Source organism: Schistocerca serialis, chromosome 6 (assembly GCF_023864345.2).
Source record: "Schistocerca serialis cubense isolate TAMUIC-IGC-003099 chromosome 6, iqSchSeri2.2, whole genome shotgun sequence".
NCBI lineage: Eukaryota > Metazoa > Arthropoda > Insecta > Orthoptera > Acrididae > Schistocerca > Schistocerca serialis.
The window spans coordinates 471539838-471611926 of NC_064643.1; the positions used below are offsets into that span (position 1 = coordinate 471539838).

The following is a 72089-nucleotide window of genomic DNA, read 5'->3' on the forward strand; positions in this document are numbered from 1 at the left end:
AAGAAGTAAGCAGAATTCTGCACCCAAACAACAAAAAGCTTAAGGACAAAAGCACTGTTGTGGTCTGATTTGTCGCGATGTCAATACCCACTACGAAAATGACTAAGGCTGCTTCCTGCTCCGTAGTGAAACACGAGAGTGGAACACGGTTAAGAAGTATCGAGAAATAGGCTGTTCTTAACGTTTTTCATAAATTTACGGAGATAATAGGCTTTGAAGTTTTCCCGGTGTTGTATAAAATGCAGTCGAAAATCCACCAAATTCCGAACGCATAGCGCAGTCGGTAGCGTATTGGAGTGTGAACCTAATGTGGTTATTCGTGCGTTGATTCAAATCACCCAAGTATCATTTTTTTTCTCGTTCAATTTGAAATACCAACATCTCGTAATTATAAAATTCATCATCATTTTTTATGAATAATGCACGTTTTCTTGTTTCTAATTACATATTGGCTGCGAAATTCCTGTTTCCATTACAAATACAAATTCTTAGTTATCGGTGCTTCATGAAAGGCTGTACATAAAATTTGTTTAAATTAAGAAAACATAACCATTTAATTTTTAAGGCAAAAATGAGTGCTGCAGTTCCAGTACAGCACACGTGGCTGCAGCATCGCTGTCGCGAAGTGGGACCGAGGCAGTTCAAGGTAAGTTTTATAGTCTCACGATAATTTATGGATTTGTAGTTTTAGTTTGACGATGTCCACTATGGACAAACGGTAGTTACTATTATTCTGAAGAAGGTTGGTTTATCCCGACTGAAACCTAGGTAAATTCTAGGTAAACGGTGCAGCTGAGGCTGTTGATTATTAAAATTCATACCTCATACGAGCCCTTTACTCCAAAAGTGTCTCTCGGATAATGTTGACATGTTCTGGTCAAAGGAGTTCTGACTATGTGTGAAAAGATTTTCATTTGCATTTTGCTTTCATAAACTTGCTTTTAAAAATACGTTTCATTTGTCCGGATTTAAGCGCCGCCTTCTGTAACTGAAGAATGATCAGTATCCTCCAAATAGCTTAAATATATTATACAACACATAAACATGCAGAGCTGATAATATTTACAAACGCAGGGCAAAAAACAACCTCGCATCTCATAATAAGAAGAACAATAGATGCCGGAATCTGCTTATGGAGGCTTTACCTTTTAGTGCACATTGCTTCGTGTGACTCTAAAATCTTGTCACTAGATTTGAAAACGACCAGAAAACATCAGGTGCTTCTAGGTGCACTATCCGTCAGGTATAATACTTTCCCTAGTACATTTTATTGTTTGACGTCTGTACCAGATGCCACTCGGGGTGGGCTGTAAGCCCGAACATCGGTCTGGCAATCAAACAATTTGCACGTAGCTCGTGGTATACAGCAAGACGTCTTTCAACTGCATCAGCTTGACAGCAGCGAAATCCATAAATACGATAAATATGGATGTATGTACGTGTGTGGAGCAATTTCAACCAAACTTGGTACACATATCCCTTACAGTCAGCCAATAATCACTATGGTGATAAGAACCACCAACCTAAGATAGTTCAGAAAATATGACGTTGTAAACACTGAGACGCGTGAAAAACTGCGGCATCTCAGTCTTGGCGTCGGAATTTATCACTCCTTTCCTACTGATTCTATTCGCAATATATTTCGGGGTAGCATTTACATATGCCGCTGAATGTATCTGCACAAATTCAGCATTGTATGGCTTATAGTTCAAGAGATATGACGTCATGAAAACTGAACTGCATCATGCATCATACATGAAGTTCTAATTTATTTATTCTTTACTACTAAGGCACTCTTACAGTCTAGTCAAATTAAGGAAATCCCGGACACATGGCAGTGCTTTCGACAGCTTTCAACTGGGAAGTTCAAACGTCTGTAGGCGAAAACAAAGGCCATCTATAGAGCTACAAAGAGGCGTTGATGGGCCTACCTTACAGGAACAGTTCGGGATTATGTATCTTAATTTGGATACTGTACTTGTACATGAAATCACAAGATAGGATAGGAAAAGGATCACATGGAAGGCTGGGTCCGCAATTATTGCATCATTTGTCCTTTGAATGATCACATTTATTTACAATGCACATGGTAGCACAAAATGAAATACAATAATCACCAAATATCTCTGAACATACAAGGTTGTTAAATGAAAAAAAGCTTTTTTAAGTTTTAACCACAGATAGACATGACTACACTTTCAGTTCATGCTACCCCAAGGAATCAGTGCCAGCAGCTAATAAAAAATAAGTCTTAATAAAACCTTTCTTAAACAATAGTGAAATAAAAGATAACTCTTGCAAAATCTGGAATAAACACACAAACATGGCACATCTGACAAATGTTCTTACATCCGTAGAACGGTTAAGACGATAAATTAATCTCAAGCAAAGAATAGTGAGCAGTCATGAAAAATAAAAATCTAAGAAGATGGCAATCAGAGCGAAAATTACATTAAAATGTTCCTCAGCAAACAAAACACGCACGCAAATATTTGAACAGGCTCAGGAACTACCTCAAAATTTAATTACAACGTCGCTAACATACAGGATTTCAGGAAGAATATTTAGAAGTTAAAGCAAGTACATCTGAGCCTCAAGAAGAGAAAGGCGAAACATAACGCAAAGAACGCAAGCCACCAAGGTGGACAGTCCCACTATAGCAATAACGGACGTGCCTCAAACACAGCCGGAGTGCACACGCAGGGGCACAACAGCAACAGGCCCTCGCAACCGGCAGCCGACGAAATGTCGGGCTGGCACTTCTCGAGGCTAAGGGATGCTGCAAACAGACGCCACACACATGAGATATGGTGTTGTTGTTGTTGTTGTGGTCTTCAGTCCTGAGACTGGTTTGATGCAGTTCTCCATGCTACTATATACTGTGCAAGCTTCTTCATCTCCCAGTACCTACTGCAGCCTACATCTGCTTAGTGTATTCATCTCTTCGTCTCCCTCTACGATTTTTACCCTCCACGCTGCCATCCAGTACTAAATTGGTGATCCCTTGATGCCTCATAACATGTCCTACCAACCAATCCCTTCTTCTAGTCAAGTTGTGCCACAAACTCCCCTTCTCCCCAATTCTATTCAATAACTCGTCATTAGTTATGTGATCTACCCATCTAATCTTCAGCATTCTTCTGTAGCACCACATTTCGAAAGCTTCTATTCTCTTCTTGTCTAAACTATTTATCGTCCACGTTTCACTTTCATACACGGCTACACTCCATACAAATACTTTCAGAAACGACTTCCTAACACTTAAATCAATACTCTATGTTAACAAATTTCTCTTCTTCAGAAACGCTTTCCTTGCCATTGCCAGTCTACATTTTATATCCTCTCTATTTCGACCATCATAAGTTATTTTGCACCCCAAATAGCAAAACTCCTTCACTACTGCAAGTGTCTCATTTCCCAATCTAATTCCCTCAGCATCACCCGACTTAATTCGACTACATTACATTATCCTTGTTTAGCTTTTTTTGATGTTCATCTTATACCTTCCTTTCAAGACGCTGTCCATTCCGTTCAACTGCTCTTCCAAGTCCTTTGCTGTTTATGACAGAATTACACTGTCATCGGCGAACCTCAAAGTTTTTATTTCTTCTCCATGGATTTTAATACCTACTCCGAACTTTTCTTTTGTTTCCTTTCCTGCTTTCTCAATATACAGATTGAATAACATCTGGGAGAGGCTACAACCCTGTCTCACTCCCTTCCCAACCATTGCTTCCCTTTCATGTCCCTCGACTCTTATAACTGCCCTCTGGTTTCTCTACAAATCCTAAATAGCGTTTCGCTCCCTGTATTTTACCCCTGTCACCTTCAGAATTTGAAAGAGTGTATTCCAGTCAACATTGTCAAAAGCTTTCTCTAAGTCTACAAATGCTAGAAACGTAGGTTTGCCTTTCCTTAATCGAACTTCTAAGATAAGTCGTAAGGTCAGTATTGCCTCACGTGTTCCAACATTTCTACGGAATCCAAACTGATCTTCCCCGAGGTCGGCTTCTATCAGTTTTTCCATTCGTCTGTAAAGAATTCGCGTTAGTATTTTGCAGCTGTGAGTTATTAAACTGATAGTTCGGTAATTTTCACATCTGTCAACACCCGCTTTCTTTGGGATTGGAATTATTATATTCTTCTTGAAGTCTGAGGGAATTTCGCCTGTCTCATACATCTTGCTCACCAGATGGTAGAGTTTTGTCAGGACCGGACCTCCCAAGGCTGTCAGTACTTTTAATGGAATGTTGTCTACTCCCAGGGCCTTGTTTCGACTCAGGTCTTTCAGTGCTCTGTCAAACTCCTCACGCAGTATCATATCTCCCATTTCATCTTCATCTACATCCTCTTCCATTTCCATAATATTATCCTCAAGAACTTCGCCCTTGTATAGACCCTCTATATACTCCTTCCACCTTTCTGCTTTCCCTTCTTTGCTTAGAACGGTGTTTCCATCTGAGCTCTTGATAATCATGCAAGTGGTTCTTTTTTTCTCCAATGGTCTCTTTAATTTTCCTGTAGGCAGTATCTATCTTAACCCTAGTGACATAAGCCTCTACATCCATACGTTTGTCCTCTAGCCATCCCTGCTTAGCCATTTTGCATTTCCTGTCGATCCCATTTTTGAGACGTTTGTATTCCTTTTTGCCTGCTTCACTTAGTGAATTTTTGTATTTGCTCCTTTCATCAATTAAATTCAGTATCTCTTCTGTTACCCAAGGATTTCTAATACCCTTGTATTTTTACCTACTTGACACTCTGCTGCCTTTACTATTTCACTCCTCAAAGCTACCCATTCTTCTTCTACTGCATTTCTTTCCCCCATTCATATCAATTGTTCCCTGTTGCTCTCCCTGAAACTCTGTACAACCTCTGGTTCTTTCAGTTTATCCAGGTCCCATCTCCTTAAATTCTCACTTTTTGCTGTTTCTTCAGTTTTAATCTACAGTTCATAACCAATAGAGTGTGGTCAGAGTCCACATTTGCCCCTGGAAATGTCTTACAATTGAAAACCTGGTTTCTAAATCACTGTTTTACCATTATATAATCTATCTGAAGCCTTTTAGTATCTCCAGGGTTCTTCCATGTATACAACCTTCTTTCGTGATTCTTGAACCAAGTGTAAACTATGATTAAGTTATGCTCTGTGCAAAATTCTACCAGGCGGCTTCCTCTTTCATTTCTTAGCCCCAATCCATATTCATCTACTAAGTTTCCTTCTCTTCCTTTTCCTACTGTCGAATTCCAGTCACCCATGACTATTAAATTTTCGTCTCCCTTCACTATCTGAATAATTTCTTTTATCTCATCATACATTTCATCAATTTCTTCATCATCTGCAGAGCTAGTTGGCATATAAACTTGTACTACTGTAGTAGGCGTGGGCTTCGTGTCCATCTTGGCCACAATAATGCGTTCACTATGCTGTTTGTAGTAGCTTACCCGTACTCCTATTTTTTTATTCATTATTAAACCTACTCTTGCATGACCCCTATTTGATTTTGTATTTATAACCCTGTATTCACCTGACCAGAAGTCTTGTTCCTCCTGCCACCGAACTTCACTAATTCCCACTATATCTAACTTTAACCTAACCATTTCCCTTTTTAAATTTCCTGACCTACCTGCCCGATTAAGGGATCTGACATTCCGCGCTCCGATCTGTAGAACGCTAGTTTTCTTTCTCCTGATAACGACGTCCTCCTGAGTAGTCCCCGCCCGGAGATCCGAATGAGGGACTATTTTACCTCCGGAATATTTTACCCAAGAGGACGCCATTTAATCATACAGTAAATCTGCATGCCCTCGGGAAAAATTACGGCTGAAGTTTCCCCTTGCTTTCAGCCGTTCGCAGTACCAGCAAAGCAAGGCCGTTTTGGTTAGTGTTACAAGGCCAGATCAGTCAATCATCCAGACTGTTGCCCCTGCAACTACTGAAAAGGCTACTGCCCCTCTTCACGAACCACATCTACAGAAATACAAATTTCATGAACAACTATTGCCATCTTCTTAAGAGACCACGGCTATAAGCCCAAAAAGATCCATCTTAAAATGAGATAGCAAACATTACTCTAAAAAAATTGCCTAAAGGAAAATTATCTAAAATCACTGGTAATGGAGCATAAAAATATAATAACTACTGTATCCGCAAACACTTTAGGTAAACTTTATATCAAATATGCAAGGTCGGTGCCCACTTGAATTAAACAGATAGAGCAAATAAATGATTCACCTTATCCGTTCAAGAGAATACTTGGTGACAAGTCATTACAAATAGTGCTTCCTTGAATCAGTCCTCAGGTTTGACAATCAATTACAACCTATTTTGGTTCAAATGGTTCTAAGCTCTATGGGACTTAACATCTGAGGTCATCAGTCCCCTAAACTTAGAACTACTTAAACCTAACTAACCTAAGGACATCACACACATCCACGGACAAGGCAGGATTCGAAGCTGTGACCGTAGCAGCAGCGTCGTTTCGGACTGAAGCACGTAGAACCACTCGGCCACCGCGGCCGGCAGAACCTATTTTCACAAAACATATTTTAATACAGGAAATCAGCTTAAAATAATTAAAAGCTAAAATTACAAACATTACAAAGCGGAAAAATATCTCAAACTCCGTGAACAGGAATTATGCCACACGGTTTATGAGCAAATTAACAAGACTGAGAAAAGAAATTGATTAAACACCAAAGCTCAAACAACAAAGTCCCATACATGCGAGGTGTAAGTTAAGTTTCACTAGTAAACCACAAAATTTGAAAATGCTGCCTTGGTAATCCACAGCTAGTAAATGTCTCAGTGTTCTTTATCGTCAAGGCAGGGGCAGTTACTAATTTACATCCAAAATTTCCACTAGTGAAATAAATACAAGGTACAACACGGTTGCGGAGTAAGGAAGGAGGATTAGGTTTAACGTCCTGTCGACATCAAGGTCATTAGAGACGGAGCACATGCTCGGACTGTGTCAAGGATGGAGAAGGAGATTGGCCGTACCCTTTCAAAAGAACCATCCCGGCATTTGCCTGGAGCGATTTAGGCATATCACGATAAAACAAAGTCAGGACAGTGGGATGTGGGTTTGAACCGTAGTCCTTCCAAATGCGAGTTCAGTGTGCTAACCACTATGCCACCTCTCTCGATAACACGCTTGCGGCCAAAATTAATCACAATAAATTAAAATGTTCCAGTGATGCATAAGGCACCAACAGCAGACGCACACATATCAGAGAGCGAGCAATACTGACCCAAAACTTTCACGGTAATAGTTCTTGCACACTTGGAAACTACGAGGGTAAAACTGTAAGCGTCCAGGTCCGCACTGCATGGATAAACAAGGAAGTGTAAATCCACTGAAGGCCGCTGGAGGACACCATCGATACAGCAATGTGATTGCATCTGCCCAAAGCAGTGGAAAGTCGATCTTGGGACGAACAGAACTAACGGCAGAAGAAACCACTGAGCGTGAAAACCCCTTCCTAACCATTCTCACTTCACAACCCACTGCTGCCCTATTTCAAACTCTCTGAGACAGTTATAATCGCGCTAAATTCGCGCCGCATATCGGGGCGCCAGTGAAAGACGGCCCCGAGAAAACAGAGAGAAAATGAACTGGAGCCGACAAGGTTCAATACATTTGCACGTTATGCGTATTTTTTTATACGACTGTTTCACAAGTTCGAAGGTGTTTTCACTAATACATGGAAATGAAATATTTTCGATACTTCACTACAAAAACAGTCCATTTTGTTTTCATTTCTAATAGAAAACCAGTAAAATGAATACGTTGGCAATGCTGGGTTTGTCAGATAGTGCGTATATAATTATGTGTATCAGTTCGACGAACTTTCTTGAAAACGGTAACGAACTGTGATTTTTCCCAATCGCTTCGAAACTTCGTTATCCGAGCGATCTGTGATAGACAGGAAGCAAGTTCTTCCAGAAAGACTCTGTAGAACCTCATAAGTACCTAGTCCGTTTCGCTGGTCTTTCCACCATGCGGTGATTTCGATTGATATTCTATTCCGAGATCACTTGTCTCAATATCTATATTACAGTGTTCGTATAATGATTGATAGGGGGAACTGTATCTTGACCTGCCACGGTGAATAATCTGCGAATGCAGAATTCCTTATGAAAACCTTTTTTCTGTCATCTTTAGAGTTGGAAAGCTTCTGTAGGCTACCGTAGACTACCATACGTTAGCGTGGACTACTGTAGTTTATCCGGTAGAAATGGTCCGTTAAGATCCTACCCGCATTACCTGTTCGTTATGTGTGCTGCATACCAATCGGGCGTTACCTCATAACGATCGCTTTCTTTACGTATTAGATCCTCCTAAAAACCGGAAGCGATTAGCCCTCGAGAATCTGAAAAAGGATATAGCCTATACAGGGCCAGATAACCTCCGGAACATTTTTGTCCTACGTAGTTATCCTCATGTCTGTTACTTAAAAAATAAACAGTGCTTTAGCAAAACTTAAATTGCCAGTGTTTCATTCAGGTCTTATCCGAAAAGTGTTGGCCTGTAGCGCGAAACAGAGGAATGCTCTAGTAAAATTAAAGACAACAATACAGGTCAATCACATAGTGCTATAAAATGCAATTTCCCCAACAAAAAGGTAAAATTTAAAAAAAACGCTAAAGAACATTATATTTAACATCGCTTCAATATTTCATAGAAATTATATAAAACAGGTTTCTGTTATTCATAAACAGATTCGGCACTTATCTATAATAACAGAAAACTCTCGCCTTTGATCATGACGAAGAACCTTCTACTGAGTATAAAATAGAAACAATAATTATACATACATACATTTTACGGTTGTGCACATAAACTGTACTTGCATCAAAAATAATTGCTTTGGTTCCAAAAAAGCAGAGAACTTACGCGATCAACTTATTTTATTAATTATTAAATGTAATTTATATTCTAAACGATATAAAATACACAATGGACCAACACTGAATAATGATCGGTTCTAATTGTGTGCGAAACAAACAACCAAAAACACAAAAAAAAGAAAATTCGTAGGGTCCCAGTTTCTCTCTTACACATTCATTTATGTTTCTTCCCTACCAATTCTACGAATACTACCGGTAAACCTACCATTTCCTGCATCATTTATGTAATATACCAAAACTACCAAAACTAAATAGCAGTGATAAGGGCCGGAGAGTTATTCCTTATTTCCCAACGGTTAGGAATGAGACACATTGAGCCAAGGTAGAAGCATGGTCTACTCTGTGACTGGAGATGGCCTTTACCCAATGCATTTACACTGCATTAATCTTGGTGAAATGGAATAATGAACGTGTGGAAAGAGAGATTCCCCAGAGCGTCTCGTAATACACTGTAGACTTATCACACAGGCCAGGCGACCGAGAGACACGTTCGAGGACTTCTACAACGTGGTTGGAGACGAAACAGAGTGGAAAGAAATCAACAGCACGGTAGAATCGATCTGACACGCCCTGAGCCTTCAATACCATAACTAACGATAAAATAGAATTGACATGAGACCCAGGACACAGCAAACAATATGACGGACCCCTCGGAGTAAGACGGCGAAACTGAGCCGAAGAATGAAACAGATGACGATGGCAACAACTACCTTGACCAAATCACTTAGTGTACCGGGTGATTCAAAATTTCATTACAAACTTCTAGGACTTTTAGAGGGGGCTAAGCTAATAATATTTTAAACTGTAACTCGTGTATAGAATTTTATATCACCCTGTACAAGCCGTGACAGGTTATTGCACGTAAAACACTGAACTGTGTAGACATTGCCTATAATCAACAAGAATCTGAGTCCCCCCCCCCCCCCCCCCGCCAATAACGTCCCACTGTACTTCGGTTATGGTGTATCTACATTTCATCTCTTATCTTTCCCTAGATATCAACGATAATTTAATAATTTTTTCTAATTTCCATTAATTAATTTTAATATTTTTCCTTGTACCTCATTAATAATACTTTAATTTTCATTGCTCAGTGAAGTGAAGTGGAAGGAAGACAAGGATTTCTGGTCAGATGAGTATCGGGTAATATCAACAGCAGCAGAAAATGGTATAACAGGTGTAAGATTCGCTATGAATAGGAAGTTAGGGCAGAGGGTGTGTTACTGTGAACAGTTCAGTGACCGGGTTGTTCTAATCAGAATCGACAGCAGACCAACACCGACAACGATAGTTCAGGTATACATGCCGACGTCGCAAGCTGAAGATGAACAGATAGAGAAAGTGTATGAGGATATTGAAAGGGTAATGCAGTATGTACAGGGAGACGAAAATCTAATAGTCATGGGCGACTGGAACGCAGTTGTAGGGGAAGGAGTAGAAGAAAAGGTTACAGGTGAATATGGGCTTGGGACGAGGAATGAAAGAGGAGAAAGACTAATTGAGTTCTGTAACAAGTTTCAGCTAGTAATAGCGAATACCCTGTTCAAGAATCACAAGAGGAGGAGGTATACTTGGAAAAGACCGGGAGATACGGGAAGATTTCAATTAGATTACATTATGGTCAGACAGAGATTCCGAAATCAGATACTGGATTGTAAGGCGTACACAGGAGCAGATATAGACTCAGATCACAATATAGTAGTGATGAAGAGTAGGCTGAAGTTCAAGACATTAGTCAGGAAGAATCAATACGCAAAGAAGTGGGATACGGAAGTACTAAGGAATGACGAGATACGTTTGAAGATCTCTAACGCTATAGATACAGCAATAAGGAATAGCGCAGTAGGCAGTACAGCTGAAGAGGAATGGACATCTCTAAAAAGGGGTAACAGAAGAAATACTTCAGTTGATTGATGAAAGGAGGAAGTACAAACATGTTTCGGGAAAATCAGGAATACAGAAATACAAGTCGCTGAGGAATGAAATAAATAGCAAGTGCAGGGAAGCTAAGACGAAATGGCTGCAGGGAAAACGTGAAGACATCGGAAAAGATATGATTGTCGGAAGGACAGACTCAGCATACAGGAAAGTCAAAACAACCTTTGGTGACATTAAAAGCAACGGTGGTAACATTAAGAGTGCAACGGGAATTCCACTGTTAAATGCAGAGGAGAGAGTAGATAGGTGGAAAGAATACATTGAAAGCCTCTATGAGGGTGAAGATTTGTCTGATGTGATAGAAGAAGAAACAGGAGTCGATTTAGAATAGATAGGGGATCCAGTATTGGAATCGGAATTTAAAAGAGCTTTGGAAGACTCACGGTCAAATAAGGCAGAAGGGATAGATAACATTCCATCAGAATTTCTAAAATCATTGGGGGAAGTGGCAACAAAACGACTATTCACGTTGGTGTGTAGAATATATGAGTCTGGCGATACACCATCTGACTTTCGGAAAAGCATCATCAACACAATTCCGAAGACGGCAAGAGCTGACAAGTGCGAGAATTATCGCACAATCAGCTTAACAGCTCATGCATCGAAACTGCTTACAAGAATAATATACAGAAGAATGGAAAAGAAAATTGAGAATGCGCTAGGTGACGATCAGTTTGGCTTTAGGAAAAGTAAAGGGGCGAGAGAGGCAATTCTGACGCTACGGCTAATAATCTAAGCAAGGCTAAAGAAAAATCGAGACACTTTCATAGGATTTGTCGACCTGGAAAAAGCGTTCGACAATATAAAATGGTGCAAGCTGTTCGAGATTCTGAAGAAAGTAGGGGTAAGCTATAGGGAGAGACGGGTCATATACAATATGTACAGCAACCAAGAGGGAATAATAAGAGTGGACGATCAAGAACGAAGTGCTCGTATTAAGAAGGGTGTAAGACAAGGCTGTAGCCTTTCGCCCCTACTCTTCAATCTGTACATCGAGGAAGCAATGATGGAAATAAAAGAAAGGTTCAGGAGTGGAATTAAAATACAAGGTGAAAGGATATCAATGATACGATTCGCTGATGACATTGCTATCCTGAGTGAAAGTGAAGAAGAATTAAATGATCTGCTGAACGGAATCAACAGTCTAATGAGTACACAGCATGGTTTGAGAGTAAATCGGACAAAGACGAAGGTAATGAGAAGTAGTAGAAATGAGAACAGCGAGAAACTTAACATCAGGATTGATGGTCACGAAGTCAATGAAGTTAAGGAATTCTGCTACCTAGGCAGTAAAATAACCAATGACGGCCGAGCGGTTCTAGGCGCTACAGTCTGGAACCGCGAGACCGCTACGGTCGCAGGTTCGAATCCTGCCTCGGGCATGGATGTTTGTGATGTCCTTAGGGTAGTTAGGTTTAAGTAGTTCTAAGTTCTAGGGGACTGATGACCTCAGAAGTTAAGCCCCATAGTGCTCAGAGCCATTTGAACCATTTTTGAACCAATGACGGACGGAGCAAGGAGGACATCAAAAGCAGACTCGCTATGGCAAAAAAGGCATTTCTGGCCAAGAGAAGTCTACTAATATCAAATACAGGCCTTAATTTGAGGAAGAAATTTCTGAGGATGTACGTCTGGAGTACAGCATTGTATGGTAGTGAAACATGGACTGTGGGAAAACCGGAACAGAAGAGAATCGAAGCATTTGAGATGTGGTGCTATAGACGAATGTTGAAAATTAGGTGGACTGATAAGGTAAGGAATGAGGAGGTTCTACGCAGAATCGGAGAGGAAAGGAATATGTGGAAAACACTGATAAGGAGAAGGGACAGGATGATAGGACATCTGCTAAGACATGAGGGAATGACGTCCATGGTACTAGAGGGAGCTGTAGAGGGCAAAAACTGCAGAGGAAGACAGAGATTGGAATACGTCAAGCAAATATTTGAGGACGTAGGTTGCAAGTGCTACTCTGAGATGAAGAGGTTAGCACAGGAAAGGAATTCGTGGCGGGCCGCATCAAACCAGTCAGTAGACTGATGACCAAAAAAAAAAAAAGAATACATTATATGCTTAGAGTAATCGAACAACTAACTTTTTCGTATGAAAAACTGTAAAATGTACGACCTGTTTTAAAACAATAGACAACAGGTATCTAAATACGCAGTACATCTATTAAATAAAACATAAATAAAAACAGAAACACAAGGTTACTTACATATTATGCTTCCTCATCCCCTTATCAGAGTACGTGCGTCTCAATTATAAAATCTCAGTGTTGTCAAAACTGATGTGGATTTAGAAAAACAGAGATTTTATAATCGACATGCATGTGGAGGTGCATGATGTGTAAGTAAATTTACGTTTCTATTCTTATGTATGTGAATATTATTATGTTACTGAAATCAATACGCATAAATTTGTTTGTTTGTAACAGATGCCACTGACGATAGGCTTTATGCCCGAATACCAGGCTGACAGTTAAACATTTTACGTGTATCTATATACTATAGTATGCAGCCAGATGTCTTTCAACGATTACAACTGATCGACGTCAGCGATATAGGCCTACATTTAAATGCATCAGTTCGACAAACTTTCTTGAAATCGATGACGAACTGTGATTTTCCCCAATCGCGTGGTACATTTCGTTGTACCAGCTACCTGCGCGAGAAAGGGAGCAATTTCTTTCGCAGTGTCTGTATAGAAACTAATTCGATCCAGGGGGTAGAGTTCCTATTCCACGGTCACTATCTCAGTGTCTGCCATTTCGACCTTCGTGCGATGACAGAGAGGAGAAACAGTATCTCAATAAGTATTTCAAGAAGGGTCGTCAAGCAGATGCGCAAAACCATAGGCCTATATCTCTGACATCGATCTGTTGTAGAATTTTAGAACATGTTTTTTGCTCGTGTATCATGTCATTTCTGGAAACCCAGAATCTACTCTGTAGGAATCAACATGGATTCCGGAAACAGCGATCGTGTGAGACCCAACTCGCTTTATTTGTTCATGAGACCCAAAAAATATTAGATACAGGCTCCCAGGTAGATGCTATTTTCCTTGACTTCCGGAAGGCGTTCGAAACAGTTCCACACTGTCGCCTGATATACAAAGTAAGAGGCCACGGAATAGCAGACCAGCTGTGTGGCTGGATTGGAGAGTTTTTAGCAAACAGAACACAGCATGTTGTTCTCAATGGAGAGACGTCTACAGACGTTAAATAACCTCTGGCGTGCCACAGGGGAGTGTTATGGGACCATTGCTTTCCACAATATATATAAATGACCTAGTAGATAGTGTCGGAAGTTCCATGCGGATGATGCTGTAGTATACAGAGAAGTTGCAGCATTAGATAATTGCAGCGAAATGCAGGAAGATCTGCAGCGGATAGGCACTTCGTGCAGGGAGTGGCAATTGACCCTTAACAAAGACAAATGTAATGTATTGCGAATTCATAGAAAGAAGGATCCTTTATTGTATGATTATATGATAGCGGAACAAACACTGGTAGCAGTTACTTCTGTAAAATATCTGGGAGTATGCGTACGGAACGATTTGAAGTGGGAATAATCACATATAATTAATTGTTCGTAAGGCGGGTGCCAGGTTAAGATTCATTGGGAGAGTCCTTAGAAAATACAGTCCATCAAAAAAGGAGGTGGTTTACAGAACACTCGTTCGACCTGTAGTTGAGTATTGCTCATCAGTGTGGGATCCGTACCAGATAGGGTTGACAGAGGAGATAGAGAAGATCCAAAGAAGGGCGGCGCATTTCGTCACAGGGTTATTTGGTAAGCGTGATAGCGTTACGGAGATGTTTAGCAAACTCAAGTGGCAGACTCTGCAAGAGAGGTGCTCTGCATCGCGGTGTAGCTTGCTGTCCAGGTTTCGAGAGGATGCGTTTCTAGATGAGATATCGAATATACTGCTTCCTCCTACTTATACCTCCCTAGATCACGAATGTAAAATTAGAGAGATTCGAGCGCGCACGGAGGCCTTCCGGCAGTCGTTCTTCCCGCGAACCATACGCGACTGGAACAGGAAAGGGAGGTAATGACAGTGGCAAGTAAAGTGCCCTCCGCCACACACCTTTGTGTGGCTCGCGGAGTATAAATGTAGATGCAGATGTAGATATCTCGATCTTCCACGGTGCATCAATTTGGAAATGCTGAATTCCGTAATGCAGCCTTCTATTTTCAAAAACTGTCAGCATGGCTTTGACATATGACCTGAACAGACGAGCTTTTGTTTATCTTCGAGAACGTTTCAAATGGTTCAAATTGCTCTGAGCACTATGGGACTTAACATCTGAGGTCATCACTCCCCTATAACTTAGAGCTACTTAAACCTAACTAACCTAAGGACATCACACACGTCCATGCCCGAGGCAGGATTCGAACCTGCAACCGTAGCGGTCGCGCGGCTCCAGACTGAAGCGCCTAGAACCGCTCGGCCACACCGGCCGGCCTTCTATTTTCACTTCTGTTACGGAGACATTACCGTGACTGAGCGACTGAATTGATGACTTCGATCCGCTTACTGACTTTGAGTAAGATCGAAATCTCCTCAATTTTTAGCCTAATCGCTATGCTCACTTGAGTCTTCAGACGCAATTTTCCGCTGGTTTGTGTGTTTCCCCACCTGCCACAAGGGCCCGCGCTGGAGGCGGCGGTGTCTGCGGCGCCAAGTTTTGTAACTGGGGCGGGGTGGCCGCGGCCGGTGGCCTTGTTTACTGGCGCCGCCGCCGCCCTCGCCCTTCTGCACACGCAACTCGCCAGGAAGGGTGGCACTGCGCCTATATAAAGACAGCGCCGGCGCTCCATCCATCATTCAGCGGCAGAGCCAGGAACAGAGCAGACAGAGGACAGCCATGAAGTTCGTGACGGTAAGCTCCGCTGCGACCTGCCGCTCTAATCACCCGCCTTCAGCCGCCAGCGCGACCCCGTTACCAGAATCGTATCGGTTGATGATTGTCATCTATCATTTCTACCGCTATTTGCTGGACTGTGGATATTTATTGTCATTGCCGCTCGCAGCTAGTGTAGCCTAAAGCTCTGCGACCACCTCGAATAGATCCAGCGGCATTCTTCTTTCCATAATCTTTATTCCAGCAGCAACGATCATTATTATACATATACAGCGCGAATCACCTGAAACTTGCGAACCTATTATTTCGTTAATGGCTCAAGAAAATCTAAGCGAGTTTTCATGCAAACGACAATAGGCCGAGAGACACGTAATTTTGTTCTATGCGTAATTCTCGTAACTCCTCTGTTCATCGAGGTATGAAGCTAGTTTTTTTTTTTAAAAATGAAGGAAGTGCTGGCTGCTCAAAAATGAATATGCCTATTTCACACGCTTATATTTATTGAATTGTAAGACATGCAGCTCTCAAACTTTGAACACGTGTTTATGAATCTTTCAAATATAGATCACAGATGTTCAATATGTCCTCCACCAGCGACATGAACAATATCACGTCGATACTCGAATTCTTCCCATATTCAGATAACAATGTCCGTCGTCTTGTAGTATCTGTGGCACTGTTGCTGCATGAACGTCATTAATGAAATAGGGCGTCAAATCCAGTGACCGTGGAGGACAGCTGAGAAGTGCTAAGTCGCCGACTGTTTCAACATCTACATCTATATGGATACTCTGCAAATCACATTTAAGTGCCTGGCAGTGTGTTCGTGGAACCACCTTCACATTCTCTATTATTCCAATCTCGTATAGCGCGCGGAAAGAATGAATGCCTACATCTTTCCGTACGAGCTCTGGTTTCCCTTATTTTATCGTGGTGATCGTTCCTCCCAATGTAGGTCGGTGTCAACAAAATATTTTCGCATTCGGAGTTGGTGATTGGAATTTCGTGAGAAGATTCCGTCGCAACGAAAAACGCCTTTCTTTCAGTGATGTCCAGCCCAAATCATGTATCATATCTGTGACACTCTCTCCCATATCTCGCGATGATACAAAACGTGCTGCCTTTCTTTGAACTTTTTCGATGTACTCCGTCAGTCCTCTCTGGTAAGGATCCCACTCCGCGCAGCAGTATTCTAAAAGAGGACGAAAAAGCGTAGTGTAGGTAGTCTCCTTAGTAGATCTGTTGTATTTTCTAAGTGTACTGCGAATAAAACGCAGACCAATCCAACGGTTCGATAGAGTTTCATTCAGATATTCAAGCACCTGCCGGCTCCAGAGAGGGGGAGTCCCGTCTTGTTGAAAAATGAAGTTGTCTTCCTTCTGCCGAGGAAACAACCATTTTTGTGACATAGCAAGATACTGCTGATCGATAACCGCGAGCCCATCAAAAATGACTGGTCCGTGAACAAATGAATGGGATATCACGCAAAACACATTGTTGACCTTGGGTGAGTCTCGAACATGATCAATGTGTGCACATGTATTTTGTTAGCCGCAAATTCCTACATTGCGTTTAACTTTCCCTCTAAGCTGCAAAGTCGCTTCGTCACTGAACACAATGTATTGTGCGAAAGTGTCATCATTGTCGGTAGCATTCTGAAGCTCGCCAGAAAACGCCACACGTTTGCATTTGTCGTTATGACGTAGATAACTAGTACGGCTTCATAGCCAACCAACGTCGCAAAACACGCCAAATTGTTGTTGTAGGCAACTGTAACTCCAGATTGACAATAGGAGCTGATATTGTAGGATTAAGTTTCAAAGCGTCATAAACATAAGGGCATCCAGAGTCTACAAACTGTCGATACCATCTGATAATTTTCCATGCATTCGGAGGATCTGTTTCGTACCTTAATATGAAACGTCTTTGCGCCGTAATAACGGAATTACGCTTCGCAACTCGAGTACACCAGAAAATTTCTGCTGCAGAGTAGGCATTTTGCGACATGTGATGGAAACCGAGCAAACGGAAGACAACCAACATCTAACTGGCATGAATACAAACTAGACAATGCGTTGGTTCTCACTATAACCTAGCTGTGGCGTACCGATAGATAGTTTTCATAACATAATACTTAGTAATACATATATTATCTTCGAAACACCTTGTACTTTGAAAACGGTAGTCTAAAGGTCTTGAAAACACAAGGTCAGCGATCCAACATTTTTTAACAACTAACATATTAGCAGATGAGAGGATGCGTCCTTATTAATGTTCACATAATAATATTTATTATGTCCAGGTCTCATAATTATCATAAACAAACACGTTGCTGGTTTCAGCATACTACTGCCATCTACAGATGTGATAGTCAACAGATAGTTTCGTCATGTCATGTGACGGCATTATGCATTTTTAATGACATACCCCATCACCCCAAAAAGAGTGGGTTAGTAAAAAAAAAGAGAAAATTTAAGATGGTAGTTTTAATGTTTCAGAAGTTCTACACAGTCTTTGCCCGCTTGAATGCGACCCATAGAATTCTCATACAACCGTGCCAAACTAGGTCCTTCTTTGGGATGTTGTTCAACTTGCGGGACACATTGACTTGAATAACGGTTAAGTCGTGAAAGCGTTGACTGTTATGAGAATTTCTGCACTTTCCGCTTTGCGGTATGTTTGTATTTATAACAAGTCTGATCACCCGTGATCCAGAGAAGAGTTGTTTTGCATTTCAGTGAGGTCACGCAAACGTACATGCGTCGTTTCTGTTTGAGAGTCAAGGTGTGCGGTACAAACTTTGCACACACTTTTCTCTTCTGCAAAATATTCTAGAGAATATCTTGAACGCTTGATTTAGTTGTGTTCAGTTCGTCGCTCCATTGCGATTTATGATACCAAAACGAAGACACGCTGCGGCGGCACGTCCACTACATAACACTGCCTGCTCACAACTGATTCGTTGAATTCGCATCTGTTGTTTAGAATTCTTAGTTCAGACTTCCAATGTAGTTACTGTGCTGACGTCGCTTATACATCAGCAATAAAACCAGTCTCGAAGCTTTTTGGACGGATGGTGAATTTTATATTATTTTCATTATGTTCAATGTGCATATAACTGCAGATTATGACGAAAATGTTTGTAGCTTAATTATCACATGTGAAGATGGAAATACTATGCTGAAACCGGTTATGTGGTTATTTGTGGTAATTAATATTAATTATTTAAGTGATATAACACTTCTTACTGTTGCCACTGAAGGCCGTAGTCCACAAACTATGTCAACGTGGCAGTGCTCTTCCCAGACACTTCACACAACTGCTAGTTAAGGAACCTGCTCACGGAAAACTGGGAAACCAGGTACGAGTCCTTGTCGCAAATTTTCATTAGTCGTGGTATACTCATTACATCACACCGGTTTTCGTTTATAACATTTCAAATCTTTCCAGCTTCACTCATGTCATCACCACCACCAAAAATGGTTCATATGGCTCTGAGCACTATGGGACTTAACATCTGAGGTCATCAGTCTCCTAGACCTTAGAACTTAAACTAACTAACCTAAGGACATCACACACATCCATGCCAAAGACAGGATTCGAACCTGCGCCCGTAGCAGTTGCGCGGTTCCGCACTGACGCGCCTATCGCCACCACCGATTCACTTCATTTCACTGAATCAAAGTCAGTATATTAATTATTTTTTAGATTATGTCTCTGTGCATGTAACTGAGTATACTCTATTTTCGTTTTGCTGATCACTTTTGACATTACTTTATTGAAGCATCTTGTTGGGTTGACACATGTTCTCATTTTTCCTTATAATAATAAAAAAAAGTCGAAACACCTCTAGGGAAATGATAGTTCCGTATATTCAGTTGCATGTAGGCCGAGATACGATAAAGGTCGCTAACATAACATTGCTAGCAACTCAAGACAGACTGGTCACCATTGAAAAAAGCTCATCGCACAAAATATTATGCACTGTCTTGAAAGAACAGATAGGCCGCTCTGGAGTGCTGTGGATGGTATGGAACTGGTACCAGACGCTGATGTCACTCTCTGCAGCTAACGTACTAAGTCATGTCACTGAAGTGTATGCGTGTTTCAGTCGGTAGTACAGTGTTTTCTGGATGTGGCCATGAGCAAACCGTGAACGAAGTTAACCAGTTTCTTGGTTTGTCAGCACGGACTGCTCAACATCTCGAAAAGGAATGAATCACCATTCTCAGGAATACACTAAAAACTGGAGGGGGGGGGGGGGGGAGGCGGCAATGTATAGACATGAAATACATATACAGACAAACAAATGATTACAATTTCAGAAAAACTTGATGATGCATTCAAAAAAAGAATCTCACAAATTGAGCAAGTCAGTAACGCGTTGGAAGGCGTTATTTGGCTTGGCATTGATTGACAGAATTGTTCCATATGTTCCATATTCTCCTGAGGGATATTCTATTAAATTCTGTCCAACTGGCGCCCTAGATCATCAAAATCCCGAAGTGGCTGGAGGGCCCTACCAATGACGCTCCGAAGGTTAGGGTTTGGCAAGGACGAAGACAAGCAGTAGAAACTGTCGCCGTGCGCGGGGGGGAGGGGGGGGGAAGAGGGGGGGCCGTTATTTTGCTTAAGGGTAAGTCCCAGAGGGCTTTCCATGAAGGGCAAGAAAACAGGGCGTAGAATATAGTAGACGTACCGCTGTGCTGTAATGGTGCCGTGGATGACAACCAAAGCGGTCCTGGTATGAAACGAAATGACACCCCAGACCATAACTACTCTGGCTCATTGTCGGGCTGTATGTCGGGCGACATTTAAGGCCGTCCGGGACGTGTCCAGAAAGTTCTTCGCTCAGTTCGAAGCGGAACTCATCACTGAAGACAATTATACTCCAGGGAATGAGATTCCAGGCTGAGGACGTGTCTAAAGACGCCTCAGGTAGTGTGGGATACCAACATGACCGTCGCCCGCCATACTGTCCGACAACCAGACGTGATGATCTGGGGTGCCATTTCATTCCATACCAGGAATCTTTTTGGTTGTCATCCGCGGCACGCTTACAGCACAGCGGTACGTCAGAGATATTCTACGCCCCATTGTGTTATCTTCTATGACAAGCCATCATGGGCTTACATTTCAGCAAGATAATTCACGGACACACACGGCGAGAATTTCTACCCTACATTGACCAGAAAGGTCGCCTGATCGCTCGTCAGTAGAGAACTTTTGGAGCACAATGGGCAAGGCCTTCGAACCAGCCCCGAATTTTGACAACCTAATGCACCAGTTGGGCAGAATTTGGCAAGATAGCCTTCAGGAGAAACCAGCAACTCGATCAGTCAATGGCAAGCCGAATAACTGCTTGCATACGGGCCAGGTGAACCAAAGCTTCATTGACTTGCTCAGTTTGTGAAGTTCTTTCTCTTGAATAAATCATTCAGTTTTTCTGAAACTATAATCATTTGTTTGTCTGTACATTTACATCACATATTCATATTTTCACCCCCTTCAGCTAATTTCTTCGTGGTGTGTCGGTTTTTATCCTTAGAATATATTTGCACCGAAAATGTTAAGAGATTTTGTGTTATCAGTCAACAGGCCCTTACGTATTTTTGGAACTTAATACGATTTTTGTTTGTGCGTGTAACTCAGCGAGAAGACGATTGGTTAGTACTTTCGACTACTATTGGCAAGAATAGTCTTAGAGTGTAAGAACAGTGATCTTAGTGAGATCCCAACCGACAGAGACCTGAAAAGTGTATGACGCCTTGTGAATCAAAATAGATTTCAAACATGACAGCAGCATTGGCTGTCAGCGAATATTGGTCCATTTCGACCAATTTCCGAGTGAACATTGCAAAGGTAATAGAATGCAGTGTACCCTTAAAAAGATCTTTGCTCTCAGCAGCACATAAAGCTGCACCTCTGCAAAGGCCCAAACGACATAGAAAAACTGTTATTTTGGTCCGATGAGTCTCGATTTTCCCTCTTTTCGAATAGTGGAAAGCGTCGAGTCCACCAATAGCCCAATGAGATATTTGCCACTAGCGTGTGGAGGATCCAGTTCATGCCAGATGTAGCTCTTGCTATGCTTCAAGACGTTTTTTTGTACCATGGAAATGAAATGAGCGTTTGGCGTCATTGGCCGGGAGGCCCCTTGGGGGGCAGGTCCGAGCGCCTTGCTGCCGGTCTGATTACATTGGACGCCACATTGAGCGACCTGAGCACCGGATAGGGATGAACTGATGATGAAGACAACACAGCATCCAGTCTCTGAGCGGAAAATACTCCGTCCCAGCCGGAAAACGAACCCGGGCCCGTAGGACGGCAATCCGTCACGCTGACCACTCAGATATCGGGACAGACTTTTGTATCATGGCTAGGGCGGACTGATTCACGTTACCTTGCACGTGAATCGGGATTTTATTTCAACTCTCAGTGCCCGTATTGCCCTTCTTCCTAGATTTCCTTGATGAGTAAATTGTACACACTCCTCACTTCCAAGGTGGCAACGTGCATGTTCACAGGGCTGCACGCATATGTTCCAGGTTTTACAAATACTCAGGTACCATATCGAAACTCGAATGGTCCGTTATGAAACTTTTCCGCAATTTCGTAGTTCTACGTGATCAGTGAGTAGCTTCATCTGGAACCGAGCTAGGTGGCACAGTGGTTAACCACACTGGACTCATATTCGGGAGGACGACGGTTCAAATTCGTGTCCGGCCGTCCTGATTTAGGTTTTCTGTGAGTTCCCTAAATCACTTCCGGCAAATGCCGGAATGGTACCTCTGAAAGGGCACTGACGCTCTCCTTCCTCACCCTTCCCTAATCCGATGGGACCGATGACCTCGCTGTTTGGTCCCCTGAACAAAATCAACCAACCAACCAATCAATCAACCTTCAGCTGGATGTAGCATAACTGAACAGACAGAAGGACTCTTCTTCGACGAAATGAGACCTTTATCAAGCTTGGAGGCGGTATTAGATGATATTAGCGTTAGGTTCCTAGGAGTGAATGGCTTTTTCGACAGGCGTGCTTATCTAATTCAACAAAGAAAAAATTATTTGAGAAACAACGCAGAAAGAGTTTTTCGTAAAATTAGCAGTTCAGACCCGCTTTGGTCTTGCTTAACTCAGTCTCTGCTCAATAGATTAGAATTTCCATGTCATTTACTATAACAGTCCAAACGCAACCTAATAGTTCAGGTAACTACATGACAAGGGCAAACTTCCGTTGGAGCCATTGTTACATTTTATTGTAATAAATACCTGTATTGTTTGGGTTATTTTAATAAACAGACTGTCAATTTATGCATACGGACATGTTGTGACTGGACACTTCATAATGCCAAGTAGTGGGTGGGACACATCGCTAGACCGCCCACCAGCGAGAGGAGCCACACCAGGGACAACAATACAAGCTGACTTGTGTCTTCGTGGCGACCCTGGGCGTCCTGCTTAGCAGAAAGGACCTTACGTGCTAGTCACCATAGCAACATAGACCCAACTTAATAGCTTGGCCAAGTACACGACAGAGGGCGTTTTTTTAATATTCTGGCTGTTATTACGGGCCTTTTACACATTTTAAATGTGTTTGCATATAGCAAACAATAGTCTATAACGTTTTCATGTATAATATGAGGATTTTATTTTAACTGACACTCTATTTCTGGATTTTGATCGTTTTGTGAAAATCAAGGTGAGGAAAGGTGGGTGAGTTTCCCTTTTATTAACCCTAGTCTTTGTACATAGTTAGCAATTTGTGGCAGGTACCAGTAGATAGTACACAGAGGCTCCGTGCTCTGGGTCCTCGCGACATCTGGACATTGTATCATTTTATATCGTAATCAATGTCGCTGTTATGTTAGATTCCAAAGTTGCTAAGTGCGTGTCGTACATGACCCATTGCAAATGTTCTACATTTCAGGGCATTGGTCTGAGGATGGTCTGAAAGACCGAAACCAGTGTATTGTGTTCCAGACTATTGCTTTTATTAAAATAGTACGTAAGTTCACCGTGTTCCGTAATGATCTCCAAAGACAAAATACGCTTATTTTATGTATTTTGATGGCTGTTTCTTATTTTAAAATGTCATATCTCGTAGTTAGATAGTAACCTGTCCTAACGGAATTATCAGTTCACTGTCATGACAGTTCCATTAGGAGAGTTACTTGTGTAACTATGAGATATGATTTGACGATGGGTGACAGTGCCGGTCATTTTGGAATAGGAAACAGCAATCAACAGACAGAGGATAAGTGTATTTTGTATACACTGACGGAAAAAAAATCTCATCAAGATATAATTAACATAGAGTAATGAAATTTTTGGAATACAGCTGTTTACGCAACATTTTTAAGTGATTGACGTTGAAAGGTCACAGAGTAATGTAAGCGAGACCAATGTGAAATGCTGGTACCTTAGTAACTGTTGTAAGCGCCAGAATATTGAATGCAAGCACGAAAAGGTGTCTGCATTGTGTTGTACAGGTGCCGGATGTCAGTTTGTGAGATTGCCTGTTGCACTTGGTCGGTCAATACTGGGACCATTAATGATGGTTGTATGTGACCCTGGAGTTGTCATCGGATGATGTCCCTTTAGCGCTCGAGTGGGGGCATATGGTGATCGAAAAGGGCAAGGTAACATGTCAGCAGCCGGCCGTAGTGGTCGAGCGGTTCTAGGCGCTTCAGTCCGGAACCGCGCTGCTGCTACGGTCGCAGGTTCGAAGCCTGCCTAGGTTTAAGTAGTTCTAAGTCTAGGGGACTGATGAACTCAGAGGTACCATAGTGCTCAGAGCCATTTGAACCATTTTTTAACGTGCCAGCACTCTGTAGAGCAAGTTGGGTTATAACAGCGGTATGTAGGCGAGTGTTATGCTATTCGAAAACACCCTCTGGAATGCTCTTCATGAATAGCGGCAGTCAGCATGCGTAGGGTTACAGGAGAACTCCTGCTGTCTCACGAAATCGCACACCAGACCATAACTTTAGGTATAGGTCAAGTGTGCCTAGCACGCAGACAGGTTGGTGGCAGGCCCTCCATTAGCCTTCTGCTAACCAGCACATAGCCATCACTGGAGCCGAGACAGAATCAGAGTTCATCAGTAAACACAATAGACCTCCAGTCCGATCTCCAGTAAGTCCTCGCTTGACATCGGTGAAGATGCAAACGGCGGTGGTTTGGGGGCAGTAGGATGCACGGTACATGGTACGGAGCTGTCCCTGAAGTAAGCAATTTGTAACCGTTCGTTGGATCACTACCGTGCCAACTGCTGCTCGAATTGCTGCTGCAGATTCAGTACGATGCGACAGAGCCATACACCGAACACGATTGTCTTCCCACTCGGTAGTGCCACGTGACTGTCCAGACACCGGTCTTCTTGCGACCGTACATTGTCGTGACCACTGCTGCCAGCAGCCATGTACAGTAGCTAAATTCCTGCCAAGTCTTACTGCAGTATCGCAGAAGGAACATTTAGCTTCTGTTACAGGACCTCATTCAAACTCAGTGATCTGTTGATTATGGCGATCTTTGTTATCTTAAAGGCATTCTTGACTAACGCCAACTTACTAGTCCTATCTCACTGGTAACTAACGCTCACGATCGTTACAGCGGGTATTTAAAACAAGCCTGACAGGTACCCTCATAATGGAGCTTCTAGTGCCACATGCGACAGGAGCGAAATCTGAATAGACGTCATCTTTCACAAGTAGAAACACCTCTACCAACTTTCGTTTATGTCGCACAACTACTTCTTGGTGTTGGAATATTTTTCGTCATTGTAAATACACATTGTATCACAAATACGACTAGTTTGGACAAAAAATTATTAGCACAGAAACAGCTGATTTGTGTCAATAGCCTTATCGATAGCTGTCCAGTGATATCGACTGTCGAATGCTTGCGGCCAGACGGGGCGGCGTGGACCGGCAGCACACGTAGCGGAGTCCGGGCAGCAGCAGGAAGCGGGACGGGATGTGTACGCCGCGGTGCAGATTAACTGCGCTTGCGTTCAAATATTTGGCCGGCGCGATAATAAGCTGCGGCCGGCGGCGAAGGGCGCGTCCGGCTTGGCCCTGTCCGGTCTCCCGTGACCTAGGCGGAGCGACGCGTGACTCCGCGGGGGCCCACGGGATGCGGGGACACAGCTGGGAGATGAACCGTCGTGGCTCACAAATAAATACACACCCATCGCGCTACCGCTGGGGCTCATCTTTAGCGCGATTATAGTACGTACTTTTTTCTGTGAGCCACCAGTCTTCTCACTGGTTTCATGCGTTACACCCTCCTTTCCACTCCTGTGTCGCCTTCTTCGTCTCAGGGTGGCATTTACAGGCAATAGCCTAAGTCATTTGTTGGTTATATCATTTGTTGGATATATTCCAGTCTCAGTCTCTTTAGTTTTTATCCTCTGCACCTTCAGGTAGTATCACGCAAGTTACTCTTTCATGTCTTAACACATTTCCTGTCATAATGTTCCTTCAGTGTTTTCCATAATTTTCTACTTGCCAATTCTGGGAGGGAACCTTATCATTTCTTACCTTCTCAGCTCCCCTCATTCTCAACATTTCAAACTCTTATTTTTCCTTTTAATTAGATGTTTCCCTGAGACATTTGAGTCTCTTCATTACCTACGATAATGATCAAAGCAGAAGAAATGAGTTAAAATTTGTGCTGTGGTCGGGACTCGAACCGTTGTCTTCTCGGTTGGCAGAAATGCCAACCATTACACCACCACAGCACAATGGTCAACAGCGCTGAACGAACTACCGAAATTGAGTGCCCTCCCCAACACAAAGTTCAATTCATACCTTCTGCTTATTTTTCCCTTACATTGTCACTACTGCCAGGGCTCTCCGACATTGAACTAGCACCCCAGCGTTGGACGTAATGGGAAACATTTAATTATAAGGTCTATAAGATCGCCTATGGTACAGGACTTTCCCATTACGTCCAACGCTGGGGTGCTATTCCAGTGTCGGAGAGCCCTGGCAGTAGTGATAGTGTAAGGGAAAATAAGCAGAAGATTTGAATTGAAGTTTGAGCTGGGGAGGGCACTAAACTTCGGTAGTTCGGCAGCAATGTTGATCATCGTGCTGAGGTGGTGTAATCGTTAGCATTTCTACCTAGCAAGCAAGAAGACCCGAGTTCCAGTCCCGACCACGGCACAAATTTTAATTCATTTCTTCTGCTTCGATCATTATCTTATTTTTCCGTTTTTCTCACAATCCCGTGACTCACTCCCATACAGTGCTGTGCTCCAAACGTAAATTCTGACAAGGGTAACTTCCCGTAGCAACCGCCCTCCCCCGCCCCCCCCCCCCCCCCTCTCTCAGATTTACTTGGTAAGACGGCCCATGGGATAGTATTCGTATGTAAAAAATTGAACTCATAGCAATCATGAAAACAGAAAGAAGGTGTATGAACTGTGAACAATGAAGCAAAATACAAACAGTGAACGGTCCAAGTTCAAGCTGTGCAACATCGTCGTGGCGGGGTTGGACTGCGAATGGGGAGATCCGTGTTTAAATCTCCCTTGTGACCGACTTTTTTTTCCACAAAATTGTGAACTGTCCGTCCGATCATTGACGTGTCTGTTCGCTGTATTCAAATTTCTGTCTGTGTCGTGATGTAACGCCCGTTTGCAACAGCGAGGCGTAATGAATGACCCTCCAGACGTGCGTATCTCGTATTTGCTCTACACAAGTACCACGTGTTATGAGTCTTGCATCCCGTTTTGGAAGTTTTGACTCTTGAATTCCTTTGTTGTAACATAATTAACATCCGTTTATTTGTTATTTTCACTTCAGTGAGAGGTCTAAGCGGTATCTCACCTGCTCTTACTGTCCATCACATTTACTTCCGACGGAAATATATTTTTACCATATGACTCATATTGTATAACCAATGTATAAATGACAATTGCCAACAGGAGAGAAGGAGAACAGACAAGTCAATGTTGTGTAAAAGACATGGGGCACGGGAGCAATCTGAACACGAATCTCCCGCTTTGCTGTCCAACACCAGGGCCACACAAACACGAAACCGTGATCCCTGCAATTCGCTCGATGTAGCACATCTAGAGGTCGGACTGTTCACTGTTTCTAGTTTTCTTCTTTTTTCATAGCTCAGTACACCTCCTTCCTGTTTTCAGCCAGATCTCGCTTCAATTTTTGACGTGCTATTCACTGGGCCATTTTACTACTAAGTCTGAGGGGGTATTCGAAGGGGAATTTCCCTTGACAGAAATATTTTCCTCAAACTAACACCTATGTTTGATACTACTGAACTTATTTTGGTTGGGCATGCCATCTTTGCCTGTGGTAAACCATTTTCTGTGTCCTATTCACTTCGCCCGTCATGTGTTAGTTTGCTCCCAAGACAGCAAAATTCCTTCAATTCGTCTACATCGTGGTCTCCAGTTCTGATAATACGTTTATTGCTAATTTCATTTCTCCTGTTTCGTATTACTTCTGACTTTCTTCGGTTTACTCACAGTTCATAGCGTTTACTCATTAGGCTGTTCATTTCATTCACCAGGTCCGGGAATTCTTCCGCGTTGCCACTGAGGATAGCAATTTCATCAGCGAATCTTGTGATTGTTAGAGCTTATTCTTTCACGTGAATTTTAAGCCCACTCCTGAACCTTTCTCGTTCCGGTTGGTTATAATTAAAGAGCAGTTACTCACAGAGGTTCAGTGTGGGCTGTAATTATGTATGGCAGCGAAACATCTAGATATTTTAATGCGTCAATGCGGCTCCGATTTAAGCCGGAAAAATATTAGTTCCAGTTGTGGCCACTAGGTGCAAATCTGGTGCTGTGAAGCAAGAAAGACATATAGAAACGTTTCCATATGAAGGGCTTATTTCAATAGTATTACAAGTCCATTTTTGTTCTTTCTGAGATACAGAGTCCTAAAGTTTTTCAGCGCTCTGTGCACTTTAGGACTCTGTATGTATCTGAATAGGAATGGGATGCGGACAGAAAAGATCAAACAAGCTAGAAAGGCGTAATGTGGATTCTATTGTTAACTGCCGCTTACACAATTTGTTCAATACGAACACCGGAGACGTCGACGAGATGCAGTACAGCGCCAGATTTGCAACTGGTGCCCAAAACTGTAACTAACTTTTTCCGAGTTACTTATGATATCGAAATGAAGCAGTCTGCAGCAAAAAAGGCGAGAAAGTTGGACATCCCGGCCCATTCCACGAATAGAGGACACTGTTGCTGTTTACTGATGCACCAAATGCAGTTCGGGTACAGAGTATTTTATTCGGAGCGGGTATGGCGCAGAATGACTTCACTGCGGTACATGAATAAAAGTATCGATAAATAAGTCATTTCCTAACGATTGCTTAATATATATCACCTCGGATGTATATAATTTGCCTGGTTAACTATCCTGTCCGAAGGAAGATGTTTCGTTAACTGGTAAATAACATGATTCAATAACCATTTTGTGAAGTCACAGTTGCTGCGTTTCGATCGATACGAGAGCGAATTCAACCAGTGTGAGTGCGACAGCCCGCGTTTAAGTATGTCATGGCTCAACAGGATGTTTTACGGCGGAATTTCTTTGAAAGCGCGACAGCGCGGCACTTAATGAGGAGTCTTCAGGTACCGTCGGTCGGGAATTACCGGTCGGAGAAGGCTAAGTACGGTATTGTATTTACCGTCACTTATCGGGAGAGTACTTAATACTAATTCACACGTAGGAAATGATGTCGGAGATTGAAATATTAATAAAAGTTGTTTCATTCAAATTCCGTGCCACTATTTTGTCATTATGATTCAATAATAACTTTCGATAAATGCAATTAAATCATAGTTACATATCAATCCATTGTGTGTTATGAACTCCACCAAACCGATCGTTAGATTTCACTAATAATGAACCAATCTATCAGCGACACGGAGAAGGATCTTTATTAACGAAGTGAGGCAATTCAGCAGAACCCCTAAATTCGAATAATTTTTTTATCGAACTCATACGGAACAAGTCATTTTACAGTATGTGTCTTCGTAGCTGAGTGTGGCGGCACGGTAGCTCAACGTGTTCGGTCAGAGGGTTAGCCGCCCTCTGTAATAATAAAAAAAAAATTTAAAAAACTGTATCAATGGAACGACAATGAACTTAAAGAAGCGTCTTCGGACGCTCGCCCCGAACAAATAGAACGAATAATCACGAGCAAAATGATATCAACACACAAACAAACAGACAAACGTGTTCAACGCTGCTGACTGCAATACTGATGATCCGGGTTCGATTCCCGATACTGCCAAGAATTATTCCTTGGTGGAAGGAGTGGTACGGGGCACATTCAGACGACTTACGCGGCTGATTAGTAGCCGTGCCAAGGTCAAACCCGACGACAACTGGGAGAGCAGTGTGCTGATCACATTCCCCACCACACCGCGTTCGATGACGCCACCTGCAGACTACGACGCGGTGGTCGGTCAGGCTCTAAGGGTCAGAACGCTGAACTGTACATTTTTATCTTATGCCATTTTTTTCAACATTTACAGGTTCCCAAATGACACACTGGTCTTCATTTAACATTCAAATGTTCAAATGTGTATGAATTCCTAGGGGACCAAACTGCTGAGGTTATCGTTCGCTAGACTTACACACTACTTAAACTAACTTATGCTAAGAACAACACATACACACACGTTCAAGGGAGGATACGAACCTCCGGCGGGACATTTAACATTAATTAACAAATTATTTTTCAATTGATCTCATGCATCTACATTTACGATTAGCTTAGCGTGCACTGCTTCGCTCGCGTAGGGTGTATGGTCTGCACAGTTTTTTTTTTCTTTCATCGAGTCTTTATGTAGTTCATAAATTCCAACTCCTTTTAAACGTTTCACGCTAATTAAGGCCATGGAACCATGGTTTTTTTCCGAATCTACTTCTGACCAAAAAGCGATTCTGCTAGCTGGAGTCGGCCATTTTTTTTTAATCCTGCCTTTGAATTCTTGTCCTGATATTTACAATCGAGAAGTAAAATATCAATTTTGATAGATTTAGCTTTTTAAATGTTTTAATGTAACTAAATATTTCCTTAAAAATTTTCATTCTCTATTTCACGTCGTTGAGGTTCGAACTCCCAAATACATTCAAACAGGTATTTTTTATTTTTAACAGAGAAGCCAAATAAAAATTTTCATAGACTTAGCTTCAAGAATGCTTCCAGAATGAAATATTGCCGTAACACCTTTCATCCCCTATTTCAGAGCCTTAGGGGCTGAATTTCCAAAAAAAAAAATGGAACACATATTTTTTATTTCTGACTGACAAACCAAATATCACTTTTCGTAGCTCTAGCTTCAAAATTTCCTTAATAGTGACATACTTTCAAGAAGCCTTTCATCCCCCATTTGACCGCCTTAGGAGTAGTATTTCGAACAATCCCTTCTTAAATGATGTCTACAACAAGACATCAACACATTCTCCAAATTTCAATTTCTATCCTTAGCGGTTTGGGCTGGGCGATTATGAGTCAATCAGTCGGTCATGACATTTCCTTTTATATAGACATTAGACTTTTTTTATTCTTTGTATCAAAATAGCGTTTTGTTGAAGATTATCACTCCAACTGCACACGCCCATTCCATCACAGAGCCTGCACCAGCTTGAACAGTCCCTTGCTGACAAGCAGGGTCCATGGTTTCATGAGATTACCTCCATACCCGTACACGTCCATCCACTCCACACAATTTCAAACGCTACTCACCCGACAAGGCAACATGTTTTCAGTCGTCAACAGTCCAATGTCTGTGTTGACGGGCCCAGCCGGGCGTAAAGCTTAGTATCGTGCAGTCATCAAGGGTTCACGAGTGGACCTTCGGCACCGAAAGCCCATATCGATTATATTTCGTTGAATGGTTCGCATGCTGACACATGTTCACGGCCCAGCATTAAAATCTGCAGCAATTTGCGGAAGGGTTGCACTTCTGTCACGCTAAACGATTCTCATCAATCGACGTTGGTCGCGCTGTTGCAGGATCTTTTTACGGCCACAAGGATGTCGGAGATCTGATGTTTTACCGGATTCCAGATTTCACGGTACACTCGTGAAACGGTCGTAAGGGGAAACACCCATTTCATCGCTATCTCGGAGATGCCGCATCGCTCGTGCGCTGACTATAAGACCATGTCCAAACTCACTTAAGTCTTGATAACCTCCCATTGTAGCAGCAACTTCGCCATGCACTTGTTGTCTTATATAGGCGTTGCCGACCGCAGCACCATATTGTCTCTGTTTACATATCTCTGTATTTGAATACACATTCCTATACCAGTTTCATTGGCGCTTCAGTGTAATAGGATCCTAAAACTTTGAACTTCGATTTCTCAAGAACCATTGAAAAGTGCATCGTACTAAAGCAGCATTTATTAGAGGTAATCATGTATTGCTATCGTGCAAAAGGTGACCAGAATCGGTGACCCGATGAGTGCCTTTTCCCTTTTTAATACTTTAATACTTTTCAAAGGTGTTCACATAACACAACAATGCAGTCCGAAATTCAAAGCTCTCCTCTTAATCAGCAGATGGTTTTGACCATGTAACCTGGACGCCACTCCAGGTGACTAGCAGTAACATTGCGTTGTCGAGTTAGCAGAAGGAATACGTATGTGGCGCACTCAGCTGAGAATATTTACTGCGAAGTGGCTGCTTGCTGTTTGTTCAGTTCCAGAGACAAGCCCTGTCACCAGAGTGGCTTAAGTGCTATAATTACTTCTGTTGTCTGTTATATCTCTAAAGAAAGCTTACGAAAAGGCTATTGCTTCAGTTGACACTAAGAAAGGTTAATAAATCAGTTTAAATATCCAGTACTGCTACCTCCCTTTTGAACGTGTGCACATGTTTTATATTTACTTTCATGTGTAGCTACTTCCAGCTCCTTGAATTTGATGAAGCTAGTTTCCTTCCAACATACAATATGCATCCTTTTCTAACTGATACGTATTGCGTTGCACTGTGGTGGCAACCGACGTCTCAGCCTCGAAACGAATTCCTGTGTTATGTGAACATTGGTATTCATTGCGTTAGATGCTGCTGAGCTATACTGGCTGTATTAAATGGTTACAGGGTAGTATCATGTAAGGCACTATATACCAAAGTTGGCATAACACAGCAACTGGTTTCGCGATTGAAAAATCGGGTATCCGCACAGTGTACATCATATGATGCAAACCAAAAATTTCTGTCTCAACATAATAAATGAAACTGTCCGCTTTCCTCGTAATCGCCGCTGTGTTCCATGAACTTAGTCTGTCAATGACGGTTCATCGCAGGAAATATTTTTTATTGCTACTCTCCAAAGCACTCATTTTTCAGTTAAAATTATCTGTTATTATGTCACCAGTGAAACAGCTATGATGTAACGTTCAATAAATAACGATTTAACTGATTCGACAGTCGCAGCACCAACATGGTCAACCATTATAGCCAATCTTCGTTGCTGGTGGGCCTTGGTATTCGCCTTCGTCTATTTCTACGCAATGCGTAGCTCCGTCCACATACCACAGGTTCAAGAGACAACTGAATTTTGTATCTATTTTCTGTTCGAACGAACCATTACGAGAATGTAGGTCACCGTTTGCCACGCCATGTTTTAACAATATTCCCAGACTGTTTAGTCTGTTGTAAAGGTTGTTCAGCCAGTTTTACATTCTATGTAGCGGAATTTTTAGTTGCATAAGTCTGAAAAGGCCGTAGAATGTTTCAGCCAGGCACACTAGTCTATTTCGAAACTGGTGAATAATTTTTAGTTGTTGAGTAATCAGGGCACGTTAAGGGCAGCGAATCAATAATATTACACAGGTGCAGTGGGGATGTCTTGAGGTTCCGAGGACGTAGGTAGCTGAAGGGAATTTTTCCAAGGAAAGTGTTAGAAGCTAAAAACTCACTATACTCAGTAGACGGTATACATATAGGCGCACCCCAGTCTGCTTGAGAGGCCATCACCCGGCCATAGCGATCTTCAGAATACCTTAATTTCGGTGCGGAAGCATGTCCGAGGTAAATGGTGTAGGAGAGACTTCACTCGGTGCTAACTGGAAGCCAGTGCCGCAGGGAGAGCGTCCAGGCTGGCAGGCTGGAACTGAAGCTCCAGGTGGCGGCCAGCAGTTGTCACGTGAGTCTCTCCCTCACTCACTAGAGTCTGCCAGCATAGTAGGGATGACGTCAGCACATTCCATGATGATGAGATGATACTACTCTGCACGTGGGCCACAGTGATTTGTATTTGAACATAACAGGTAAAGATTAAAATCAAAAAGTGAAAAACAAAATTAAAAAATTCAAATACCTATAAGGCTGGGCTGGGCGACCTGCACAGTACCACAGTTGCTCACATGTTGACGCTTGCATCCAGGCGAGGCGACCGTTGATACTGGTGCTCCGGAAGAGCAGATGCTCTTGTGGACCGAGGCTTTAATATTTCCAGCTTTACCTTGCTGAAGCACTACCTCATGAACCCCTTGTTTCCAGCCGTCCCCTAGGCGGATTGCAAAATCTTTGGATGTGCCACCAGTACACCATTCTGCTATAAATGACAGGAACCAAGTTACGCAACACGCTGTAAAGGAATCCCTTCCATCTCCCTATTCAAGTCTCCTTCTACACTACTGGCCATTAAAATTTCTACACCAAGACGAAATACAGATGATAAATGGGTATTCGTTGGACAAATACACTATACTAGAACTGACATATGATTACATTTTCACGCAATTTGGGTGCATAGATCCTGAGAAATCAGTACCCAGAAAAACCACCTCTGGCCATAATATTGGCCTTGATACGCCTGGGCATTGAGTCAGACAGAGCTGGGTTGGCGTGTACAGGTACAGCTGCCCATGCAGCTTCAATACGATACCACAGTTCATCAAGAGTAGTGACTGGCGTATTGTGACGAGCCAGTTGCTCGGCCACCATTGACCAGACGTTTTCAATTGGTGAGAGATCTGGAGAACGTGCTGGCCAGGGCAGCAGTCGAACATTTTCTGTATCCAGAAAGGCCCGTACAGGACCTGCAACATGCGGTCGTGCATTATCCTGCTGAAATGTAGAGTTTCGCAGGAATCGAATGAAGGGTAGAGCCACGGGTCGTAACACATCTGAAATGTAACGTCCAATGTTCGCCAGTATGGCGATGACGAATACACGCTTCCAATGTGCGTTCACCGCGATGTCGCCAAACACGGATGCGATCATCGTGATGACCTAAACAGAACCTGGATTCATCCGAAAAAATTACGTTTTGTCATTCGTGCATCCAGGTTCGTCGTTGAGTACACCATCGCAGGCGCTCCTGTTTGTGATGCAGCCATGATCTCCGAGCTGATAGCCCATGCTGCGGCAAACGTCGTCGAACGGTTCGTGCAGTTGGTTGTTGTCTTGCAAACGTCCCCATCTGCTGACTCGGCGATCGAGACGTGGCTGCACGATCCGTTACAGCCATGCGGATAAGATGCCTGTCATCTCGACTGCTAGTGATACGAGGCCGTTGGGATCCAGCACGGCGTTCCGTATTACCCTCCTGAACCCACCGATTCCATATTCTGCTAACAGCCATCGGATCTCGACCAACGCGAGCAGCAATGTCGCGATACGATAAACTGCAATCGCGATAGGCTACAATCCGACCTTTATCTAAATCGGAAACGTGATGGTACGCATTTCTCCTCCTTACACGAGGCATCCCAACAACGTTTCACCAGGCAACGCCGATCATCTGCTGTTTGTGTATGAGAACTCGGTTGGAAATTTTCCTCATGTCAGCACGTTGTAGGTGTCGCCACCGGCGCCAACCTTGTATGACTGCTCTGAAAAGCTTATCATTTGCATATCATAGCATCTTCTTCCTGTAGCTTAAATTTCGCGTCTGTAGCACGTCATCTTCGTGGTGTAGCACTTTTAATGACCAGTCGTGTATATCCACATCCTTCAAAGATTCCTGACCGGTAACATCAGTTACGAATCTGTACTCCTGAAATAGCATACCTCATTGCGAGTCCTCACGTTTTCGAAAAATGTAATTCGTATTTTCAGAGCACATATAGTCATCCGGGTAATCCAAAACAATTTATTATTCTCCATCGAGTTTCCTGTTTTGATAAGATAGGGGGACAAAACTTCGTCACCTTAATACGTTAACACATTATAAGCCCAGAAAGGTTATGGCAAAGACTACAAATTGTTTCATATATTTCAAAATGTATCCTTCAAATAGTTCATATGGCTCTAAGCACTATGGGCCTTAACATCTGAGGTCATCAGTCCCCTGGACCTAGAATTACTAACCTAAGGACATCACACACATCCATGCACGAGGCAGGATTGGAACCTGCGACCGTAGCACCAGCGCGGTTCCGGACTGAAGCGCCTAGAACCGCTCGGCCACCGCGGCTGGCTAAAATGTATCCTTCACTTGAAATATATCCTCCACTTGAAATGTATCCTTCATTTGAAATTATTTAATGTATTAAAGCCAATATTTGACATAAAGGTTGATACTGAAAAAAACGGAAATACAAAAAACATGTTCGTAGTTTCGTCCCCCATGAACACTCTCAAAAGTACAATTAATTTAAATGTATTTTCCATTCTAACGTTGACACCCACTTTCACTATCATGAACCATTTGAAGGCCCATGAATGTCAATGCCTTCAAATTATTGAAGATGTGTCATATGTGAATTTGTATATCTGTGTATACGAAGAGCATGTTTCGTGATATCAAACCAAGCATTTCCTGCGAAGAACCCATTTCCCTCCGCTTGCGGTTTCCCGTACGAAAAAACTGAATGAATATTTATAAATAGCAAATAAAATCAATTTATAATCACAGTTCCAAATAACGACGCTTGTACGAAAAAAGAACTGCACTGGGGCGAAATTGCAAACATCCCAAGATTTATTAAATTGGCCATTACAGCAACGTAAGTCAAACCTTTAAGTATAGCGATTACGTACCAAAAACTAAATCCTAAGACAGAAATACAGCCCAATATTTGAACACAAATCAGTCGTCATACTATGAACTGCAGCACTGGCTCACCTCAGCATAAAAAACTTAATTCCCTCATACACGGAAGCTAAACGTACTGCATATGACAGACTGTCCCAAGAAAACAATGGACTGACCAACGCATTCACGCGCAGCTAGACTTTTGTTAACGACTGCGGAAACCTGAAGTTCCTGTGGGGGCGAGAGTAGGAGCAAGGACGATACGAAGGCCCCTTACCTTAATTTCTGAGTAGGTTTTGTGGTATGGTTGAAAACGCTAATGTTAGAAGTACAATTTTTCCGTTTATGCGCAATATGTATCTCGCACAGTATTGCTAACGATACTTTTGTGGTTTGGCAGATAATTGCGCTGGTGCTCATGCTGGTGGCGGTAGTTCTTTGCGCCCCCGCGGGAAGCGACTCTGACCCGACGGATGCCGACGAGGACACCAGGTCCAACCTGTTCCTGCTCAAGAAGAAACTGCTGTTAAAGAAGAAGCTGCTGCTGCTCGGCTGATGTCCCAACATACGCCAGCTCGTCCTGGTAAGCGTTGCAACTGCTTCTGCTGCCGCTCCAGCTTCTGCTATCGCTGCTGCTACATCATGCAAATAGTGGTTAAGGGTTTTCTTGCTTTCTGGTTTGCTAAGTATTTGTTATATAGTGTATTAGGGGTGCAGATATTGTGGCCACTGGTACCTTAACATCAGTGTGTTAATTCTTTTCCTCTGTGTCTAACAGACTTCCCTCAAATACGTCACATAATTTACTACCTGATGTTTTCTGCACTGTCGTAACTGCACCACTAGTGGACTACGACTGTCATTATAGATTACCTGTTTTCAGTCCACGTTACAACACCTGACCTGCTGCTCAGGGGAAAATAAGCGTTAATGGCTTACTCTTGCCAAGCATATTTGAAGGTACTAACCAACCTAAAAACATACTGCTCCTAATAGCTATAATTTTTAGCCTGAAAAAGGAATAAATAATGGTGTAATGTTATTGAAATTGAAAGTTGTCATTCTGCTTACGCTGTACCAAAACCATAGACCTACGATGCAAAAACTTTTTTGTTGAAAATACCTTATTCTTATGTTTTTTAGGGTGGGAAATCCAAATATGATACTTAGAAACTGTATCGCCTACCATTTCTTCACATTTTATAGTTAAATTTATTAAATTAAGCGATTTTTAAAGAATTTAACGGCTTTTATATAGTTAAAATAATTTAAAAAGGCGATGTATTGAATGTAGATGACGTTGGTAGCACTGCTGAAAAACATTTTCTAGCAAAAAAAGGACGATTCTATTTAACCTCACTTTCCCGTTCCTTGTACATGTGCTCAGTACAATGCCTAATCGTTGTTGTAAAAACACTGCTGACAGTTTTTGTTATATTTGTGGTGAATTCCTCATTAAAAAATCACCAAAGAAACATTACAGAGTTTGTGAAAAAGGTTTATCTATCATACTTTGGATCTAAACTTGGGGGCCGCATAAGGTATGTTATGTGTGTGTTGGAGATCTGAGAAAATGGTCCAAAAAGGAGAAAAAAGCCTATAGATTTGCTGTTCCTATGATATGAGGAAAGCCAAGAAATCATTCCGATGATTTCTACTTTTGCAGTGTTGATATTACTGGTCATAATTCGAAAAATAAGAAGGTAATAGCTACCCCAACCTTCCGTCCGCCACCTGACCAGTAGGGCATGGTGTAGATTTGTCGGTTCCTGAACCACCAGATGATTTAAATTCTATTTCAGCAGATGTGTTTACATGAACCAGGTTTTGCTGAATTCGATTGTAATACAGAAAGTCTAGAGCCCAAATTGTTTACTCAGACCGAGCTTAACGATTTGGTTAGGCATCTGGGCTTAACGAAAGAAAAATCTGAATTGCTTGGCTCTACATTAAAAGAAAAGAACTTATTGCCAACTGAAACCAGCATATACATGTGTAGCATGAGAGAGCAGCAATTTTCCAAGTTTTTTTCAACAAGAAGGTGATTTAGTGTACTGCTCAGACATTCTCGGTCTGATGAATGACTTTAGTATTGAATACAAAAAGGAAAACTGGAGGCTATTTATTGATTCACCCAAAACTACTTTAAAGGCTGTTTTTTTAGATAACGGTAACATGTATGCATCAATAACTGTTGGACATTCTGTACATATGAAAGAAATCTATGAAAACCTAGAAAAGCGCTAAATAAAATACGCTATTCTGCTCATGGTTGGATGACGTGTGGCGATCTAAAAGTAACATGCATGGTCCTTGGTCAGCAAGTTGACTTTATCAAATTTCCATGTCTCTTGTGTGAATGGGACAGTAGGGCTACGGCTCAACACTAGTGCAAAAAGAATTGGCCTGTGAGGGATCTTAAACACCTGGTGAGAGGAACATTCTACGCAAAAACCTTGTAGGTCCAAAAACCGTACTCCTGCCACCTCTACATATGACGTTAGGCCTAATGAAACAGTTTGTAAAGGCATTTTCCTAAAGATGGACCATGTTTTAAGTGTCTCTGCCAAAAGTTACCCACATTTCAGAAGCTAAACTAAAAGCAGGCGTCTTTGTCTGACCCGACATTAGAAACTGATGTTTCTATTATAGCTACAATGTTAAAGAAGTTTAAAACTTTAGGATGTTTAATGAGCCTGAAAGTTCACTTTTTGAACAGTCACCTTCATTACTTCCCGCACAATATGGCAGATGTCAGTGAGGAGCAAGGAGAATGTTTCCACCAGGACATAAGGTGATGGAAGAACGCTACCAAGGCCGCTGGAGCACCAACATGATGGGCAACTACTGTTGGTCACTTCACAGAGAAGTTCAGCAAGCGACTCATCGTAGAAAAAGCTACACAAGAAGCTTCAAAGGAAAAAGAGAAAGAAAATACAAATCAATTCCAGCTGACAAGTGAAACCTCTATTAACACATATCATTGTTTTAAGTACATACTGTAAATACAAACCATGCTTACGTTGTAACAAAGCGTTTCATTAATTTCCCCATTTACCGTATAGCATAGGATTATTATTCTATATAATAAAAAGCATATTGCTCGAAAACTATGGATGATACAAAAAAACTTAGGCTTGGTTTTGGATTCAGTTGATAAAAATCTGTGAAGATCAGCTATCAAAGTAAAAAAATTTTTCCAAAAACATTTTTCGTTGCTCTGTGAAATCTTAATTGCTAATTTGTCACGACTTAAATTTAGACATTTCTTCGTTATAGCTGGTCTTGAAGTAATCTCACCCCCCCCCCCCCAAAAAAAAAAATTGCACAAACCTTACAAATTAGACCACAAAGAAAAAAATAAGATTTATGAATTACTTATGTGGAAGTTCTCATATACTGAAATTATAAAATCAACAACATATGGTGCTGTAAATCCGTCCATTCTTCCGTAAACCACGCGAGAACACATATTACCATAGGTTAAAAGGTAATAAATACCTGACTTAATGATAAAAACTATACTCACAATAGACACTTAAGACAAGTTCCAGGTAACCAGGGTGGTGGAAGAAACACTAACGGTAGAAGAGTGACAAATATCTCACATACTGCGATCATAACCTGAAAGCTGAAAGACACTAGCTAATCAGAGTCGATGTCATACGTTTATAAATATGTGCACAAAACTGAACAGATATGACGAAAAAATGTATTAAAGAGATGTTATACAAAAAACTAGCACGTGAATAAGATAAGTAAAACCTAAGCACATGAGTACATATGCATGTACCGTGACTGCTATGTCAACAATAAAATTAAAGTTGCTTGACAGACAAACGAAACGACTCTCTGAAATAGTCAGTAAAAGTGTCATAATAAACGTACGCAAAATATGCACGTGTGATACATGCTATAACAATCAGGACAAACTTCAAATGTGAGCGTTCTCGTTAACAGCAAATAAAGACAGGTACGCTAAGTTCAACCCATCTGGTAATAGTGGGTGCATCATAAATGAAAATAATAAAGTGATAACCTAGTTGCAACAAAATAACGCTTATAAACAGTCATAAACAAAGTAAACTCTCCAGTAAAAGCAAATAAAACCAAATATACACATAAAAGGGAACAACTTAACAGACTAAAATTTGATGATATGCTGATTAAAAAAAAAGTGTAGCATGGCCAGGAATACATGTCAGACAAGTTAAAATGAGTAACTATCAAAAATTTTTATGTAATCTTGTTGAGTACATTCTCCTCAGCAATAAGAATATCTGCACGTATACCCCTATCAATCGGTATATCACACATGTCTAAAAGAAATCAACACGTACAGTTTGAGGAATGTAACTCACTTCTAAGAGCTACACTAGAAGCTCGTCAGTGACAACGCTGTCGATATAGAATTTTCATCCAATTTATTGTAGCAATTATAACAAATTATATGTGATAATATCGTCGTACTTAAACGAACGAAATTAATAGATATAAAGGTAATTTCAGGAGTATCTTAAAGTGTGTTGTTGTTGTGTTGTGGTCTTCAGTCCGAAGACTCTACGATTTTTACAGCCCCCCCCCCCCCCACACACACACACTTACATTCAGCTATAAATTGGTGATCCATTGATGTCTCAGAATGTGTCCTATCAACGGATACCTTCTTCTAGTCAGGTTCTGCCACAAATTTCCTCTCCTCAATTCTGTTGCGTACATCCTCATTAGTTACGTGTTCTACCCATCTAATCTTCAGTCTTCTGCTGTTCTCTTCTTGTTTAGACTGTTTACTGTCCATGTTTCACTTACAAGCATGGCTAAACTTCGTAGAAATAATTTCGGAAAAGACTTCCTAACACTTAAATCTATATTAGACGTTAACGAACTTTTCTTCTTCGGAGACAGTTTTCTGGCAATCGCCAATCTGCATTATATTTCCTCTCTACTTCGGCCATAATCATTTATTTTGCTGCCCAAATAGCGAATTTCATCTACTGCTTTAAGTGCGTCTTATCCTAATCTAATTTCCACAGCATCCACTTATTTGATTCGACTGAATTTCATTATCCTTGTTTTTCTTTTGTTGATGTTCATGTTATGTCCTCCTTTCAAAACCCTGTCCATTCCGTTCAACTGCTCTTCCACGTCCTTTGTTGTCTCTGAGAGAATTACAACGTCATGGGCAAACCTCGAAGTTTTTATTTCTTCTTCCAGAGCTATAATTCCTACTCCAAATTCCTTTACCGCTTGTTCAATGGCCAGATTGAATAACATAGGCGATAGGCTATACCGCTGTCTTACTCCCTTCTCAACCACTGCTTCCCTTCCATGCCCCTCGACTCTCGTAGCTGCCATCCGGTTTGTACGAAAGTTGTAAATATCCTTTCTCTCCCTATATTTTACCCATGCTCTCAAAGAGAGCATTCCAGTCAAAATTGTCAAAATCTTTCTTTAAGTCTACAAATGCTATAAACGTAGGTTTGTCTTTCCTTAGCCTACCTTCTAAAATAAGTCGTAAGGTCAGTATTGCATTGCGTGTTCCTGCAGTTCTTCGGTATCGAAAATGATCTTCCAGGAGGTTGGCTACTAACAGTGTTTGCACTCTTCTGTAATGAAGTCATGTTAGAATTTTCCAACCACGACTTATTAAACTGATAGTTCGCTGATAATCATAACAGTCAGCAACTGCTTTCTTTGCAGTCGGAATTATTATGTTCTTCTTGAACTTCGAGGGCATTTCGCCTGTCCCATACATCTTGTACACCAGTTGGAAGAGTTTTGCTATGGCTATCTCTCCCAAGGCTGTCAGCAGTTCTGACGGGATGTCGTCTACTCCCGGGGCACTGTTTCGACTAGAGTGATCATGGCCGTTTACAAGTCATGCTAATGATCTAGTGGATAAGTAGGCTGGATGAGGCTATTCGCGGACGGTGCTGCCGTTTATATGAAGGATACAACTCCAGATGACTGGAGAGCAGTGCAGGGACGCATGTGAACGGACTGAAGACTAATGCGATGAGTAGCAACTGACACGTTTCACATAAAATATACGGAAAGAAAATAATAGGCCGAGGTTCACTGAGAGAACTCGTGCAAGAAGGAAGTGGCTTACAAAACACTTGTTCCACCAATTATGAGTATTACTCATCATCCTCGGACTCGAGTCAAGTAATAGAAGAGATGGGGAAGAGAGGTGTGTTTTTCACGGATCGCTTAGCGTTACAGAGATGATAAATTCCAGTGGCAGACACTACAAGAGAGGCATCACGGAGCACTTTGCTATTGAAATTCTGACAGCGTATATTCCTGGAAGAGATGGACAACATATTACTTCCTCCCACCTACTACTCGTGAAACGGCCAAAATGAGAATATCGGAGAAATTATAGATCACACAGAGGTTTGCCGACAATCATTTCCATGCGCCATTCGCCAGAGTAGGTGGCCAAAGATAGTGGTACGAGAAATACACTCCACCACACAAGGTAGTCTGCAGAGTATAGACGTAGGTGTGGATGTAGATACAGTGCGATTTTGTTCGAGCCTTTAGATTTGCCGCTACCGTTATTTTTGCGTAACAGTAAGCGACTTCGGTGAGTGTGTGTAGGATGCAGTGTAGAGTTCGAGTAGATGATTAAGATGGAAGGATTAGGAAAGCGCGAAACATAATGCTGCCAAGCACTTTGCTTCCTCTGAATATCACCAAAAAGGCTCCAAGCTTAACGTTCCCATCTGGTGGAACGATTACAGTTAACAGTATGGTATGCTCTCAAACTTTGGAGAGGTCTGGAACTTACACTATGACATTGGTTTACAGCCTGGTAATCATAAATTAGTTACCGCCAACTTTTCACTCCTTCCGCCAACTTTTCACTCCTTGTTGGCAACTTAATAGTGACAAAATAAATTTCATTTATTACTAGAGTCGATCCCGACAGGAAGGAATGATGTAAGGGATCAAAGTGACGTACGCAACACGGCCAGTGAGACGGCGCACTGACTGAGACTCGACGAGAAACGAAAATAGATTTCCTATTATTATTGGAGCGAAGTTCATTATTCACTGAAGTTATTTAGCACGGACCCGCAAAATATAGGCCTAAATAAGGAGGGCTAACGAGGATTTGAAACCCGCCACAAGTAACTAACACGACATCTACAGCCATTGTACACTAGAACGGTATTCCAAAAAAAGTCATATAACAAACGGTTCTTGGGAAAGTCTGTATTTTTGTAATACCGGTTATTATTATTAGATTTTCCACATATTCTTAAAATTCTTAAAAGAACTACTTACATGGCATACTTATTTCTTTTCTCTCTGTAGCAACATCAACTGTCTGCAGATCTCTGCTTTGTGCATTTCAGAGGGAGGCTTTCATTTTCTCATGTAATAAGATTCCATTCACAATGGAATATTTAAACAATGACATCTACGTATCTGGGAACTGATACTGGGCCAGTCTTTTCTTCGTAGTCTCAGCAGATCTTGTACCCAAGGACTTTTAGTCTCCTTTTTAGTTTCTTTAGATAAAAACCATAATCTGAATTTCCAGAGTAGAATTTGATGGGCTACCAGCCTTCTTCAGTCAAACAAAGAAGAAAATAAAAGGAGCTATACACGAGTCATCTTTCGAGCCAGCAGTCGTTCAGATTTTACAGCACGTCTATCATATTCATGTGTCCCATCGAACCATGGTTGCTCGCTGTGGTCGTCTTTGTGTACAATCTATGTGGTCTACAGCCATTGTACACTAGAACGGTATTCCAAAAAAAGTCATATAACAAACGGTTCTTGGGAAAGTCTGTATTTTTGTAATGCCGGTTATTATTATTAGATTTTCCACATATTCTTAAAATTCTTAAAAGAACTACTTACATGGCATACATATTTCTTTTGCAGTTCAACCTAACGACAGAAAATGAGAGAATTTACTAAGCTTCCTAACATTATCACTGTTCTTAAGTGCTAAGACGTGAGGCAATATGTTAGAAATTTTGCATTTTTCAAACGCATTTTTTCTACTACAGTTACAAGCATGCTTATTTCAGTCGCAATTTTTTGTATTAGCTGGGAATTTCACTTCAATTTTACGGACATTTTTCATAAAGGGAACTTCGTTCACACAATCGACGAGCACTGCAGTGTAGTATACTGGATTCAAATGTGAGCTTAATTTCAAGTATGGAGACGCCTTGGAAAATTTAAAATTGGAACAACGTCGTGCCCTACATTTAAATTCAAAGGACTGCAAGTAATATTCATATGTTTTCTTATTCTTCCATTTAGATGAGCCTTGAAGGATATATTCATTCGTTGTTATCTCATTCAGTTCATGCAGCTTAGTTATTAATGTGCACTGGACATTAGATATTTTAAAAATATGTGGTTCATGGAAGTTAAAGTCTAAGTTTCTTCTTGGCGTTTCTTTTGCTAATGTTGCTGACGTTGTAACGCAGTCTTATCTCCATTTCCCAGGATCAAAATAACTGTATTATCGAAAATGAAGCACTATGTTGGCTAGAATTTTTTTTTTTTTATGAAAGGAACTGATAGTAGTTTTCTTGAAGCTAAACGTGCTAGTAAGAGATTTTCCGCTTTATATTTTACAGATACTTGGAATTGAAATAAATACGTTCTTAATCAACATTAACAAAATATTCCGTCAGTGCTTGGCAGAACATGACAATAATATTAAATTAGAAAATACTTCTTACTGTAAATTATATTTGTTCGGTCTTGAACCGGCTTTTCTGCTTCTTAAGCCATCTTCAGGTGGCAATAAAATGTGCGATATACACATATATTTTCTCTGCAGAAGATACAGAATGACAGAGCGTTTACACTGGAAAACATTACATTTTTGTCCGATAGAAATAATTCCATCAACTAAAAAAGAGCCGAAACAAAGTTTTATGTGGAGATACTTTTAACATCTGATCAGAAATAAGATGAATTTACAGTCTGAAGATATTATTTGGAACGAAAACTTAATTTAACAAAGAGGAAAAAGGAAACTGAGTAAGATCTTCTAATACTAAGCTGACATTCTGTGTCACATGTTTATTGATTTCTATTATTTCCTGTAAGGTCATCTTTCTGCTATTCTTAACAGAATTTAAAACCTCTCATTCTATATGATGTGAGTGGTATTCCGTCAAAAGATAAGAAAAGTTGAATCCTTCTTCCTTCAGTTGCAGCTTCTCTCACAGTCTGATAACCTAATTGCCACAGCTCTGCCTGATACTGATGCAGCGTCGTATTTAATAACATTATTAATTAGTCATAAATGAAAATGGGGCCTTTAAAATTTTTCTGATGCTTTGTATTTGTAACAAACAGCACCAACCACAGAAAATAGCTGAGAGAAAGTAACTTGTTGTTCCCGTGAAGGCAAACAAATGATTTGAATTACTCGGATTTTATTTCAGATCTTCTACGAAATATAGATTAATTCTGTTATATTCTTTTAATATATCAACTTCGACATTCCTTTTACTGTTACAGATCATAATTCATCACAGCGGTGCATCACAAACACAGCACCCGCCAGTTACCTTCACCTGTTGCTCAACGGCGACATATTGACTCTACAGTAATTTACTGTGCCGCTTCGCATCATTTGTTTTATATTCGTTAGATACATTATTTTTGTACAAAATTGTATATTATGTTTCGTTGGGTAATAAATACTTAGTAGTTATTAGCCACTAATTATTTTTTGTAAGTTGCCTGTTACACAACAAAAACGAACCCAAATCCTTACCTTTCCCCCTCATTGGATTACAATAAGATTATCTGAGGTGTGGAGTTGCAAAGCCATCGGATGGGCGAGATCAAACAGAAAAGCTATTAACAACAGATTTTTCGCCATTTATTAGACGTTGCATGCTTTAGTACGTTGTACAAAAAATATGGCGGCGAAAAAAGCGGTTTGGAATTCGTAATTATTCTCGAGAAACCATTGGCCGAAACCTCTCCAGAGCAACAACCACCAACTCGACGCCCATCTCGAACACCGAAACAACTTATTCATTAGCCAGCCTTTTTGTCAAGCACAACGAAGAATCTGCCAAGCAGGAAGTGTGGAACACGCACGAGAAGAGGCCTTTCAAAGATCTTATTGGTGTGAAGAATGCGAAGTTCCTCTCTGCACAACAAAAACAAACAAACAAATACGGTCAGAACAGACCATGAAGGCCTAAAGGTACCGACCGGACGCCGTGTCATCCTCAGACGTTAGGCGTCACCGGATGCGGATGCGGAGGGGCACGTGGTCAGCACATCGCTCTACCGCCCGTTGTCAGTTTTCGTGACCGGTGCCTCTACTTCTCAAGCAAATAGTTCCTCCACTGCAAACGACATGCAATTACGTGAAATTAATAGACTATATCTACCCTAATCCACTTTACTTCCTGATCATAAAGTAAAATCAACTATGAAATGTCTTAATGAGTGAGCAGCACTAGGGAATATTACGCAGTGAGGCAGAGCAGCTTGCACGAGAAGTATTCACTTGTGGGGTTAAAGTTCTTGATACCTATATAACATCCTTAGCGTCCTTGACGCTTATGTTTCAGTAACTACAAAACGGTCTGTTGAAACACATTCTTGTCCTCCTTCGTAAGACCACGATCAGAAACAGCATATTTCTCTAGATTTCTGTTCTTGATATGTGATGCAGAGCAGTAAAACTGTGCAAATATACTATCCCATGCAGCTTCTAACATTTTCACATACATTTTACATGCATACATGTACTGTGAAAATCACTGTGACGTGTACGGCTGAGGTAATTTCCCCCTGCACCTGAATTTGTGGCTTCCACTTGTTCAGTACGTGTATGGAACTTGGACAGGATGAGTGCTTGAACGCCACAGCGCGCGATATAATCAGTCTAATCTTCTCTTCACGATTCCTACTGGTGGGATACGCAGGAGAGTAGTGTATTCCTTGATTCCGCAAAGGGGGTTCTTGAAACTTTGTAAGAAATACTGTATGTGACGTGTTCTGTAGAATTACACGGAACACAGCTGTCCACCGTAGCTCACTAATTCTCTATTTTCAGCAACAATTATGTATGACTGTACTGGGGTTGGCCAAAGATATGGAAACACTGTGAGGAATGCACGCATGAACATAAATGGAGATGCTAGCCAAGCCCGCATGTCGCGCTGTCGTATGTGAGTACGCAGTGCACCTTTGAGTTGCACGTCTCAGTTGTGATCAGAACAGTGCTCTGTGTAGTAGTGAATGCATCATGTCGGAGTTCTTTGCATTCGAACGTGGTGCTCGTATCGTTGGTGCTTCCGTAACCAAGGCAGCCGAAGTGACAGGTGTTTCAAGACGCACCGAATCGAGAATTTATACCACATAGAGGGACGACGATGAGGTCCCATACTCCGAGGAGCTTAGGGGACGATGCGGAAGATCCGCACCGCCGTACTAGGCAAGGTCCTAGTGGAGGTGGTTTGCCATTGCCTTCCTCCGACCATAATGGGGATGAATGATGATGATGCAGAAGACACAACAACACCCAGTCGTATCGAGGCAGGAAAACTCCCTGACGCCGCCGGGAATCGAACCCGAGACCCCGTACGCGGGAAGCGAGAACACTACCGCAAGACCACGAGCTGCGGACGCATGGAGGGAAAGCAGAAAAAAATCATCCGCTAAGCTACGATGTGAAATAAAGTGTATGTTGAGCGAACGTGACAGACGGTCTGAAAACGCACTGCATTGCTTTAACAAACTGCATTAGGACTGTGCACACTCAGCTGTGGGGTGAAATCGCGGACCGAAGAGGGTAACAACAACAGCACCATTCACAGTTAAAACGAATACAACACTTTATTTGATAAAAGATGCAGCAGAATGTAACAAGACATTAAAACACTGAAGCTTGGTGAGTCAGTGTGATGACAGTGACAAATTGTTGCAAGAAAATCTTACTACAATTGTTTGGATTATTTATCATAAACGGTAGGAGCTTCTACTGGAAATTAGAAATTATTTACAGCTGTTATGTTAATGAATTTAACTAACGTAAAAGCAAACAAAATTCAGAACCTTAAATAATTTGGTTTAAATCAGTCGCTAGCTTCATCAGTAACGAAAAGCTTAACACTTAAAAAACAGCTAAATGAAGTGGCTTGTTAAAAACGTCCATAAATAAAGTTAACGACATTAAATAAGATACATCAATAACAGAATGTCTTATCAAATTTCTCTGTTCGCCAAGACTCTGCATAAAGCCATAGTGACGTTGCAGTCAGGTAGGACGTATACGCCACTGCCCGAGAAACAACGGCCGAGTCTGGGCGACAAGGCAAATTATCAACGGCCCAAACCAGAGAAGGAGCTACCGAAATTATTTTAAAATAAAACTAAAGTTAGATTACACAATTACATGCCGGTTAACACACAAAGCAATACATCGTTAGAAGGAGGTTCAGGCAGGGGCGTGATGGTAAAATGGCCGACCTCAACTGACAAGACCTGATTCTACAGAAGGCCTTTAAGATTTGACTGTAGCCACAATAAAACTGACCTAAGAATTAATAAAAAATTCAAGAAATTATTTTATATCACATCTGACAATGGTGGACTTAAATAACTGGCCTACATATTTCGCCGACGAGCACCTGTTACTAATATTAATCAATTAGAACAATTCGGCCTGAGCTAATGGTCGTTAGATAACGGTAAACAGTAGACCCCTAGAAGCCTAACTTAACAACATGCACATACTCAGACAGTAGTTTACTGACAACCGTGAACCCACCATATAACTAGCGGCCAGAAAGCTTAATCAATTTGCTTACTTGAAGCTGCTTGTACAATTAACAAGAAAAGATTTTTAAGTTTACAGACTCTTAAAAGTAAGCTAGACGGCCGTTACAGACTGTACCGAAATTCCAAGTAAACGAACAGAATAGCAATTTAGAGTTACAAACTCACTGTGGCATAGTAGAATTTATAATAGGCACAGCCTTTGTCCTATTCTGGTAGAATACCTTGCGGCCCAACACACAATAACTGCACACAATTTAACGACAGCAAGAGTCACATAAAAGGTCAAAGTTTTAATTCACTGAGGCCAGGTTCAAACAGTACATCCACCACAGGGCATCAACTATCGATAATGTAGCTGCGCGCATATTGCTGGGGATGACCGTAGATCCACATTTCATGTTGTCCCTCATAAGCTTACTCCCCGAGACATGGCTCGGCAGGCACAAAGGACACTGCTCAGTCACCGTCGCGTTCCTTGCATACGACTCCGCTGGCCGTCCGAAATATACCCGCCTGCCCAAACAGGCTCACGGCTTCACCAATTAACAGCATAGCGTTCCGCGGCCACGTCCTTCACGCCGCTGTCCTTCTTCCGACCCCTAACTGCTTGGACCCCACCTTCCAACTGCCGAGGCTGCGCTGTCGTGCCGCAGAGACGCGCTCGGGCACAGGCACAATCGACGATCGAGAAATCGAAGCGATCCACACGGCCCATGGTCACTGAAGAGGACTGTGACTAAAAATAGGAGGAAACAGCTGTAGAACAGCCGTTCATATATTTCAAAATGCAATGGCCTTACGTGGGAAGAGAAATTTTAATTTTCGCTCTTAGCAATGCCATCGGTAGTGTTACCAACCGCTTTCTCCTTTACGGGAATATCGCTGCAGTTGCGCGCCGGGAGACGTCTAGCACAACGGTTCCTGCGCTTTTCTAAATGTCTCTCCTCCGGGATCAATTCGAGCACAAGCGTGAATGTACTCACAAGGGAACTTCCCATATCCAAAACCGTGACCACACGTTCGTGCAATTCGCTCTGTTCCACAACTTGAGCTTGAACAGCTCACTGTTTCTATTTATCTTCTTTTTTCACACTAGTGCTCCTTCTTCCTGTTTTCTTGTGTGATCTGTGTTCAGTTTTCGTCGGGCTATCCACTTGGCCATTTTACCACAAAATCTGAGGGGGTTGCGATGGGGAGTTTCCCTTCTCAATAATACAGTGCCCGAGACAACACGCACTCGGAGCGCTCTGCGTTGCTCTAGCCGTCCGCACGCGACTGAGTTCGGACGTGCTCTACCGACTGAGGCGCCCAAGCACGACTCACAGCTTTACCTCAGCCACGAAACTTGGCTTCCCCAAGGCGTACAATTATGCCTATGAGTATTTTAAGAACTTTCAGAGTCGACGATCGCGGAATTCTGCAGAGCTTCGGAAATTTTATTGCAGGTCCTGACTTCCACATCGAGAGACAGAACATGGTTCAAATGGTTCTGAGCACTATGGGACTTAACATCTATGGTCATCAGTCCCCTAGAACTTAGAACCACTTAAACCTAACTAACCTAAGGCCATCACACAACACCCAGTCATCACGAGGCAGAGAAAATCCCTGACACCGCCGGGAATCGAACCCGGGAACCCGGGCGCGGGAAGCGACAACGCTACCGCACGACCACGAGCTGCGGACGATAGAACATGATTATGAACTGTAACTTCAAATTATTTTGTTCCATAGACCTGAGAATTAAATTAAGAATTAGTTTTCTTCCTGGAAGTGTGCAAGATAATCGTGTTAAAATAAGTGGGCAAGCGACTTCTCTAGCCAAATGTTTCCACTCAAGTTACTAGTTATTATTGAAGTTGAAGTTCCATACTACTTGACAGTACGTAGGGAACGATGCTGGAGACCCGCATAGCCGTACTAGGCAATGCCGAGTGTAGGGGATTTGACATTCCTTCCTCCGACCGTAACGGGGATGACCGAGCGAGGTGGCGCAGTGGTTAGCACACTGGACTCTCATTCGGGAGGACGACGGTTCAATCCCGTCTCCAGCCATCCTGATTTCGGTTTTCCGTGATTTCCCTAAATCGTTTCAGGCAAATGCCGGGTGGTTCCTTTGAAAGGGCACGACCGATTTCCTTCCCAATCCTTCCCTAACCCGAACTTGTGCTCCGTCTCTAATGACCTCGTTGTCGACGGGACGTTAAACACTAACCACCACCACCACCCACCACGTAATGGGAATGAATGATGGCCGGCCGCGGTGGCCGAGTGGTTTTAGGCGCTTCAGTCTGGAACCGCGCGACCGCTACGGTCGAATCCTGCCTCGGGCATGGATGTGTGTGATGTCCTTAGGTTGGTTAGGTTTAAGTAGTTCTAAGTTCTAGGGGACTGATGACCTCAGATGTTAAGTCCCATAGTGCTCAGAGCCATTTGAACCAGTTTTTGTGGGCTCCAAAATACGCATCTCAAGAGCTAAGGACACTTGTTCAGTAGAAGAAATGTCTTTCACAGCAGCGAAGGTGAACACGTGTTCGTACCTCGTAAGATACTCATTTTAGAGCTCAGGTTTATCAGACATTTTGGTCAATACTACCACCTCTGAAAGTTGTCCGGTAAATGTGGGCTCAGCCGGTCGATGTGGCCGAACGGTTCTAGGCGCTTCAGTATGGAACCGCTTTGCTGCTACGGTCGCAGGTTTGAATCCTGCCTCGGGCATGGATGTGTGTGATGTCCTTAGGTTAGTTAGGTTTAAGTAGTTTTAAGTTCTAGGGGACTGATGACCTCAGAAGTTAAGTCCCATAGTGCTCAGAGCCATTTGAACCATTTGATGAATGATGATGAAGACACCCAGTCATCTCGAGGCAGGTGTAAATCCCTGACCCCGTCGGGTATCGAACACGGGACCCCGTGCTCGGGTAGCGAGAACTCTACCGCGAGACTACGAGCTGCGTACAGTTATTATTCAATCGTAATAATTTAACTACAGTTTCAGGGGTATAGAAGTTAAATTGTGTATTTGTGGAGGGTATTGGTTGCGCGTATAGTGCATTATTATGTTGTGTTGTATGATGATGATGATGATAGAAGGAAGTGCTGTCACAGAGTTTACTCCTGTCTAATAGTACTAAGGGGACCACCGAGCTGAACGTGCACATCCTACGGACGGTTCGCCATCAGCACTGCCACAGACCCACACTTCATGTCATACTGCGGAGAGATTTGGAGGTTACCCCACCACACAAGCTAAAAGACCAGTTATCAGACAGTTAAGCCACCACTTCTACCACCATTGCTGGACAAATGCTTGCGGTGAAATTTTCATCCACCATGAGGATTCGAACCGCTTTATCTCCGATTCAAATGCCACAGCACTTTGTGCTTTAGTGACCTAAGCTGCAGAGGTTGGTGTATAATTGAATAACACTATTAAAGCTCTAGAAATGAAGAGGTATTTTATTTTCCATCTGATGTTTCACATTTTTCTACAAAATTAAAATTTATTGTGAATACTCACACATTCAAGCGAATACTACGTAAAAAATAAAAATATGCTAATTTTATTGAAAAATTGAGACTAAGTACTTGTCAAGTAACATTTTTATTTGTATAAGGAATTTAAATAAAAATAAAAAATGTTGCTAATAGCGAAATTTGAGCTAACAACTTTTGAAATACTATCCTACGACGCTACGCATTCACCTATCGGCAAATGCAGTAATAAGCTAAAACTATTTTACACTTGAGAGCTCCGGGAATCTTCTAATCTTTTCGAGTATTTTGAGAACTGCCTTTACTGCGTTAGAAAACTGGTCCCGTAAATACGAAGAAAATCGAAAATGATCTGTACATAAAGCCCTCGTATTAGCCTAGTGCAAAGTGTCAGTTTTCCAAGAGTCTGTATTTGCTTCCCAGTACACGAAAATCGCGTCTGCTAATTTCATATGCGTCACAACTCTACTTCACTAATGGCGATCGACTGTACACTTTAAATTGTAAACATAGAAGGCTGATTTACGGATTGCTACATCAGACTGGCCGTCTCAGTGTGTGCTTCACGCCATATGCAGATTATTATTGGATGTTTTTTTTCACCAAACATTATGTTGTACACCTACATGCTGGTCAGGTTAAACTGTCCTAAAAATGTTAGCAAAACATATGTCATAAAGCAAAAATATTAATATGGTAATAGCTGCATGAATGCCCACGGAGAGGTACCAGATACAGTCTTGCTTCTAAACGGTACCATCCACATAGTACTAGATACAGAAAGACGATTGAAGCAAAAACCAATGACACCAAAATTTTAAATTATAATTTAAATATATATGGCAAAGATAGATGGACAACGGTCGTAGAGCTTTGTGCATAGATATAGACAATATCATAACATCTAACGAGGCTAAAATATATTCGAAACTTGGGCTAAGACAGGTGTTAAAGACGGATCAAACATAGTAATACAGTTCTTTTATAGGCCACCTGGCTTAGAATCCATAGTGGTCAAACTTTTCAGGGAAACCTTGGTGAAAGTAAAGCGTACGTTTCCTACCCACGTTATAGTATCAGGGGGATATTTCAACTTATCAGCTATAGCCTGGGAGACTCAAATGATTATGGGGAGTGGAACGGCTAGGTACTCGTGTGGCATTGTTCTATATGCAATATCTAAAAACTAAATTTAACAGTTAATAGGAGACGTAAGTCGTGAGGGTAACGTCCTAGCTCCAAATAGGCTCGACCTTTCCAGTTTACTTAACGTACAGCATGACTGCCGTTGTAGCATCACTTAACTATAGGTGTCAGTAAGGATGTTAGGAAAGGTAGGAAGATATTTTTGCTTAGTAAGTACGACAAGAAACAGAGTTCATATTACCTGTGTGCTCAACATCAAACATTCGTCTCTGAGGTTATAAATGGATTAAATTCAAAATTATTGTGTTACAGGCATTAGGTTTATGCCGAGCGAGACTGTGATTGATAAGAAAGACCCACCACGATTCAACACAAGCATTATAAAGTATTTTCGAAAGTAGAGAAAACTTCAGTACAAATTCAGCCATGGTCAAAGCCTTGTTGAGAAACAAAATCTGAACGAAGTCAAAATGAGGGCAAGGCGGCAACCATTCAACGAGTAAAGTTGTATCAAACGATTCGACATATAATCGTCAGAAATTCTGATCTTACTTTACGTCAATAAACTAATCAAACCAATCTGCCCATTCGCTCGATGTTCAAATCGACACAAGAGCGGAGTGTGGCATATAATATACTAACTGCCGTTTTTCGAGATAGTTTTACTGAGGAAGACCGTACTACGATTCTTTCTTTCTGTCATCCAAGAAGCACCGAAATGACAGATATCGAGACAAGTGACCGCTGTATAGAAATTAAACCAAAATCATTCGACAGAGTAAAGGCTGACGGGATGCCTATGCAAGTCTACATACAGTATTCGAAAGATCTAGTTCCTCTTCGAGCAGCAATCTGTCGCAGTTCGCTGGAGGAACAAAGGGCTTCCAATTGATTGTAAAAATACGCAGGTCATTCCCGTTTTCATGAAGGATTTGAACAGATGCATACGACTATAGACCCATAAGCTGATGCCGTTATGCTGCAGATTTTTTTTTAAAAAAAGGAAAGTTTTATGCTCAAGCATTGCACCTTTCTAGAGATCATAAATTTCTTCTCTAGGGATCGAGCTGAACTCCGCAAACAACAATATTGTGAAACCTACCTTGCTCTGTTCACCTTCCAGACTCTGAAGACAATAGATGCCGATGCCCACGTTGCTATCCCGTTCCTTGAATTTCGGTAGACGTTCGACACCGTTTCACACTGTCGCCTAATGAATAAAACACGAGCGTAGTGCGCATAAGACCAGAGAGGTACACTGGTGTAAAATTATCTTAGGGCGTACCCAAAGCTAGCGTCACAGGATAATGGCTGCTTAAATATAAATGACCGGCTGGATAACGCCGGAAGCTCCAGAGAGCCGTTCGCGGATGCTGTATGTAGAGAAATCGCAACGCTGCAAAATTGTAGCGAACTGCCGAAGGATCTTCTGAGGATCAAGCATGATGCAGTAAATGGAAGTTGACTCCAATATTAAACATATGTAACTCATTGCTCATAAACAGGCTGCAAGACATGTTATTTTACATTCACAATATTTTCCAACAATCATTGGGAACAGTTACATCACTTAATTGCCTGGAAGAGTGTGTACCGAGCAATTTATGGTAGAGGTAGGTAGGTGGTTAGTGTTTAACGTCCCGTCGACAACGAGGTCATTAGAGACGGAGCGCAAGCTCGGGTTAGGGAAGGATCGGGAAGGAAATCGGCCGTGCCCTTTCAAAGGAACCATCCCGGCATTTGCCTGAATAGATTTAGGGAAATCACGGAAAACCTAAATCAGGATGGTTGGAGACGGGATTGAACCGTCGTCCTCCCGAATGCGAGTCCAGTGTGCTAACCACTGCGCCACCTCGCTCGGTGTTTATGGTAGAATGGCCACATAAAACTAATAGTAAGAAAGGCAGAGATTCCTTGCAACAGTCCTCAGGAAGTGTAATATATTCACAGAGGAATCACCAGATAAAGCCCTCATTCTACGGATATGGCAGTATTCCTCCTTAGTTTGAGACTTTTGCCAGGTAGAACTGACAGAGCAAATAGCGAAAATTTGACGGAAATGCTCATTCAGCTGCAGTGGAAGACAGTGGAAGATATGCATTGTGGAGCAAGATCCGGTAAATGTTAGAGTTCTGGGAACGTGTGCTGCTGAGCGAAAACATGACGACAACTGTGAGACCTTAACTTTTCCTGGCGAATTGAATGTTCAAATAACTCAGGGGTTTGGTGCCGGGTGACGTCGTCGACCACAGCCGATATTTCGACAGGAGCACACCCTACCATTCTTAAGGCACAACTTCAAGGAGGAAGCAATGTGCAAGGGAATTTAATACCTCGGTTCACAGAGGAGGAACAAGGAAGATACCACACACAGAACAAGTAACCGCAGAGTCAACACACAACCAAAGATAACCAACATCAGAACCTGACCTGATGTTGGTTATCTTTGGTTGTGTGTTGACTCTGCGGTTACTTGTTCTGTGTGTGGTATCTTCCTTGTTCCTCCTCTGTGAACCGAGGTATTAAATTGCCTTGCACACTGCTTCCTCCTTGAAGTTGTGCCTTGAGAATGGTAGGGTGTGCTCTTGTCGAAATATCGGCGGTGGTCGACGACGTCACCCGGCAGCAAACTCGTAAGTTATTTGAACATGACGACAACTGCCCACCGCATGACTGAATTTCGTCTAATGGCATTACAAGATCGTCACACGGGAAGGAAAATATATAAGTGAGTCAGAAATGATTGGGGAGTTATTCTAGCGACGACAGGGGCCGCAAATGGGGAAATCCAATTGGGCTAACTTTTGACAAAGGACAGATTGCTATGATCCGAAGTCGAGTACGAGTATCTCGGAAACGACGAAGCCGTTTGGCAGTTCTCCAGCTTCTAGTCGTGAGCATCTACGGAAGAGTGGTTCAAGGACGGTGAAATCATGACTAGGTGACAAGGTGTTGGACGTCCAAGCCTCGTAACAGAAAACGGACGTCGGAGGCTTTCCCCGCTCTGAAAAGCAAGATGCCGACGATTTGTGGCAGAACTGATGCCAGGGTACAACGCTGGAGCAGGCACAAGTGGTTTCGCAGCACACCGTTCAGTGCGCAATGTACGAGAGTCATTTCAAATGTCCTGCACACTGGGCATGCGCGACTGTTGTCGTGAGTGAAACTTTAGACATGACGGTCGTATATTATATGTTCACTGGTTCGCGATGCTGTGTCGTGAGTAACTCAGTTTTAAAATGGAAGCTGAAACCAAGTCAAGTCGGATTACACTTTACCTCCGTGTAAAGAACGCAAATGAAATTTACAACACGTTGAGAGAGGTGTGTATGGGAATACTGTAGTGGATCGTAGCACGGTATCTAAGTGGTCTGCTCGTTTCCGTGAAGGTCGAGTAAGCACTGACGACAACCAAAGAAGTGAAAGGCTGAGCTGCAACAGACTAAATCTCTCAGGTTACTGTTAATGACATTTTGAGAGAAGATCGACGCAAAACACGTAAGGAAATTGAATATGAGGACAGAATGTATTGTCACTTCAGTTTACAAAATCATAACTAAAAAGCTGAAGTTGAGAAAAGTTGTAGCTGGATGGGTCCCACATGGTCTGAGTAAAGAGCAGAAAGCAGGTCGCAGAAGAATAGCAGGAGAATTGCTTCAACGTAATCGAGCAGAAGGAGCACAGTATCTGAAAACGACTGTTGCTCTTGTTTAGTCCTAGATAGGAGATTTTGAGCCAGAACAGATGTCTCAGTCGTCTCAATGAAAAAGTTCCGACTCTCCACGCCCGAAAAACTTCCGCCGCCAACAATCAAAGGTGAAACTGGTGATCATCTTTGCGTATGACATGAATCGAGTCACAGCTACAACCAAAGTTCCACAGGGACGTCTGTAACAGGCGCGTACAACAAGGTATTTCTGCAAAATGTTTTGCCCCCGAAAATTCGTCAAACGAGGCCTGACATGTGTGCAGTTAGTGTCCTCGTTTTGCTCGATAATACAAGACCCCATATTGCCCTACCAGTGAGAGAAACGCTCAACAAATACGGATGGGAAATACTTCCCCACCAACCAAAGAACCCCGCGGAAAACGTTTTGATACAATTCGTAAAGAAAGCTTCCAGAGAGGTGACCCGAGAAATCAGACAGCTCAACAACCCAGGTGCCCTATCAGGAATGGAGAAATTACTAAAAAGTTTGGGAAACTATCATAGGAAAAAACGGAGATTATGCTGAAGGCCTGTAAAGGTATTTTGTAAAATTATTTCTTCAGTGCTGTCTTACAGTGTGCAGAATGTTTGAAATGACGCTCATAGTACTTGAGCCCCGTAGCGGACGACCCCCTACGTCTTCCCATGTTGACACAACGACGTCGTCAATTACGAGTGCGGTGGGCACGGAATGATTGAGACTGTACCGTGGATCAATGGAAACGTGTCGTCTAGTCGGATAAATCACGTGTCTTGTTACACCAGATCGATCGTCGTGTCGGGATATGGTATCGTCCAGGCGATCAGGTGGTCGAAAAATGAACCGCACCACGGATGCAGGCCAGTGGGTACAGTATTATACTATGGGGGATATTCACCCGAGCTTCTGTGAGTAATAATCGAAGGCATGATGACAGCTGTTGTGTACGTGAACATTACTGTGGACGATGTACATGCTTTCATCGTTGATGTCTTTCCCGACGGAGAAGGCATCTTTGAACAGGGTAACCGTGCTTGCCTCAAGACCAAAACTGTGCTACAGTAGGTTGATGAGCATAATAGTGAACTCGCGTTGAATTCTTGTCTTGGAAATTCGCCTGATTTGAACCGAATAAAAACAATGTAGGACACCACTGGTTGCCAGCTCCGCGCCCAGATACCATCGGCGCATACTTTACGGGCATTGCGCCACCTGTTCATAGACATCTGGTGCGACATACGCCCGGAGGAATTTGTGGAATTCATGCCGCGCATTTCTCTTCTGTATTGCATTCCAAATGTGGACCAACATGCTACTAAGTAGGTGGTCATAGTGTTTTGACTCATCAGTGTGTTTCTAGATGAGCCAGCCAACGTACTGCTTCCTCCTAAGTGCACCTCGCAAGAAGACCGTAAAGCCAAAATCAGAGACGTTCGAGATCGTTCAGAGCTTCCTGCGCAGAATTTGCGACTATAACCGGGAGAGGTAGACACCGTAAGGTGGCATGCGGAGTGTAGATGTAGACGTACAATTCATTATATCTTGCAAACAACGATTGCTGGGTTTCGGTATTTCTCTGGCAGCCTCATCAAACTACACGTCTGGTTTCTCCAGCCGGCCACTAGGTGCTTCAGTCTGGAACTGCGCTGTTGCTGCGGTCGCAGGTTCTAATCCTGCCTCGGGCACGGATGTGTATGATGTCCTTACGTTTAGGTTTAGGTTTAAGTAGTTCTAAGTTCTAGAGGATTGGTGACCTCAGATGTTAAGTCCCATAGTGCTTAGAGCCATATGAACCATTTTTGCCTTTCTCCATTATATCTGAATTATTGCATTATTATCACAAAAACCTCCAGTACACGCAAGTCATGAGCGATTCACACAAACCAGATAGGAAATGACGACGCCAAATCCAAGACAAAGGGGCAAAATTTTAGTAAGAGTAACGCGTTGCAACAGCCAGCGGGTGCGGATTTTCTAAATAAATCTGTTCCGACGGTCTTCCATTTTCTAGACATTTCACGCAAAACCATCGTTAGTACCTACAATACCATCCACAGAGTGCATTTTAATTAACAACCAATGATTTACTACGTGCAAAAGTATCCGAACTACCCGAAACGTAAATGTCGCGATTTCCAAGTACCCGTATAACGTAGTTTCCATGCGATACTTCTTACCACGGTGACTATGCTAATTTGATAATACAATATAGCAGTCGATACTACTACTCTGTATGGCAATCAGTAGAGATGTAGATTAATACTAGGAAATTACAAATATCAGGAAATATGTAACTGTGTATGAGAAGATCTTTAATGCGTGTAAACTTAATTTGATTGCACTTAGTGACATCTCAAACATGTTTCCATTCCGATTAGGATCCAATGAAGTATGTCAGACAGATAATATCTAAAACACATAATGTATTTCGTATGTCTAGTTGAAACTAATTTTGAAGGTAAAATCTTCTGGTTTCTTAGGCCAGGTCATATTTCTTCCTTATGATAGACGTTTTCTTCAGAATCTTGTGGTGTCTACGGGTATCTGACTGTCAGTTAACTGAACTATGAGTTAACCGTGGACCTCAGAAGATCCCGAAGAAAATCCCAACGGCGAGGTTAGTATTGTTCGTCCTACAGATAATGCCCACTCACCTTTCGTCGATATCTTCTGCTGCAATTCGGTCCACACGTCTGACCTGTTTGAAAATGAATAACGTTCTCTGGCAAGAGAAAGCGGTAGCCTAAACTAGACGCACTATACGCCTCTAAGCATTGCAAATAAGGCTTTCTGGAATCAGGTTAACAATGGATAGTTTGAGTGAGAACTTCAATATATTGGTGATTGTTTACTGCAAAGACACTCGAAGCCCACGGCAATCTTAATTTACAGTTTCGACAGTCTCACGCAATCACAGTCACTCATAATATCGAGCTTAAAACTTTTTTGCTGAAAATACCTTATTTTTATGTCTTTTAGGGTGGGAAATCCAAATATGATACTTAAAAAACTGTATCACCTACCATTTCTTCACATTTTACAGTTAAATTTATTAAATTAAGCCATTTTTAAGGAATTTATCAGCTTTTATATAGTTAAAATAATTTTAAAAAAGAAGGTGTAATGAATGTAGATGACGTTGGTAGCACTGCTGAAAAACATTTGCTGCCAAAGAAAGGTCCATTCTATTTTTGTGTTAGCAGATGGTGTTTTGTTTACTGTCAACCTAACCACACTTTCTCGTTTCCTGTACATGTGCCTTGTACAATGACCAATCGTTGTTGTAAAAAGTCTCCTGACAGTTTTAGTTACATTTGTGGTGAATTTGTGATTAAAATACACCAAAGAAACATTACAGACTTCACGAAAAAGGTTTATCTATCATACTTTGGATCTGAACTTGGAGATCAAGATAAATCTTGGGCGCCACATAATGTATGTTATGTGTGTGTTGAAGATCTGAGAAAATGGTCCGAAAAGGAGGAAAGAGCCTTTAGATTTGCTGTTCATGTGATATAGAGGGAGCAAAAAAAATCATTCCGATGATTGCTACTTTTGCAGTGTTGATATTGCTGGTCCTAATAAGCAACCCTAACCTTCCGTCCGCCATCTGACCAGTAGGGAATGATGTAGATTTTCCAGTTCCTGAACCACCAGATGATTTAAATTCTATTCCAACAGAAGTATTTAGATGAACCAGATGATGCTGAATTCCATTGTCAAACAGAAAGCCTAGAGCCCAAATTATTTACTCAGACCGAGCTTAACGATCTGGTTAGGTATCTGGGCTTAACGGAAGAAAAATCTGAATTGCTTGGCTCTAGATTAAAAGAAATTAACTTATTGGCAGCTGGAACCAGCATATACATGTATAGAAAGAGAAAGCAGCAATTTTCCAAGTTTTTCAACAAGAAGGTGATTTAGTGTACTGTTCAGACATTCCCACTCTGATGAACGACTTTGGTATTCAATACAAAAAGGAAGACTGCAGGCTGTTTATTGATTGATGCAAAACTTGTTTAAAGGCTGTTTTATTACAAAATGGTAACATGTCTGCATCTATACCTGTTGGACATTCTGTACATATGAAAGGAAGCTATGAAAAGCTCGAAATAGTGCTAAATAAAATAGGTTATTCTGCTCGTGGTTGGATGATATGTGGCGATCTAAAAGTAACGAGCATGCTCCTTGGTCAGCAAGGTGGCTTTACCAAATTTCCATTTTTCTTGTGTGAATGGGACAGTAGGGCTAGGGATCAACACTAGTGGAGACAAGAACTGGCCTGTCAGGGAGTCTTTAAGACCTGGTGAGCAGAACATTCTACCCAAAAACCTTGTAGATCCTACCACCTCTACATATAAAGCTAGGCCTAATAAAACGGTTTGTAAAGGCTTTGCCTAAAGATGAACCACGTTTTAAGTATCTCTGCCAAAAGTTTACACACCTTTAAGAAGATAAACTAAAAGAAGGCGTCTTTGTTGGATCTGACATTAGAAAATTGATGTTTGATGTTAACTTTGAATCCAAAATGACGTTAAATGAGAAAGAAGCATGGGTATCATTCAAGCAAGTCGTTACAAAGTTCTTAGGACATGAAAAAGACCCAGAATATGTTTGTATTATAGCTACAATGTTAAAGAAGTTTAAAACTTTAGGATGTTTAATGAGCCTGAAAGAACAGTCACCTTGATTACTTCCCAGACAATATGTGAGACGTTAGTGAGGAGCAAGGAGAGCGTTTTCACCAGGACATTCAAGTAATGGAAAAACGCTACCAAGGCCGCTGGAGCACCAACATGATGGGGGACTAGTGCTGGTCACTTCACAGAGAAGTTCAGCAAGCGACTCATCAAAGAAAAAGCTACACAATGAGCTTCAAAGAAAAAAGAGAAAGAAAATACAAACCAATTCCAGCTGACAAGTGACACCTCTATTAACACATATCATTGTTTTAAGTACATACTGTAAATACAAACCATGCTTATGTTATAACAAGGCGTTTCAATAATATCCCCATTTACCGTATAGCACAGGATTTTTATACTATATAATAAAAAGCATATTGCTCTAAAACTATGGGTGATAAAAACAAACCTGAGACTAGATATGGATTCAGCTCATAAAAATCTATAAATATCAGCTATCGAACTAAAAAAGAGTTTTTAAAAGAAAAATTTTTCGTTGGCCTGTGTAATTAATTCAAGTACTAAAGATAAAGTTTCGTTCTGAAGATATATTTATTGTTTTAACTACGTAAGATTTAAGTCCATAAGATGCTGCCACCTTTCGGTCACAACAACAACTACTCGAAACTATTGCTGCCATGTTCGAAGGATGGCTGTTGTTTGTATCTATCTCCTCGCTACTGTCCGACTTAACCAATTTAAAATAAATATACTGGCTCCAATACCTCGGTTAACGCCGCGCGGGATTAGCCGAGCGGTCTTAGGCACTGCAGTCATGAACTGTGCGGCTGATCCCGGCGTAGGTTGGAGTCCTCCCTCGGGCATGGATGTGTGTGTTTGTCCTTAGGATAATTTAGGTAAGTAGTGGGTAAGCTTAGAGACTGGTGACCTTATCATTTAAGTCCCATAAGATTTCACACACATTTTACCTCGGTTAACGCAAGAGTTACGAGTATCATCAATACGACAAAATTATATGTTAACGAATTAAAAGGGCTGTAAGTTTAATTTGACTCACCTTGTATATTGTACATTACAAAAAATTACTTTAAACAAAATATTTCGCTTTGTACTCTTGGTTGTTTTATAGTTCACTGTGTTACGTGTCTAAAACTACATTTCCATTTGTCTCTTACTGGACTCTTGCTGTCCCTGGAATAATTCGTAAACTCAACACCGTGAATCGAATTTGAACAGCAGCAGCAGTACTGCACCGATTATACGTACGTTTTTGTTTTTCATTGAAACAGTTGCTAATTATATTTATTTTGTTGTACTTCATTCCATAAAATGCAGCGACTAGTATTTATGATGTGTACTGTGCGTATTTGGTAGTTCTTTGAGATTCCTATTGTGTTCTTTTATGTCGCAGTTGCGTCTAACGTTCTGCAGCTAATGTCTATCAGGAAGATACATATACAGACAGCAAGTAAGCAAATTTAGTCTATCAGATGTCCGAAAAGATAGAATCCTGAAAAACCAAAAAGCAGCCACAGTAATGTTTGCTCTATGTTGCAGACCTGTAGATGTAAATATGTATAACGGGATGGATGTTCTTCTGAAAGTAGCGAGTCTATAAACATAAGCGCCGTATTTCTCACATGGTGTCGTAGATGTCGCAAGCATGCGACCGTGCAAACACACGTCTTAGCAAAACAATCATTAAGTGTTCAGTAGGGTATGGCGAAATTGAAGAATAGTGTAATGAAGCTGCTTCTGTGAAAACAACTTGCAGCTAGGAAGGCGGACAATGACGGCTGTTCTGCTCTCTAATATGCTCGTCAAAACTGTAATAAGTGATGAGAGCCGAAAATACTTTAGCGTTAACTCATGAGCAGCAAACTACTTCTGTCTTAAAATATTTCTAGGCTTGTAATAGCGAATCCAATATTTATACCATGGCAGGTGAAGCTGTTTCACATGGTATACTGCTGACAGTCCCTCAACACAAAGTTTATTGCGGCAAGTATAAACTAATAAGTAATATCTGTAGAACACGTGCACTTTTCTGTCTTTTAATGTCGTAAATGAAATTTTTATCTAATAAGAAACGATAAAAATACCCTTAACTCCTCTAATTCCATTAAAAAAGCAATGCATTCTCAGTGGCAGAAAGATTTAGTGTTCCATCCCAGTCCATTCGATAGAAGAAAAGAAAGATAGTAGAAGAATTAAATTGTGATAGTTGTATCACCGAGTCTTACTCTTCACAGAGAACGATAAAATTATGAGGCATATGACGAGTGAAGTGATAGCGACTCACACATACTTTGTCCTAGTAGAAAACTTTAAAAAATATTTGTTCTGACAGCTGCTGAGTTTGATTTCTCCTTATGTATCTGGTGGGAAGTAAAAAGTTGCTATACAACGTTACATCATAGAAAATGAATTTCCTTCATCTGCTTCCTAATATATATTAATGATACAGTGTACGAGACAGGCTCCATACGTTTGAATGATGTGTAGCACGTGAGGCTGCAGTTGTTAATATATTACGCGTTGTTACTATCATTATTATTATTATTGTTTTTATTAACATTCTGCCACAAAGCTGGTCATATTCTTCCCATTATATAATTATGTCTTTCGAGAGTATATCTTCCAATCTTCAGGTTTTCCTGCACATAAATCATATTCTCTAGCTACCCCATCGTCAGATCACATGTCTTTTGAGGGCTATGATTTATATTACTTGTTATACTGTCTAAGGAGATACATAATGCGTTAGATTAATGTACAGTGCTCCCAAGCTTTTTTATCTGACACCGATACGAACATAATTACTACAAGTTTAGCCCAGAAGGTGAATAATGAAGCAAAAAATAGTATTACATCAGGACGTTACCTCCCGGGTCATTCCTAATACGCTTATTTTTAATTACAGTAAATCTCTAGAAATATAGGCTCTTTCACAAGTTACATTATACTTTATTACAATGACAGCATACTGACTGAATAACAGGACTTACCTTTTTGGTACTAAGGATAGAGGGAGATTCTGCTGAAGGCATACACCCTTGACATTCGGGAAAAGTTGAATACAGCTACCCTCAACAGCAAAATATTTTCCGCAATTAGCCGGTGTAATACTATTAACCATATTCACCGAACATAGTTTCGTTTCTTTGTGATATCGACGGCTATTATTTTCACGTATTTCCGCGCAAGAACTAAAGATTTTTCACGAATTTCCATTCAAGAACTAAAGATATTTTCGCCATACTAACCTTTGTTCATTGTTCATTGTTTAAAAACGTAAGGATTTTTCCATTGTCATTACTGTATGTCAGATGTCAGCCTTCTCAATTAATTTATTGTTGTGAACATATACTTAGATGAGTGGGACAGCTACATTAATTCAGTGAATAAATGACTGAGGAGCTATTTACCATTGCGAATTCTTGCTACAGACAAGAAAATACGAATGGAAGTATTTAAGTTAGCATATTCAAAACCACTCGAATGTGGCGCTGCAGACGACTCTAAGCTACACTATAAGTTCCAAAAAATTACAACAACAAACAAAAACGAGCCCTCTTGTCTTTTAGTCACCATCAAACTTCTTAACATCACAGGCGCATGCTATTAAGAAACACTAGTAACAGAACTCATTAGGTTTTTCTGGACGGCGGGTATTCATCGGAGACATAGGTCTCGTCTGGAGTGCTCCAGGAGAGTCTGACAGGTCAGTTGAATTTACAGCCTTCAGATTTGTGTGACTTATCACGTAATCGAAATTTAGCTGATTTCTTTTAGTACTCATGCGAATAACTTCATACTTTTCCTTATTCAGGGTCAATTGCCACTTATCGAGCCTTGAAGATATCTTACCTAAATCATTTTGAAAGTCGTTTTGATCATCTGATGACTTTACAAGACGGTAAACGACAGCATCATCAGCAAACAATCTAAGACAGCTACTCAGATTGTCTCCTATGTCGTTAATATAGTTCAGGAACAATAGATGGCCTGTAACACTTCCTTGGGCAACGCCGGATATTACTTCTGTTTTACTCGATGACTTTCCGTCTATTACTACGAACTGTGGGCTTTCTGACAGGAAATCACGAATCCAGTCGCACAACTGAGGCGATACTCCGTAGGCACGCAGTTTGGTTAGAAGACGCTTGTGAGGAACGGTGTTGAAAGCCTTCTGAAAATCTAAAAATATGGAATCAATTTGACATCCGCTGTCGATAGCACTTATTACTTCACGAGTATAAAGAGCTAGTTATGTTTCGCAAGAACGATATTTTCTGAGACCGTGCTGACTATGTGTCAATAAATCGTTTTTTTTTCGAGGTACTTCATAATGTTCGAATACAGTATATGTTCCAAAACACAACTGCACACTCTTTTTGGAGAATGGATTACAGGTAAGGATATCGATTACGTTTGTTTTCTTTGCGATAGCGGTTTGATAATGCAGCAATCTTGGTAAATTCTTTTTCTTGTGATTTATCGAGCATCGTGAGAGTGATAGATTTATGAATTTGATTTTGGATTTTTTAAAAGGAAAGATTAGTAGTAGTAGTAGTGGTAGTAGTAGCTTTATTCATCCGTAGATCCCTTTTTACAAGGATATAGGACATGTCAAAGTATTTACAAATTTAGATCAATTTAAAGTAAGCTAATTTGAATACACATATATTTACAGACTTCTAGTTAGAGACAGTCATTACTTTTACTCCTGGTATACAACACTTCTTTTTACAAATAACTTATTAAATAATCTAATGTCACATTGTTCACTCATATCTCACTATCAGTCACTGCACACACCATACACACATTGTTTCATAACACTTCACTCACTACACACACACACACACACACACACACACACACACACACACACACACTGGTGATCTCTGTACCATTTTCTGTAACGCAACTTCCAATTTGCTATCCTGAAAATCTGAGTCAGCATCCCTCCATAATGAGTGAGATGTTGAACTCAGAAAGAGGAAAAGGTGTTAGTATTGTGCTATGCATAGCTTGATGGTAAGTATTTCTAGAAAGGAAAAATCAAAGTGAAGGTGTTATGTGGAATTTTGGATAATTTATAATCATTATTGTTACTATTTATTTGTATAACATTTTTTATCAAAACCCTACTCTGTTTTAGCTAAGTAATCCTTCAATGTATAAAATGTATTGCATAATAGGTACTTTTTAGCTGCATTTTAAATAAGTGTATTTTGGCAATTTTTTTATTCTCTTTTGATAATTTATTGTACAGTTTTATATCGTGGTAGAAAATGCTGTTTTCAGTTTTATATTTATTTTTTCTCGGTAAATGTAAGTTGAGTCTATACCCTGTTACATGGTCATGGGCAGAGCTGTTTGTGCAGTAATTACCAATGTTATTTTTGATGTGTACAACTGACTGGTAAATGTATTCACATGGAGCAGTTAAAATCCCCAGTGTTCTGAACAGATCTTTACAATGAGCTCTACTAGTATTTTTGGTTATTATTCTTATGGCTCTTTTCTGGAGTTTGAAAATTGTGTTCATTTTTTGTGCATTTGTTCCCCAAAAAAGAATTTCATAGCTAAGAATTGAGTGTACATATGAATAACATGTAACTAAAAGACACTGCATGTTACACACTGATGATAGGATTCTAAGGGCATAACATGCTGATGACCTTCTGTTTGCGAGTACCTTTGTGTGTTCACACCACGTCAACTGAGAATCAATATTCATTCCCAGAAATTTTGCATTTGTTACACAGTCTATAGAGGTGCCATCAGCATTTAATTTTACATATACATGTGAAGTGTAGTTTTTGTAATTCTTGGATTATAGTTACGTGATTTCAGACAAAGCTTAACTATTATTGAAGTAGGATTAAATGTTATCAAGTCAAATTATATGAGATTGCTATTGATTTCATTTAACCCACAAATAGGTAAACATTCTTTAAACGCAGTTTTAGATCCAGACTCTCCAATTTCAGTAATTAGTGAGGTAGCATTCAATAATTGCAATTTACATGAAACTTGCCCTACTTTACCGTTAAAAAGAACAAAAATTAGAGTAGCTGTTTCAGGGAAAGGTGTCGATGTAAAATCGCCAACATATTTACAATTTACTGTACAAGGTCACCCTTTCTTTCTGAACTTCTGAATCGTTTCACTACCAGTAACAGATATTATGCTTTGCATGGATTTCTTAAACAGACGAAAATCAGTTTCAAAATTCATGTATTTCGTTACAATACAATGATACGCAGATTACATTGCATTTTGAGAAGTGTTTTTCAGTGTTGGGCCAGGAGTTTAACAGGTTACAGTTTTTTATGTCAACGAAAACCATGAATTGGTACACGACATTCGTCACTGATGCAGAATTTCCTATTATTAATTAAAAGGAAGAATCAAATTAAGACATTTCTCCGACAACACAAGCAAAAATAGACGGGTGTGAAGCTGCAATAGACATTGATAGTAAATAATTACAGGTAGTTCTACAGACTCATTCCCTTGTTTTCGACAATGTTCGCGGAACTATGCACGGATTTCAAGTGGCACCCCACAATACTTTCGTTTCTAGACATTACGACATTCCATTCATTAAAAAGTAAAACAGAAAATTGGATCTGTGCTCCAACAAGACTTAACTGAAACAGCAGCTAGCCCTTAAATAGTCCGTTACACGTTTTTCCAAAAAAGGGTGGTTCTCTGAGACTTGTTTTAGAGTCGAGACTAATTAATGGTATCTTAGTAACAGAAACAGAAACATTAGATGAGTTGCTTCAGAAATTTCATAGGGTCACTATATTTTCCACACTCGATTTAAAATCAGGATTCTGACAGATCAAATTACATCTCAGTTGTTTAAAATACACAGCATTTATATGTTTCGGAATTTGTTATCAGCTTTGCAAACTACGTTTCAGTCTTAACATTTGATTTGCAGCTTTCATCAGAGGTTTGAACTCCATTCTCCCAACACATTTAAAGGACAGAATCAGTGCTAATGTCGACGACACACTTGGAACCAACATAATAGCGTCCTGAACTCATTGTTGGAAATATTTTGAAATCATTGAATAACAGTCAATTTAAGAAAACCTGGATTTGAAAAATCGTCTGTTAAAATTGTTAGGTCATATCATTCCGGCTTCTGCTATTGAGCTCGATCCAGAAAAGCTACAGGCCATTCGCGAAATTGCAGTTCCTAATGCTAGACGCCAAGCTAGAAGAGTTTTTTTATTTCGCCGTTTCATTCACTGCAAAGCTGTGGACACTCTGAGAGAATGTTAGTTAGCTGGTAAAAGTTGAAACTGCTTTAGCGACTAACAAGCACAAAAGGAATTTGATATATTGAAACAAGCTTTACTAGATGCACTTTCACTTTATCACCCGAACCATTCACATGATTTTCGCATCATGACCTACAGCTCCAAGACTGCCCTTGGTGTTCAAATGTTTCACGAAGTAGAGGAAAATGGTGATACTGTTACTAAGAACATTGTATTCGCCAGCTGTGTTCTTCCCGCTTCTGAACGAAATTATTCAGTCAGAACTTGAGGCATTAACTGTCGTTTGCGCTTTTACAAAATTTCGATATTTTTTATTTTGCAAACATACTAAAGTATACACAGACAACTGTGCATTACTATTTCTAATGTCCGTCAAACTTTCTCACGACCGCTTAGGATGATGGGCACTATATTTACAGTAATTTCATTTCACTGTTATACACATTCCTAGAAATGAGAATGTTGTTGCTGATGCCTTTTCACGATCTCTTGGTGGCTCAAAAACTGACTCATCCACAGCATTCCCAGACAAATTTCAGTCTTCTACACGTACAACAAGTTGTTTTCGAAAATTATGTTTCTTCTGTCTTAAAAGATACTGTGAAAGAACAAGATAAAGATCCAGTATGGAAGTACATCAAGCAGCTGTGAGGAGAAACAAACAACTCGACGGTTACACATTGTTATTTGGTTAGGAACAGCATTCTCTTCAAACGTTTGATATCTGATATCAATATGTGGATTGTTTGAATTACACATGATTTCGACAAGGATTTAGTCTGGTACATTCGTCATAGTTATGCACACTATGGAGCGAGAAAATGTTTTTACATACTTCGTCAGACCTTTTACTTTCACAATATGGAAAAAAGCTTCCGGTGTGTTCTAACCAAATGTAAAATCTGACAAAAAGCTAAAACATGCACCACTTCACATTTTGCTCAGCTGTTTCCCGTTATTCAATTATTATACGTCATTTAGCAGCCGTGTACCTGTATGGATACGTTCCAATGAGCGGTCAAGGTTTTTCGTAAATTTTTCAGGAAGTAGAACTTCCATTAAGATTTGCCTCTTTTACTCCACTTTGCAACATTTACCAAGGATTTTTTAAGAGGAGTTGGACGTGTTTACAAAGTTACCGCGGCAGAGGACCCCAGTTTCGTTTGGCTCTTTGAATACGTACATTTTCATTTCACAGTACCATTGCTTCTTTCAACATGTCTGAAGGAATCATGAAAGAAATACGATAATTATGCACACTGTACTATCACAAAAATCACACTTCATCCAAATCTTTCAGGACATTTCACTCTCTCCGCATTTGATACTGAAAAAGGAATGGCTGCCTGACAAAATTAGAGAAACAGTAACTTTTCCAAAGTCACAATGCTTAAGACATCATGAAGTCACTGAAATAGCTTTTAAAAACACGAAACGGACAGCCGAGAAGAGAAAACTGCTACAGAGGAAGAGATGCAACAATAAATTCAAAGCAGTTCCAAAGATTTTAGTTCGCCATTTATTGAAGAAATCAAAGAATAAGTTTCAAAAATTCTTCTCAGTCTACAATGGACCATTCCGTGTCTGCCGATTAGCTCAATATCTCACCTGAATGCGACGGAAGTCGAAACATTGTGCACAAAATAATCCCGTGGTTTACACCACATTCCAATGTAAAACATTTTGTAGAGAAATCCTTTGATTTTTTTGTTAGTGTTACACATTTCTTAGCATAGTCATGTTGTAATAGACGTGATTTTTTTTCACTGAAGAGAGGATTGTTGTAAATACGTATAAGTTCCCAACCATTTCATCCTGTGTATGCGTAGATCGCCAAACAGTGTAGAATATAGATTTTTTTCTTCAATTATATTTCAGAGGAGCCAACTTAAGTTTCAAATTAATCAGTTTTTCGTGAAAGTTTGTAGTCAGATTTTGTGATAATATCTCAGACACGGCATGATTTGCACAGAATTCACGCAGTCAAATTTCTCTATGCATTCTCGCAGTTGAATTTTATCACCAACACTACCGTTAAGCAAGCCAGCAGCCATAAGTCTGGTATGCACATCATTCAAAAGTAAGAAGCGCAAAGTTTAGCATCCAACAGACTATTACAGTAAAAACACAATCAACTTTCAGTAAAATAAAATGTAAACTAATAGCTTTTACTGTTGACTGCAATTTCAACATATGTAAACAGGAAGACGCAACTCTCAACCGTTTTCGAGAAAACAGAGTTTGAAAATTTTACGCGTGCTTATATATATTTTGTTTAGTCGCTAGTAGTCAAGAAG

At 41.1% G+C, this 72089-nt stretch overlaps 1 long non-coding RNA gene across 1 annotated transcript; it reads left to right on the plus strand.

The window, feature by feature from the left end:
- Positions 1-15628: 15628 nt before the first annotated feature.
- LOC126484132 (uncharacterized) lies at positions 15629-46350 on the plus strand. The gene is made up of 3 exons (XR_007587813.1): positions 15629-15737; positions 37115-37297; positions 46222-46350. It is a non-coding gene; the product is annotated as an uncharacterized LOC126484132 (long non-coding RNA).
- Positions 46351-72089: the final 25739 nt, after the last annotated feature.